At 44.4% G+C, this 64700-nt stretch overlaps 3 protein-coding genes across 4 annotated transcripts; 1 reads left to right on the plus strand and 2 right to left on the minus strand.

Annotated features, from left to right (window-relative positions):
- Positions 1–113: 113 nt before the first annotated feature.
- On the minus strand, positions 114–533 carry LOC132007244 (histone H3.3A-like). The gene has a single exon (XM_059385340.1). It carries the CDS (start codon positions 522–524, stop codon positions 114–116), a length of 411 nt encoding a protein of 136 aa, XP_059241323.1. The 5' UTR covers positions 525–533.
- Positions 534–6155: 5622 nt separating this feature from the next.
- LOC132006947 (NADH dehydrogenase [ubiquinone] 1 beta subcomplex subunit 4) lies at positions 6156–6624 on the plus strand. Its single transcript, XM_059385083.1, has one exon. It carries the CDS (start codon positions 6164–6166, stop codon positions 6551–6553), a length of 390 nt encoding a protein of 129 aa, XP_059241066.1. The 5' UTR covers positions 6156–6163; the 3' UTR covers positions 6554–6624.
- Positions 6625–19828: 13204 nt separating this feature from the next.
- On the minus strand, positions 19829–36008 carry ATP1B4 (ATPase Na+/K+ transporting family member beta 4). Of its 2 annotated transcripts, none has more exons than XM_059385530.1 (8): positions 35946–36008; positions 31700–31964; positions 27298–27426; positions 26928–27032; positions 23903–24099; positions 22995–23051; positions 20731–20826; positions 19829–19990 (listed from the first exon to the last, which is right to left on the minus strand). In XM_059385530.1, the coding sequence occupies exons 1-8, from the start codon at positions 36006–36008 to the stop codon at positions 19829–19831; spliced, it is 1074 nt and encodes a 357-aa protein (XP_059241513.1). The 2 variants fall into 2 exon arrangements, with proteins under 2 accessions (XP_059241513.1, XP_059241512.1); XM_059385529.1 differs by having other exon boundaries at positions 31688–31964.
- Positions 36009–64700: the final 28692 nt, after the last annotated feature.

The following is a 64700-nucleotide window of genomic DNA, read 5'->3' on the forward strand; positions in this document are numbered from 1 at the left end:
CACATCAGGCTCTCTGCCTGCCTCTCTGCCTACTTGTGATCTCTGTCTGTCAAATAAATAAATAAAATCTTAAAAAAAAAAAAGAATGAAATGTATTCCATCATAGTGGATTCTTAAGCACGTTCTCCACGTATGCGGCACACTAGCAGGATGTCTTTTGGCATAATTGTGGCACGTTTGGCATGGAGAGCACACAGGTTGGTGTCTTCAAAGAGGCCCACCAGATAGGCCTCGCTTGCCTCCTGCAAAGCAGCAATAGCTGCACTCTGGAAGCGCAGGTCTGTTTTGAAGTCCTGAGCAATTTCTTGCACCAGACGCTGGAAAGGAAATTTGCAAATCATAAGTTCAGTGGACTTCTGATATCGTCTAATTTCACGGAATGCCACAGTACCAGGCCTGTAACGATGAAGTTTCTTCACCCCTCCGGTAGAGGGCGCACTCTTGCGAGCGGCTTTTGTAGCCAGTTGCTTCCTTGGAGCTTTACCCCCGGTCGATTTGTGGGCAGTCTGCTTTGTAGGAGCCATGGTACAGAAACCCCCCTACTTCGGCTGGAGCTCGGCAAGCGAGAGGCGGTGCCGGCGTTGGCGAGCGACGGCGGCGCAGCGGGGGCTGTGAACACTGTGGTCTCATTTTTTAAAGCCAGTTTCTAAGTGCCAAAGATTTGATTTTAATTTAGTATCCATCAGGTTAGAGCGTCTGTGTCCTTATTATGGGATATTTTAGGGCAGTGGGTGCTACCATCACAGGGAATTTAGCCAAAGCTATTGTCCTGATAATCAGGATGAGGCATATCTGCCCTCTATTTTATGTTATGGTAACTTCCTATGGTTATAGGGCTTGTGTTCAAATTTAGAAGGATCCTCAGGTATCACTATAATTTGAGCCCAAGTATTAAGGCCATCAAGGTTTGCCAGTTGATGCATTTCAGCAGGTATTAAAGTTAATTCAGAAGCTATGTTGTAGAGGTGCAAAAGCAAATCAGCACACTTTTATCTTTCTGTTTTATAAATTCTTTTAGTAAACTTTGGATCTTCAATTGGGTCAAGCTGTGGACCTCTGTTTCATTGTTTTGTTTTCTCCACTGTATCTGATTCCTCCTTCCCTCTCTCCCTACCTTCCTGGTTTCCTTCCTTCAGTCCTTCCTTCCTTTTCAGTTACATTTCCCAAAACACCCTTTTTTTTTTTTAAAGATTTTATTTATTTATTTGACAGAGAGAGATCACAAGTAGGCAGAGAGGCAGGCAGAGAGAGAGGAAGGGAAGCAGGCTCCCCGCTGAGCAGAGAGCCCGATGCGGGGCTCGATCCCAGGACCCTGAGATCATGACCTGAGCCGAAGGCAGTGGCTTAACACACTGAGCCACCCAGGCGCCCCAAAACCCTTTTTTTTTTTAACTTAAAAATTTTTTTAATGCAACTAATGAATTGTTGAACACTACATCAAAAACAAATGATGTACTATACACTGGCTAATTGAACATAATGATAAAAAGAATAAAATAAAAATTTTAACAATTATTTAAAATCCAATTTAATTAACATATAGTGTACTCTTCGTTTCAGGGGTAGAGTGTAGTGATTCATCAGTTGCATGCAATGCTCATTACTCCAAGTGCCCTCCTTGATGTCCATCACCCAGTTACCTCTTTTCCCGTACCCACCCCCCTCAAGCAACCCTGAGCTTGTTTCCTACAGTTAAGAGTCTTTTCTGGTTTGTGTCCTTCTCCGATTTTGCCTTACTTTATTTTTCCTTCCCTACCTCTATGATTCTCTGTTTTGTTTCTTAAATTCCACGTATGAGTGGAATCATATATTTGTCTTTCTCTAACTGACTTATTTCACTTAGCATAATAGCCCTCTAGTTCCATCTACATCATGGCAAATGGCAAGATTTTATCCTTTTTGATGGCTGAGTAATACTCCCTTGTAGATATACACCACTTCTTCTTTATCCATTCGCCTGTCAATAGACATCTGGGCTCTTTCCATATTTTGACTGTTGTGGACATTGCTGCTATAAACATTGGGGGAGCTCGCTTTCCTTTATGTTTCCTGTTAGGGTGGGACACATACGAGTTTATTTTGGGAGATTTGGGGGACAAAATGAAGCGGTGGCCACTTCGTAGCTTAAACACACGGTGGCTTTTTTGTGTGGATTCACCTTATTGACACAAAGTGGGAGCTGGGTTTGGAACTGTTCCACTTTTTGCTGGGTCCTCCTTTGGCTCCTCTGACTCCTGGGCCAGGTTGTGTGAATTTAGTTCTGTGATGAAGTGTCTTGGCCTCTACAGAATACCCATTCCGTCAAGGTCAGAAGAAATAGGAACTGACAAAGGTTTTAGCCTCTCCTTGGGGGGGCCAGCTCATGCTTGTGTGTTCCACTTTGGGTTTGTTCTCTGATGCTTTACATTACGTCCAGCTTGCTGTCCTGATTACTTACACTGCAGACCTCAGGTTTCAGCATCAGACCTAAAGATAACAGCTTTACAGAGAATCCTTAACCAATTCCTACAATTGTGTAAGGGAAAATCTCTGTAGAAAATCCCTTATAAGTTACATGCATATACCTACAAGCGCACATACAGACACACACATAGTAGTTCTACTACTTTGAAGCCTGACTGACACACTTTGAAGTAGAATTTAACAAAAAAAAAAGGAGGTAGATTTCCACTACTGGCCAAAATGATATGATAGGGATATAACAGAAAATAATTTATTTTCCCACCAGAAAAAACCCTTAAAAATGGACAAAAGATATGAAATAACAGTTTTAAGTTTAAAGTAATTGGCCATTAAGTAATTAAGGACAATGACTCCTGATAAATGAGGTGAACCCCATGCTTGTGTGGCATACGGTCCGCAGTGGGTTTCCAGGCCATGGTGTAAGGAGAGGGAACCCAGGTGGAACCTGAAAAACTGAGGAGATGGAGTGGAAGTCTGGGGAGACTACGGCAACTAGAGTTTGGAAGACAGAGTACTAGATAGGAGAGATGTATATAGAGAGGACTCCACGGACAAACAGAAGTTCCCCCCAGTACTAATGTGCACATACATTTGAGGAAACTACCGAAGGCTAAGGAATTAACCACACAAAAAGACTGGAACACAGAGCTAGAAATAGTACCTGATCCCTTAGTCAAACTGGTAAAACTTCACAATTCATGGGACATTGGCTAGACTCTTGAGGTTCTTTTTTTTTTTTTTTAAGATTTTATTTATTTATTTGTCAGAGAAAAGAGCAAAAGCAGGGGGAGCAGCAGCCAGAGGCAGAAACAGGCTCCTCGCTGAGCAAGGAGCCTGATGCAGGACTCAGTTCCAGGACCCTGAGATCGTGACTTGAGCTCAAGGCAGACGCTTAACCGACTGAGCCACCCAGGTGTCCTGAGTATTGAGGTCTTATCTTAGTAGTGGAGGGTATTTAGACTCAGACTGAACACTGCTCTCAGTCTACCTGGAGTATCATAAAAGCCAGATCCTAAAGGACCCAACTGTTTCCATATAACTTAACTATGTCTGAGAAAAATGCCCAGTAATATTTGTGAGTTACAAAAACAATAAATACCCAATAAGTTAAAATTTATAATCTTGGGCATCCAGCAAAAAATTACTAGGTATGAAAAAAGGAGGAAAACATAAATCATAATGAAATGAAAAAAAAATCAAGCAATTGAAAGCAATCCCAAGGTAACACAGATGTTGGAATTAGAAGACAAGGACATTAAAACAGTTATAACTATATTCTGTATGTTCAAAAAGTTTGGTAAAAACATGGATAATATAAAAGACAAAAATCAGATCTCGAGATGAGAACTGTACAATTTGAAATAAAAATATACTAGATGAGATTGACAACAAATTAGACATTGCAGAAGAAAAAAAATAGTAAACTTGAATATGTAGCAATAGAAGCCATCCCAAATGACACACTCAAGAAAAGGCATCCAAATAAATTAATAAATGAAATTCTGTCACATACCAGAATATGGATGAATGTTGAGGACATTCTGCTAAGTGAAATAAACCAGCCAAAAAAGAAAAATACCATATGATTTCACTTATATGAAGTATCTAAATTCACAGAAACAGAAAGTAGAATGGTTATTGCCAGAGACTGGGGGAGGGAGAAAAGGAAGAGTTGTTTAATGGGTATAAAGTTTCAGATTTGCAAGATGAAAAATTTCTGGAGATCCATTTCACAACAATATAAAGATACTGAACATTACTGAACTATACACTTAAAAATGGTTAGTATGGTTTTTTTTTTTCAAAGATTATTTTTTATTTGACACAGAGAGAGAGTGAGAGCACAAGCAGGCAGAATGGCAGGCAGAGGGAGAGGGAGAAGCAGGCTTCCTGCTGAGCAGAGAGCCCGATGCGGGGCTCTATCCCAGGACCCTGGGATCATGACCTGAGCTGAAGGCAGAGGCTTAACTGACTGAGCCACCCTAGTGGCCCCCAAAATGATTAGGATGTTAAATATTATGTTATATGGACTTTTACCATAATAAAAAACTATCGTAGAGAAATAATCAGAAACATGCAAAGAGATTTTTATGCAAGAATGTTTATTGCTATATAATTTGTAATATCAGCCCAAAAAGGTAACAACTTTAATGCACAATTTGGAATTGGTTAAATACATTTGACACATCCATACTCTCAATAGTACATAATACAATTTAGTTATTAAAAGTCATGTTTGCAAAAAAAAATAATTGGTTAAGGCAAATAATAGCAATGTAATGTGATGTTTGTAGTTTATATAGAAGACAAATATATGATGATAGCACAAAGATGAAAATGGATGTATATTGTAAATTTCCTATACTATATGAGAAGTGGTAAAATATGACTTCAAGGTAGACAGTGATATGTTAAAAATACCTGCTATGAACCCTAAAGCAATGTCTTAAAAAAAACCCGACAAATAAATCAAACAATATAGCTAATAAATCAATAAAGGGGATAAAGTAGAATCATTTTTAAAACCCAATTAATTCAAATAGAAGGCAGAAAAAAGAAGAAAGGGAAACAATGAACCAAGAAGACCAGCAGAAAACAAATAGCAAGATGGTAGATTTAAATAAAATTCATATCAATAATCACGTTATTAATAAACAGTCTGAACAACTCAAGTAAATGGTAGAGATTGTCAGCATAAGAAAAAACCGAAGACCCAACTACGTGTGGTCTACAGTAAACTCACCTTAGATATAAAGACACAAATAAGTTTAAGTATAAGAATAGAAAAAAAAATACATCCTCCTAACACTAATCAAAATGAAACTGAAATGGTGGCTTTAATTTCAAACAAAGTAGACAGCAGAGCAGCAAACACAAAGAAGCCTTGAGAAGTATGATCGAGCAAAAAATATGACTAACAGGGGTGCCTGGGTGGCTCAGTGGGTTAAAGCCTCTGCCTTTGACTCAGGTCATGATCCCAGGGTTCTGGGATTGAGCCCCACATGGGGCTCTCTGCTCAGCAGGGAGCCTGTTTCCCCCTCTCTCTCTGCCTGCCTCTCTGCCTATTTGTGATCTCTCTCTCTCTCTCTCTGTCAAATAACTAAACAAAAAATATTTTAAAAATATGACTAACTTGACTTAATTGATATTTATGGAACACTATACCTGCAAACATCAGAATATATATTTCAGGTGATCATTTGCCAAAATAGACAATATTCTGAGTTATAAAACAAGTCAATACATATAAAATCATTTAGATAATATAATGAATGTCATCTTACCACAATGGAAAATTAAATTAGAAATCAGTAACAGAAAGATACCTATGAATACCTGCATATTTGGAAACTAAATAATACTACATCTAAATATTTCATGAGTTAAAGAAGGAATTAAATGGGAAATTAGAAAGCATTTTGAAGGGAATTAAAATAAAAGCACAATATAGCAGAATGATTGAGGTGTAGCTAAAGCCCAAGCTTACTTAGAGGAAAATTTAAACATGTTTAAATATATTGTTTAAATCTAAACATACCTGAAATTTTATAGAACTAAATGTTTACATTAGAATAGAGGAAAGGTCCAGTTCGATGACCTGAGTTTCCACTTTAAGAACCCCCCAAAAAAGAATCCAAAAATATAAGAACTAATTAAATGCAAAATAATTTTTAAAAATCAGAACAGAGGGAGTGCCAAGATGTCGTTCCCCAAGTACGAGCCGTCGCCTCTGGCTACCCTACCCTCTACCCTCGACCCGGCCGAATACAACGTATCTCCGGAAGCCCGGAAGGCGCAAGCCGAGCGGTTGGCCATAAGATCCCGACTTAAACGGGAGTATCTGCTTCAGTACAACGACCCCAAACGCCAAGGGCTCATCGAAGATCCTGCATTGCTTCGTTGGACCTATGCAAGATCGGCAAACATCTATCCCAATTTCAGACCCACTCCCAAGACCTCGCTCTTAGGAGCTCTGTTTGGAATGGGGCCCCTTTTGTTCTGGTTTTATGTATTCAAAACTGACAGAGATAGGAAAGAAAAACTTATCCAGGAAGGAAAATTGGATCGAACATGGAATATTTCATACTAAGTCTGGTAGTGATGACTCTCTGTATTATTGTTTAAATAAATCTTCTATTAATCATTAAAAATTTTCTTATTATTAAAAAAAAAATCAGAACAGAAATCAATGAGGTAGGAAACAGTAAAACTACAATAGAGGAAAATCAGTGAACTCTAAAGCGGGTCTTTAAGGAAATCAGTGAAATTGATAAACCTCCAGGCAGACTCACCAGGGGAGAAGAAGTGAAAAGACACAAATTAGCAATATAAAGAATGAGAGATGGTACATCATTGCAGATTCATACAGACATTAAAATGCTTTAAGGAAATATTATGAACAACTTTATGCTGCAAAAATATCAGTGCAGAGTATATTTTGACATATCAAGATACACTGTTTCTGCTAAACCTGGATCTGCACATCATCATTGGTGTTCCAGTTTGGGTTCTCCAGAAACAGATGCTGAAATGGAGTTAGGGTGTCAGATGTTTGTCAGGTATCAACACCCACGAAAGGCAGAGGAAGTAGCCTTGGGCCAGTGGAGAGGCTGGAATATGATATAGGCCAAAGACTTCGGTGACCCAGCAAAGGGCTTTGGCATGAGTACTGCCAATTAGCATGGCCCTGGGTCAGACTCACTCAGTTCCTACATGTGGGCTGCCACAGGAAGGGTGTAACTTGGGCAAAGAGAGATGGTTGCTGAGACACACTTTGAGAACACTGACAGCTACCTAGGGTCCGCTGACTGCCCTTCCCAGAGCTGAGCAGCAACCTTTTCCTCGAAGAGGCAGCTAGGTAGTATATGTTTTTGTCTACCACAATATACTACCTGTGCCACTGCTTCTTTCTTTATATTTGGGGGGCAGATTCTACAAGACTCTATAAGATCTTTCCTCCTAAGGGGAAACTTAGAAGAGGGAGGTCAGTGTTATAAACACAAGCAACACTGTAGACATTGGTCTTGGGTTCACAATTAATAGTCAATATCTCCTTCCTCCACCTTCCATTTTAAGATCCATTTATCCCCAGTTACTACCTCTGTTGTCTCAGTGGCTTACCTAGAGGTATGACCCGGACCTTAGTCCTTGAGTGGCCTCAATCACCTCACTAGGTCCTTCTCAGTTCAAGACCTCAGTTCAGGTCGCTGTACCTGTCCATTTAGAGTCATAACCGGGAAAGGTAGTACCTAGAAATATTCAAGTGGATCACCTGGGTTCCAAATACATACCTGTAGGGAAATGGATCAACCATAGCACGCTGGGAACCTTCATGTATCTGTGTAGGCCACATGGGTAAGGCTCAACCCTATCTTGCAGGAGGATGCCACAAACCAGGTGCTTATCTACCTCCCTGGTTCCAATGAGGTATGGACTGTCTACCTTGGCCTTCTTAGCATATAGATAAAGGCTCTAACATTTCTTAGCTGCAGTTTAGAATTGGTTCCTCCACAACAGAGTGCTCTATCAGTCTGTTACCTGACCCCTGTGGTTCAGGAGTCATTCTGTGAGATTAGGGATGTGGGGAGCTGACATTGAGCTGATCCTGCTTATACTATCTATGTCAGTAATGAAGTGTGTGTATCTAGTTGGTCTTTTCCCCTCGCTGGACAGATCTTTGACAGAGTAGTAACCCAACCTAGTGGCTGCTTCTGCTTAGAGACTTCTTGATCCTCCAATCATTCCTCCCTGTTTCCATTGCGCAATAGTAGCCCTGTCTCCTGATGGTCAGGGTCAACTGACCAAGTTAAAATGGTGACTCTTCTTGCCTGCTGGACTGTGGACACTAGGAGATCAAAATGCCTGGGTGGCAGCCACAAATTATAGTTCAATGTGAACCTTTTTTTTTCCTCTATTGGATAGAGCAGTGATTCTCAGCTTGGGGCAATTCAGTCTCCCAGAGAACATTTGGAAATATCTGGAGACATTTTTGTCCATCACAGCTGGGAAGAGTGTGTTACTGTCATCTAGCCAGGGATGCTGTTAGATATCCTATAATGTATAGGACAGCCCCTGCAAACAAAGACTTATCTAGCCCCAAGTGTCATTAGGGGCAAGGTTGAGAAATCCTGGGCTAGAGTGAGCTCCCCTCAGGGCCAGCACCTCTGACCTTAGAAAGTTCAGAATTGCAGGGATGGCAAACATAAAGTTCTCCAAATGTGTCCCTAGAAGTGATGATAATTGTGGCTACTCCTGTTTCCACTTCTTGGCTCCTGAACCCATGTATCCCAATTGAAGATACACACCATGTAAAAATGTTTGATTCGATGAATTTAATGCATTCTGGAGAACAGCATTCTGTCCTCACAAAGTATTTACTTTGAATTGGTGCTTCAACTATTCCTCAGCAGGCAATTCCACTACTTTGTAAGGCTGTCAGCTTTCTGGGGGGATGTCATATGTTATGGAACCAGTAGATCTCATCATCATAGTCCCATTCTTATATTTACTCTGCTGTAAAATGGATCTCCCGGCTTAATGCAGTGTTATGTGATATGACATGCTAATCGATCAAATACTCTGTAAGATCTGAGGTAGTAGGGCGCCTGAGTGGCTCAGTGGGTTAAGCTGCTGCCTTCAGCTCAGGTCATGATCTCAGGGTCCTGGGATCGAGTCCCACATCGGGCTCTCTGCTCATCAGGGAGCCTGCTTCCTCCTCTATCTCTCTCTGCCTGCCTCTCTGCCTACTTGTGATCTCTCTCTGTCAAATAAATAAATAAAATCTTTAAAAAAAAAAAAAAAGATCTGAGGTAGTAGTGTTGACTCGGACTTTGTGATCCAGAAAGGCAAACCCATACCAGGAATGTACATCCATTGCCATGAAAACAAACTGGTGGTATGTCCAGTAATGAAGTGGCTCATTGTAGTCAACTTGTCACCAAATGGTCAGTTGGACACATAAAGTGACGATGCCATACGAGATGCTCCCTATTGGCCTAATTTGTTGATAGATTAGAGATTCAGAGGTAGCAATAGCCAGACCAGTCTTGGTAAGTATGAATCCATGCTTTTGTGCCCATCTTTAGTCTCCACCTCTACCCTTAAGGCCGTCTTTTTCCTGTGCTCAACATGCTAGCACCGAAGTGACGGGCTGATGTCAACTGACCAAGTCATTTGTTTACTTGGTTTTTTAGTACCTCTTCTATGGTAGACACTGTCTGTGAGCATTAACAAGTGATACAAAGATCTTCACACTTTGTAAGCATTGCCATACGTTCATCCACATCCCAGACTCTTTTGCCTGCAATTTTTTAGTCATTTTCCTTTCAGCTTCCTAATCAGAAGGCCAAGCCATGTACCCTCTGCCCATAAATCTGTAACCATCTAATCTTTTAAAAACATCATTGGGACATCTGGGTGGCTCAGTCAGTTGAACATCCGATGCTTGGTCTCAACTCAGGTCATGATCTCGGGATCATGAGATCAAGTCCCACGAGGGGCTCTGTGCTCGGCATTGAGTCTACTTGAGATTCTTTCTCTCCCTCTCACTCTGCCCCTCACCCCCCACTCTCTCTCTCAAATAACAAATAAATCGTTAAAAGGGTCATTATAAATGTATTTAACATCCCCAATATAGTACAGAAAGATTGAACATAATAAATAGAGACATGGGAAATATGAAAAGGATCCAAATCAAACTTGTGGAAATGAAAACTGCAGTATCTGAGATGAAATAAGCACTGTATTTTTGATTAATGATAGATTGTCAGGTGTGGAGGAAAATATTAGTGTATTTGAAGATAAAACAATAGAAAATAGTTGAAATGAAATGCAGATAGAAAATGAATGGAAACAAAGGTCAGTGTATCAATGAATTATGGGAGAATATAAAGCAACCTAATACATATATGTATTCAGAGTCCCTGAAGGAGAGGATGAGGTGGGAGTGGTAGCTGAAAGAATATTTGAAGAACAAATTATGGCTGAGTTATTTCCAAATTTTAGGAAGCCCACGGATCCAAGAAGATCAATGAACTCCCATCACAAGGAACATGAAAACTGTGTCAAGCACATAATATCATATGGCCTAGAAGTAGTGATAAAGAGAAAATCTTACAAACAGGGTCAGGGTTAGGGTTAGAAGGGATGCCTGGGTGGTTCAGTCTGTTAAGCATCTGCCTTCAGCTCAGATCCTGATCCCAGTGTTCCTAGGATCAAGCCCCACATCAGCATCGGCATCGGGCTCGTGCTCAGCGGGGAGCCTGCTTCCTCCTCCCTCTCTGCCTGCTTCTCTGCCTACTTGTGATCTATGTTTGTCAAATAAATAAATAAAATCTTTAAAAAAAAAACCTCTTTTTTTTTTTTTTTAAGTAGGTTCCATGCCTAGTGTGGAGCCCAACATGGGGCTTGAACTCACAACCTCACAACACTGAGATTAAGACCTGAACTGAGATGAACAGTTGGATGCTTATCCAACTGAGCCACTCAGGTGCCCCTCCCAATCAAGAATACTATACTCATCAACATATTTTTTTTTTAAAACAGGCAAAAATAAAGACTTTCGGAGTGCCTGGGTAGCTCAGTGGGTTAAACCTCTGTCTTCAGTTCAGGTCATGATCCCAGGGTCCTGGGATCGAGCCCCACATCGGGCTCTCTGCTCAGCGGGGAGCCTGCTTCCCTCTCTCTCTGCCTGCCTCTTTGCCTACTTGTGATCTCTCTCTCTCTCTGTCAAATAAATAAATAAAATCTTTTAAAAAATAAAGATTTTTTAAAAATTAAAAAAAAAGACTTTCAGGCACACAAAAGCTGAAAAAACCCTCACCAGCAGTTCCACACCACTGAACATGTTAAAGGACATTTTTCAAGCAGAATGAAAATGATGCTACTTGGAAACCTGGATCTACACAAAGGAATAAAGAGCCCTGGAAATGGTAACTACATGATTAAATATATATGATTAATTTTATTGTTATTTAAATCTCTTTGTAAAACAATTGTTTAAATAAAAATAATAACAATATGTTGTGGGACTTATGACATATGAATAAGTAAAATGTATAATAGTAGCCAAAAGGTCTGGATGGGGAAAATGGAAATATACTATAGTAAGGCTCATATACAATACATGAAATGGTAAAATATGACTTGAAGGTAGGTTGTGATGTTAAAGATGTAAACTCTAAACCAGTGGTTCTCAGTCAGGGGTGATTTGGGGCCCTGGAGGACATTCAACAGTGTCTGGAGATATGTTTGGTTTCCAAAACTGGTATTTATAGGACAGAGGCCAGGGATGGTGCAAAATGCATGGGACAGTCACCAAAACAATTATCTGGCCCCAGATGTCAACAATGCTGGGAGAAACCTGCTATAAATCCTAAAGCAACCATTGAAATAGAACCTTTCTTGCAGAAATTAACAAGCAGAGCCAAAAATTTAGATAGAAGTAAAAAGGATGCATAAAAAGAAGAACAAAGTTGGAAGATTCCTACTTCCTAATCACAACTTGATACAAAGCTATAGTAATTTAAAGAGTGGTAACTCAAGGGACATTTGCGTGACCTGCCTTCAACTCAAGTCATGATCCCAGGTTCTGAGATTAAGCCCTATGTCTCCCCGCTCAGCGGGAAGCCTGCTTCTCCCTCTCCCTCTGTTGCTCCTGCTTGAGCTCTCTTGCTCTCTGTCAAATAAATAAATAAAATCTTTTAAAAAATGCAATAACTCAAAATGGTCATAGATCTAAATGTACCAGCAGAAGCTCTAAAACACCTAGAAGAAAACACAGGAGTAAACTTCATGACCTTGAGTTAGGAAAGAGTTTCTTAGATATGAGACCAAAAGCACAAGCAACCAAAGAAAAAATACATAAACTGTACTTTGCCTAAATTAAAACTTTTTTACTTCAAAGGATTCTATCAAGACTTGAAAAGACAATGCATAAAATGGGAGAAAATTTATGTAAATCTTGTGCTTGATAAGGGTCTCATATCCAGACCATAAATAGCTCTAACAAAAATAGTAAAAAAGACAACCGAACTAAAAATGAGCACAGAATCTGAATAGATATCTCTCCAAAGAAAATATCCAAATGGCCAATGAGCACATGAAAAAAATGTTCAACATTTTTTGCAAAATGCAAATCAAAACCACAATGAGATGCCCCTGTACACGCAGTAGGATGACTATAATTTAAAAAATGGATAGTAACAAGTGTAGGCAAGGATATGGAGAAATTGGAACTCTCATATATTGCTGGTGGGACTGTATAGTGGTGCAGCTGCCTTGGAAAATGGCCTGGCAGTTCCACTAAAAGCTAAACAAGAAGTTGCCATATGACCCATAAATTTCTGTCCCTCTGTCTTTTTGATGGATAGATAGGTGGATAGATAGATAGGTGGATGGATAGATAGACAGATAGATAGATAATAGATAGATATTCTCATTCCCATTGGCAATCACTCTATTCCACCCCCCTCCAGCCCCTCCCTGGCAACCACTGATCTGTTTTGTGTCTTTATGGATTTGCCTATTCTGGACATGTCATCTACATGGGATGATATATGTGGCCTTTTTTTCTGGCTTCTTTCACTTAGCATCATGTTTTGAGGTTCATCTGTGCTATAGCATGAATCTGTAGTTCAGAGCTTTTTTAACTGAATAATATTCCATTATATGGATATGACACACTTTGTTTATTCATTCTTCAGTTGATGGACATTGAGTTATTTCCACTTTTTGGTTATTATGAATAATACTGCTATGAACATTCTTTTTTTTTTTTTAAGATTTTATTTATTTATTTGACAGAGAGAGATCACAAGTATGCAGAGAGGCAGGCAGAGAGAGAGAGAGGAGGAAGCAGGCTCCCCGCGGAGCAGAGAGCCCGATGTGGGACTCAATCCCAGGACCCTGAGATCATGACCTGAGCCGAAGGCAGAGGCTTAACCCTCTGAGCCACCCAGGTGCCCTGCTATGAACATTCTAATACTAGCTTTTGGGTGGACATTTGTTTTCAGTGGTCTTTGGTGTGTATCTAGGAGTGGAATTTCTGGGTCATATGGTAAAATCTATGTTTAACCTTTTGAAGAACTGTTGAACTTTTTTCCAAAGTGCTTCACCATTTTACATTCACTCCAACAGTTTATGAGAGTTTTAATTTCTCCATATCCTCAACAACACTTGTTATTGTCCTTTCTTTTAATAGCTATTGTAGTGGATGTGAAATAGTCTCTTACTGTGGTTTTGATATGCACTTCCCTAATGACTAATAATGTTTAACATCTTTTCAAATGCTTATTAGTCATTTGTATAGCTTTTTAGGAGAAATACCTATTTAGACTCTTTGCATACTTTTGTATTTAAGAAACCATTGTTTAATCCGAGGTCACAAAGATTGATGTCTATATTTCTTCTAAGAGTTTTATAATTTTAGCTCTTACATTTAGGTCTTTGATAGATTCAGGGTTAATTTTTGCATATGATGTGAGGTAAGGGTCCAAATTATCATTTTGGCATGTGGACTGTCCCAGCGCCATTTGTTGAAGAGACTATTCTTTGTTGAATAAATGTAGCACTAATTTCAAAAATCAACTGGCCATAGATGTATGGGTTTATTTTTGGACTCTCAGTTCTATTCCATTGTTCTATATGTCTGTCCTTATGACAGTAGCACACTGTTTTAATTTCTCTAGAGTTGTAGTAAGTTTTGAAATTGGGATGTATGAGTCTTCCAGATTTGTTCTTTTTCAAAATTATTTTGGCTTTCCCTGGGTCCCTTACATTTCCAAATTAATTTTGGATTAGCATATCAATTTCTGGGGGGGAAAAGGAAGTTGGTTTTGAAAGGATTGCATTGAATATGTAGATCATTTGGAAAGTATTGCCATTTTAGCAATATTAATCTTCTAATCTATGAACATGGCTGTCTTTTCATTTAGCTCTTTTATTTCAACAATGCTATGTAGTTTTCAGTGCACAAGTCTTGCATTTCGTTTGTTACTCTTTTCCTAAGTATTTTATTTTTATGCAATTGTAAATGGAACTGTTTTGTTAATTTCTTTTTTTTTAATTGTTCACTGCTATTGCATAGAAAGACAACTGATTTTTGTATATTGATCTTTTATCTTGCAATGTTGAATTTATTTATCAGTTGTAAGATACTCTTTTAGTAGATTTCTTGGGAATATATTCCTATATACAAGACGATATCTTCAGCTGGAGGATTGGAGAGGGAAAAGATGTCACCCTTATCCTGATTCTCATTTATGAATATGTTTTTTTTAAAGATTTTATTTATTTATTTGACAGAGATCACAAGTAGGCAGAGAGGCAGGCAGAGAGAGAGGAGGAAGCAGGCTCCCTGCTGAGCAGAGAGCCCGACTTGGGGCTGGATCCGAGGACCTTGGGATCATGACCTGAACCGAAGGCAGAGGCTTTAACCCACTGAGCCACCCAGATGCCCCTCATTTATGAATATGTTTGTCCTTAATGGAAGACAAATACTTTTCTTTTCTTTTTTTTTTTTTTTTATTTGTCAGAGAGAGAGCGAGCAAGAGCGAGCACAGGCAGACAGAGTGGAAGGCAGAGTCAGAGGGAGAAGCAGGCTCCCCGCGGAGCAAGGAGCCCAATGCGGGACTCGATCCCAGGATGCTGGGATCATGACCTGAGCCGAAGGCAGCTGCTTAACCAACTGAGCCACCCAGGCGTCCCAAAAAATACTTTTCTGACTCAAGTTAACTGTATTATGAAGGTTATATCGTTCTGTTCCGGAAAGAAAATGTCTTATGCAAGCCAGACATTTAATACAGAATTGAATTATAGCATGTTTTTTGGTAAAGACAAAACATAATAAAATCAAGGTGGGTTCTTTCTTTCTTCACCCTCCCTCTCTTTCAAGTGAAAGATGTCAACAAAATGCTAGGATAGAGTAAAAGGACTGTTCTTTGGAGATCTTAATGTTAAAAGTTTGAAAAGATTTTAGTTTAAAAGTTCAACTATCACCATAAATAGGTGTGGGATTACCTCCCCACACAATCACCTTGGGCTAGTTTAGACCTTCAATAAGGTCACCACTCTTCTCAAGGCAGTCAGTTGTACATGACTCAGTCCTTTTGGGTAGGGGGAGCCACTTCCTATGCCTGTCCCTTGAGCTCTAGGGAAGGTAAGAGTTTAGCTTATACTAGCCTGAGTTATTGTGCTATTTTCTGTGGTTCCCTGCATCTACACATTTATAAGTAATCTCTTTGGGAAATAACCCCCCTTCCATTATCCCATTTTGTCAGGTGTGCTATTTATTGTTGGAACCCTGATTGATGTTATGGCCATGCAGGATCCTGCACAGAACTACATCCTGGAGACTAAGGTGCCAGACTGAGAGCCTATCACATCCTTCTCAAACTTTTCACATCTTCCTATCAGCATTTCTTCCCTTCTAGCCTGCAACTAAAGAGCTTTGTGAAATAAGCAGGGCTATTTAGCCTTTCAACTCCTCTTTCCTCACCCTTTGCCACCATCCATCCTCTCCTTTCTTCCCACCACCACACACATCCAAACCTCTGTTTTTGGCCTATATAAAATCACAGTGTAAATCACACTCTGCATGACTTGGCTAAGTTACTTTATCATGCTTGAGTATTTTAAGAGGAAATCAATAAGGAAAATGACTCTAACATAGAACTTAGATAGGGGTAATGTACTGGGATCACAGACTTCACTCCCCAATCAAACTATATAAGCCTTGTAGACCATGGGCCAGGGCAGCTTCCAAAGAAATAAGGGATTCCTACAGCAGCTTAGTCTCTGAGCCAAACAAGGGAGTGGAAATATTTCTGTCTTTAATTGCAATTACCATTAGAGATTTGCTCTGGGAGACATTTGTGACCAGATGTGCCCTAAAGTCACTTAGCTAGGCTTTCATCAAGCAACTGCAGCTTCTCTTTGGATTTTTGTTCCTTTCCCCCACTTCAGAGTTTCTTTTGGTGTTCTTTTCCTACACAAACAAATGGAACAATTTATACCAGGACTCGATGAAGAAAGGAAGTTTGCTCTGACAAAGTAGTCTTCTGAGAAACCAGAGCATGGAGACTAAAAAGGAAAGATGCTCAGAAACGAAAAAACTTTTAGTTTCATCCTCCTGTGATTAAACCCCAAGAGTCAAAAAAAAAAAAAAAGTGGGAGGAAGAAGAAGAAAAAAGTTTTAAACTAATGGGCTGTCAATTGTCAGGTTTTCCACCCACATGGCTGTCCAGGATTCCTGTGGGAAAATCAGTGATACCGTCTAGAAAGAGGAAACCATACACCTCTTTTTAATTTCAATTTATTATTGTCAACAATTCCTCAATACAATAATAATGTTTTCTACATGAAGATTCTCAGCAAATAGATGCCTAAGAAAAGTTACTTTAAGGTAATGATTTCAGAGGGGTGAGAAATCATAACTCTAGCATGGACAAAACCACAAAGGCATTTGGAAGTAGTAATTCTCATTGACAATCAAGTAAAACCAAGTGCATTGCAACAGATGGTATACAAATCAAATCCCCGTATGAAATGGTATGGGGGAAGATTTAGACTAATCCACCGGAAGTTTATTGAACTGTTAGAATCCCAGTTTAGTGATAATTTCCAGTTCTGTGTGATAAAGTTATTTTTACATGTCCCATCTGACAACCCAAACCATCCTAGTACTATTCAATTCTGCTCGGAAACTGTGGATACAATGGATTCCACTGAATGAGAAATACTGTAGGACAAAAGATTCATAATTCCTTGTCTGTGTAATAGTCAACGTATTTAACAGGATAATGTATTATGTATATAGCACCAGTAGTTGAGTTCCTGTGAAATGTTAACTATTCTAACTCAAATTTGACATATGTTTCAAAATGTTTGGGGTATCATCCGTTGATTTTTAAAAAGATGGTACTTCCTGGTAAGCAGCAGCTCAGAGTAGAAAGAGCACTGGACCTGGAGTCAGATGCAATGCAGGTTTTCTCTAAACACTCTAGTATCCTTTCCAGATCTAATGTTCTATTATCTTTTCCTACTGAATTTTGAGAGCTTGATTGTTTGAGGAAATCTTGAAATGGTTTTAAAGTTACCGTCTTCAGGTATTTTGCTCTTTCTTTTGAAAGATTGGTTTTGGAAATGGAATTTGGTAAGGAAGGGTTGGGAGGAGACAGTTTCATTTTCTTTTTGTATTTTCCACAGATATGCTGTTGAGTATCTTTTATCTTGTTAATAGAGGTCGGCTCCCCTCTACTCTGTTGAGGAGAGTTGGGAAACGGGAAGGAGAATCCAAAGAGCAGCGGCAGAGGTTTCTGCCACAAGCTAAAGAGAAAAACACTATCTGAGAGACTAGATCCGTGGGGCGTGTTTACATAACTGGCTCGAGTTCCCGAGATTAAATAGCTTAGAATTTCTTAAGAGCGTTCACTTAAGCAAATGCTGTTTTTGTTCTCAGATTTCCTTCTCCCCAACCCCACTTGTGTTGACATCTCCACATCGGTGTCTGACCAATAGGAATCACAAGCTTTAAGTTGAGAACATCTTGCTCTCCAATCTTGCTTCTCTCTTGGATTCTCAGTCTCAATCAACAATGTCACCATCGCACTGGTTCTAGCCAAGTTCAAAACCTCAGAGGCATTCCTGACTCCTCCTTCTCCCTCAGTGCCCATTCCCCAGTCTTGCCCTCTCCAACCCCCCCACTCTAGCTGCCAAAGTGCTCTTTCCAAAGTGCAAATATGATCACAGAGCTTCCCTGCTTAAAATACATGAAGGACTCCTTTTCACCTACTGGATTAAACTCGAAGTCCTCTTTCAGTACCTGTATACCCCTGTAGCCCAATCCCCTGCCACTCCCGGCCATTCCTCTGAGCCCCTTACACTCCAGCCACACGAACTGCTCCCAGTTACCCAAACACACGGTGGTCTTTCGTGATTATAATTTCGCATGTGAAATTTCCTCTGCTACTTTCTCAGCCTAAGTTAGGTACTTTTCCTCATGTTCCCATAGCATTTCCACATACTAGTCGTCGAACTCATCACAACTTGTTCAGAGTTACTTCTTGGCTTGTTTGTCTTCACTACCAGATTGCCAGTTCCCCATTTTGGGAGGAGATTCAGACTCTGGATGCTTTTCTAGGTGGCACCGAAGCGTTCTTTGGACCCCGAGACACCATGCAATTGGCTAATGCTCACTTTTTCTCCTTGTGCCAGCCCTCCCCCTGGTGGAGGTGTTAAGAAGCTGTGGACCGGTCTAGTGGCCTGGAGAAGACAAAGCAGCCTGGCTGACCCACAACCTGGATAAACACCTGCCTCGCATCGTTTTCTGGGCACATGAAGCACCGGAAATGGGCCTTGGGTTTGGGGGAAGCCCGGTGGGAGCTTTCTGTCTTACTGTGTATCAGTTGGCGGACCGTGATTTCAATCCCTAGAGCTGTAGCTGGGGCTCACCATGCCCCTCCCGGATGGTCTCAAAGGACGTTTTATCACTGCCAAGCATAGGGCCCAAGAATAATTAGCGGGTGGAGATCTTCCTCGTTTTCTCCTTTGCCTGCAGCTGAGACAAACCTGTGTGCAGGAATGTCTGCCTTTGGATGATCACACCACAGAGCAAGGAATCAAATGCCAATCCCATTCACATGGTAAGTATTCACCCCAGTTGCTATGGACCTCCCCTCCCCCCAAAAGTCATAGGAAAGGTGTTCATTTGTATTCCAGAACGATATCCAGTTAGCACTGCTTTTTGTCCCAGTTGAAGATAACCTAGTCTTCAAATCAGTATTATTTAGTTGCCCATTTGAGACAGCCAGTTCCTCAAGCACTCTTGGATATAGAGTTCTCTAGGTATGATAGCCCTAGGTGTATGCTGAGTTGGTCTGATTGGTGATTCCCAGGGAAGGAACTTGCCAGGTAGGTTAAGAAAAAATTAAAAAAAAAAAAAAACAACCAGAAACAAACAAACAAAAAGCTTATCAGCCTGGTTGGGAGGAATCTCACCTCTAAAAACAACAAAATTTTACAAAACACGAATTTAAAATCGTTATAGAAATTCTCCTTCATGGCCCTTGTGAATTTTATCAGATACTATGTTTACACTATGGTGAGACCTCTAGCAGCACGAATGGGTTTTAGTTTTAAGTAGGGGGAAAGGAAATTAAAATCATCTATTTGTTATCAGGAGAGACTACTTTTAAAAAATCAATCCCACAATGTCATTTTATACATATGTCAAAGGCAAGGAAAGATGATCTGCTGTCTTAGGTGTCCGTCTGGCTGTGTCCTGAGCGAAGAAAAAGAATTCAGGTCCTACCAGGGGTTACATGAAATAAAATAGAAACAGAACTAGTGGGAGTGCCCCGCAAAGTTCTTAGGTTTCTATGTTCAGAGTAAAGATCACCCTACCCACAAAACGATCATTGATGACATCATTTATGATGCCCTTGCCCTTCAGCTGGCACTGGACAGGCACCGCTTGGTTCTTCACCACATCTGTGAAGTGCATTGCCACCAGCGGGGAGGTGTAGTTAACCTGCAGGCAGAAGAACAATGACTTCTAAATGGGAGGGGCAGAGGCCGTGGGGGGTGGGTAACAGGATGCAAGGGAGCAAATACTCAGAGCAGAATGGGGTAACTCTCACCAGCGAACTGAGCAAATCCCAGTCACGAGTGGCTAAAGCAACTGACACGCTCTCTCTCTGCCCTGGTTCCGTGGGGGAAATGACACCTTTCTCCCCTAAGTCCCTGTCGGATGTCTGACTGTCCTCTGGGGAAAACCAGGTCTAACTCTGTGTGATAGGATTTTCTGGGTTATCAGACGACGAATGTAGCCAGAACTAGTGTCTTTAAAATGTCTATGCTCAAGGTGAAGCCCGGCCCTGTGACCCACCACCCCTGCCCCAAGGCTTCACCTGGAACAAACAGGCGGGTTTGATCATTTGGGTGTTGTGGAATGCAGTGACAGGGATCTTTCTGCTCCTGGCGCTGCCACTAATTAGCTCTCTGTGCTGGGCAAGTCACTTTCTCTCTCTGAACTTGAATTTCTCCATCTGTAAGCTGAAGGAGTTAGACCAGACCATATGTGAAATACCTTCAGATATGGAAAGGAGCGGTTGTAGTAGGAATTGGGAGAGGGAGTTCCTGGTCTTGGCCAGCCACTATTCACCCCACTGTTACTACATGCTGCTCCCTAATTCTCAGAGATTCTGGGCAGCCCTGCCTCTGTCTCTGAGCCCTTTTTGACAGCAAAGACTGAAAAGGATACAGGCTTACGTGAGTCAGTTTGCCATAGTAAGGGTAGTAGCGAAGGTCAAAAGAAGCCGACTCTGGGTAGTAATTGATGGATCGGATGTCATTTTCATCACCTCTCTGGAAGTAAAAGCAGGTATATGTGGGATGCTGGGTCCCCCAGGGAATTGAAGCCTGAGCTCGAGGGGCTTGTGCCCCTGGTAAATCATGATGTGACCCAGAAACAACTGTCCCAGGAAGACCCATGAAAGCAGAATGGGGCATAGTTTACCCCACACCTATAGCCAGAACATTTCCAGGGAGAGACTGTGCCTCGGTTTTCAGTTCAAAGAATACAGAATGGAAAGCCTGGACTGAGGAGACCGAACGTGCTCAATATAGTTCCATACTGGCTCCTAGGAGACCCAGATAGAAGGGTTCTAGGGGGTGGCCAGTAGTCGGTGCTGCTCTACCAAGAGGGTCTACCATGCCAGCCCCTCTCGGGGGAAAAAAAAAAATAATCGTGGGCCTGGCAGCCAGTCTTGGACGCTGAGGCAGGCAGAAGTTAGAACATGCTGAGTAGGTCCCACGCCATGACGCCTTGCACACCGGGGGCTCAGTTCCATGGGGCGGGAGACCCTGCGCGTTGGGATCTGCTGCCCAGGGACACGGCCTGCAGTGTGGCCCACCAAAACTCGTGTGTCTGACCATCTTCTCTGTAGTGCTTACTTACGGGAGGTGACCTCGGGAGGACAAGCAAGAGGGAGCCAGTGCTGGAAAGATGAAAGAAGTCAGTCTACCCTCATCATGTCACATCAGGTAGGGGACTGACCATTCTGCCTAGGCATTAGGCTTGCCCTGTTTAGCAGAGATGTGAGGACTAATGAGGGACAAACAGAGTTCACTACCAGCAAATCACTCACTGGGGTCATGTGATTCCTTCTGTCAACATAGTATGATCGTTCAGAGTATACTCTAAGCTCCCCTTAATTTATCCTCGTGATTACCTTGTCCTGCTTGATTTCCACAGTGGGTGTGGATTTTGGTTATTATAGAATGTATAATGACTCTTACTGTTTCTTGTTTTCTTTTTAAAAGACAGTTCTCAGCAAGGTTCTGTGCAAGCAGAAAGACGAATGGCTCTAGGGAGCTGTAAATAGGACTCGAGCCAACTAACATGCTAGTTTAAGACCGAGTCGGTCTTTATGATTTACTTACATATTCTTCTAGAAAGCCATGCAGTTCACGTCTGTGAGTAGTCTGGGGAATCAGTGCCACTAGTTTGTCGTCACACCGCATGTGCGTGTGTGTATTTACACAGACTCGTGTCCATGTGAACAGAATGAATGTCCTTCCTACCTTGTTGGCGGGGCAAACCATGGCCTGACCTTTCATCACTCATCATCGTCAGTGTCCCCACTGCCCCTTTCATAGCAGCTGGAATACGTGAAGCCCCGACTTCAGAGATAGAGCCATAGTTATCTTGACGCCCCCAGCACCTAGCAAAGTACCCGGTAGAGCAAAAGTGACCAATAAATGCGTGCTGGGTAAATGCTACCTCTTGCGGCTTTCTGATCCACCACCATCGAGGCTGGAGTTTCGAGCTGTTTCTAGAACGGAGGATGGGGATTACCCGGCTTCAAGAACAGGAGCGAGACGGCTGGCCGGGGCTGGGGGCGCAGTGGATGCTGGGAAACTGGAGGGAGCTACTGCTTCCAGTTGGAGAAGCAAACCCAAGACCTAGGGCTTCTTCCTACAAAGGAGCTAATTGGTGGATGAGATAGGAGTTAATGGTCCCTCGAAGGACAGTTAATTAGCATATTAATGGACTTCTGTTTATACTCCCCTTGTAGTCATTTGTTATCCCAACACTCAGTGCCACTGGTCATTGCTGCAAAAAGTGAAATTCTGTTTGAAAAGCAGGGACTAATGACTCTAATAAAAGCTGTTTGTTTAGTTCAAAGAAACAAGTAATTAGAGCTAAAAGCAAAAGTGTAAACAGATTCCCAGTTAATGACAGGCGCACTGTCAGTCCTTGCTGTGGCCTTTAGCAGGGTCGTTCTTCAGCTTTCGCAGGTATAAACCAGCGTGGACACACACACCCGCACAACACACACAAACACACATGAATTGAATGCATTCTGGCAAGAGGGAGGCCAGAAGCTACCAAAGGGAGGCATAGTTAGGAAAAGCCTAGCCCTTTCCCTAACCTACAGCCAGTCATCCACGATGAAAACCTTAGGAGGGAAGAACCATCTTTTTGCATAAAACAGATGGGCTAGCAGTACTTATTCAAAAAGGCACTTTACCTGAACTTTGCAGGACACCTTCACAGGATCCCCAAGCTCAGGACGAAAGCCTACAATCTATCAAAAGAAAACCAGAATGTTGTTGTTGTTGTTTTTAAGCATCAAAAACCAAAATGGATTGAACAGTAAAAATGGGGCTTTTCTAAACCCCCCTTAAACCACCCCTTCCTTAGGCATAAACAACCCATTAGCCCTCTCAGGAATGTTACAAAAGCCAACAACTAGGGGGGCCTGGGTGGTTCAGTGGGTTAAGCCTCTCCCTCTGGCTCAGGTCATGATCTCAGGGTCCTGGGATGGAGCCCCTCATCGGGCTCACTGCTCAGTGGGGAGCCTGCTTCTGCCTCTCCCACTGCTGCTCCCCCTGCTTGTACTCTCTCTGTCAAATAAAAAATAATTTTTTTAAAGGCAAAAAATGCAAAAATATCTCCAGAGTTGTGCAGCTCAGCTTACCCCTTGTATTTGTGCCTGATGCTCATACAAAGGTAACTGCAGCAGGAGAACCCTGAAGATAGAAAGAACTTTCCGGTTTTAAGAGCCATGTGCCTGGTAAGGCTCTACCACACCTAAGGCATGGCAGGAGAGGAGGAAAGTGTATCTCTTATGATAGAAGAATTGTCCCTCCCCCATCGTGTCAGTCCCCTGTTCCAAACAGCTCAGGACCCTATTACTGACAGAGGGCATCAAAGGGCAGGTTAGGGGCAGGAGACAAGAGTGGAAATAGGAAGTAATCAGGGAGAAAAGGGGATTATTGTTTGATAGGTTTGTCCAGTTGTTTGTATTACTGACGCTGTCAGTAAAAGTGGCCAGACTTGCAGTGTGCCGAGACAGAGCCCACGAGAAACAGAGGGGCCGGAGCCCCTACCCAGCTCCTCTACTTATTATCACAGGAGTATCAAGGGCCAATATACCCGGTTCATCTTTAGAAGGATGCAAGGCTGTCCAGTAGAGTAGCCAAAAGTAGGGTCTTCCAAGCCAGAGCAGTTCTTCAGGAAGGAGCGCTTAAACTGGCAGGCCTTCTTGTCTTCCTCCTCATCGCCATCTTGGATGAAGTACTGCCCCGGGGGACAATCTACATTCATCTCCTCTTGGAGACTGTCATTGTAACCTAAAGCACGTGTGGGGGCAGCAAAGGGGGGGCATGTTAGACAGGTGCTACAGGGGAGGGCCACATTTCCAGGAGCCTCCTCCCTAGTTTCCTTTCTGCAACTTGCTGGTGCTCCTCTGAGAGCCCACTCAGCCTGGCCTAGGCTGTGACCCAAGGACCCTTGGGCGTCGGTGCCCAAGATCCCCCGGCAGCATCTCTCCCGGAAGCCTTTCAGGCTCGTTCCCTTGGCCCACTTTGATGGCGTCTCCTTCCCTACGAACTTTGGAATATCTATATTTGGGTCATGTGTTGGTCACTGTATAGCTTCCATTTTCCATTATTTCTTTTCAGATACAAGAAAATGAAAAGTGTGTGTTGTGGGACAGGAGGGAGGGAGAGGAGGAAGAGAGGGAGGAAAAGGAGATAAACCAGCTTCTCATCCCTTACGGACAGAAGTTAGCACCACAGAATAGAACTTAGGTTGAAAGACAGAAACCAGTGACAAGCTGTAGGGTCCCCCCCGAGAAAGTGAGAGGGTGAGATCTTGTCTACCGAGACTCGAAGCACTCAGGGTTTGTGTCCCTTTACATCGGATGGAATGGAGCATGAGTCCAAGGCATACTTATCAAGGAGAAAGGGGCTGTCTGTGAGCTCACTCTTTGGACTACCAGATGCCACGGACTGGGCTTTGAAAACGACTGCATTATTTCCAGTTTGGCTTTAAATGACGGAGTCCAGTTTGTCTTGTTAGGTCTAGTCCCCATGCACTCATGTTCCCAGTAGCTCAGTTTTTCAGAGGAGACTATGCACCTATGATCTGCTGGTGGTAAAACTCCAAATGTACTGCTGGGTTGTAATCTGGACAGGTTGTCACTCGGGTTTAGTATTGTTAAGGAGCAACTGGAAATTTTAAATCTATTCCAATTACCGTTAAGCCTTTATTTTTCCTTTGACAAAGCTACATTTGATTCAAGGTTTCTTTTTAATCTTTTTTTTTTTTTTTTAGAACAAGAACTATGTTCAAATGTTAAGTTTCTAAATAGAAGCTCTAATCACGTGCTCATTGTTTCTCTTGAGGTAGTTCCATTAAAAATAATGTGACATGGGCATGACCCTTATTGCAAAATCGCAGTCCTCGTGGGAATGAAATTGATACTCTGAGATGTCTATTTCAGAGATGTGTTCCTTTTAAATAGGGCATGTTATCTACACTTAGGAACTAAAAACCTGATGCTTTCCCTAATGTTCACCATCTCTGTCATCAGGTCAGAATTGGTATTTCTCTATCTACTAGCTTTTCAGGGGATTTCCTCAGCAGAGAGTCTGACAACACACTTGCAACAGCTCACAAACAGTTTGAAAGAAGAGAAGATATTGTGCTGGCCATTGATGCCCAAAATGTTTTGGGTTTTGTTTGTTTTGAGTTCGAAAAACTACGTGGACCCAGAAAGGACCCAGCCTCCATCATTTTACAGATGAGGAATCTGAAACTCAGCCTTCCCCAAAATGATACTGAGCATGACTAATACAGAGCTGAGATTCTAACTCCAGGTCATATGGCAGCAGCAAAGAATTACGAGAAGTAGTATTTCTCAAGCTTTAAAATTTATACAGATCACCTGCGGATCTTGTTCAAGTGCCGATCCTGATTCCACAGGTCTGGGGTGGGACCAGAGAGCCCGCCCTTCTAACAAACTCCCAGGGGATGCTGATGCTGCGGGTCCTGGATCACACTTCCCGTGGCCAGTGTGTCACAACCATGGATGTGGGTTTAAACACTGATTCGGCTGCTGGGAGACTTCTATCACATTACTTCCCCTTTCTGAGCCTCAGTTGCCCCATTTGGAGAATGGAGATGTTAGATTCTTTATGTAGCCCCAACACGGGGCTTGAACTCACAATCCTAAGATCAAGACCGGACCAGATATCAGGGGTTGGACACTTGGCCGATGACTAAGCCATGCAGGTGCCCCGTCAGTCGCTTCTATGGAGGGTTAAAGTTAAATGAGAAGTAACACTTTCAGTCACATAAAATATTGTTCTCGTTCAGTGCATATTCTACTGCTCTCCACCCCTCCATTTCAGCCAGGCAGGGACAACCAAAGCAATCAAACTGGCTTTTTTTCCGCAAATAATTTATGCAACCCACTGGGGCTTTAGAACCTTCATGCTCTGTGTCGGACCTTAACCAAAGAGCTACCTCCGTTTTGAGTCCATGGAAGGGCTTCTCAAAAAGCCACTTGTCGGTCCCTGGAAGTGTATCCGATGACACTATAGAGATGGGCGTCTTGCAAACATTTGCTATCAAAATGTTGGCGTGACTGTCACCCAGAGATTCTTCCTCTAACTCCCTGCTGGGATGTTAATTAAATCAAGACCCTTGCCCTCTTCCTTCAAGATGGCCTATCTCCAAGAAAGGAATTCTCTTACCTTGAGAAAGTATAGGAGGCAGGACTCTTCCCATTCTGGAGAATACTCTTCTTTTCTCACCACTACCCACCCCCTGGAATGATCTTTTATAAATGGTCATTATTGAGCCATCTGGATGTGCTCAGGACATAACTAGGTGCCCTAGAATGTTTAAGAAAAGAAAACAAGTTCTCTGCCTCAATGAACTTAACATCTTGCTGGAGACTTGCCTTCTATGCTTTCAAGACAACATACAATCACAAACCAGAACAGTCTTGATTGTACATACGGCTGCTGAGGGGGATGCAAGGTAAGGAGAGACCGGGATGGGCTGGGGTTAGTAAGAGTGGGACTTCCAGTGAATTGTGAATTTTGAATCCCCCACCCCCACCCCACCGCTTCTCCACAGAGATTGCGCCCATTCAGAGGAACTTACTTACCCTGGAGAAAGCCATTTAGGCTAATGACATAATGCTGCCAAGTGTCAGGTTCAGAAACGTTGAAGTTGAAGTTAAGGCTATGGGCGAAGGGTCTAATCATAACTCCTGGCAACAAAAACAGGTCTTGGATATATTAACCCGTTCTTGGGGATAAGTTTTTTGTATTGATTCCCATGAAACCATTACCCCCCTCCCAGGCAATCAAAATAAAAAGGACCATAATTTGCCAAGTACCATTTTACTTTTACTCTTAATAATTGAATCCCCAAGTCATTACCGGGAAGAGCCAAAGTTAATTGAGGCTGAACATGCTGTACAAGCAGATTTCTGTCCAGCGAGTTCGGACAGCAAAGGGCATCTGGGCACTCACCAGGAGGCTTCACCCTCTCGGTGAAGGTCGGCATGTAAGGACTGATGGTCAGAAATAGCGTGTACATGCAGAGAGTGACCACAGCAGCCAGGGAGGCATAGAAGAAGAAGTAAATGACTAAAATCAGGCCTGCAGAAGGATCAGAGATGAGAGTGGTCAGTGCTTGCCAACAAGCCCTCCTGCCTCCTTGCTTGAACACATGAGCCAGAACCAACCCCAGCAGGTGCGACGTTTCTTATTTATCTGTTTATTTTTTCCACCTTCCCCAGATTGAGTATGTCCTTGCTTATTCAGATCTCACCAATCTGGAATTCGTGAGAATTGTGTCGGAGGTCTGATCGCCGTGTACCTTTACAGCATCTCCGACGGAAGGGCTTGTTGAGCCGATGAGGGCCATGAGCAAGATTACGGGGGAGTGGAGTTGAAAGTACAGCAGAGGGCAAATTGCTTGGGAGTCCTCATTAAAGCAGGTGCCCTGAAGAGTCCTAGCAGCTTGGCCCCAGTGATTATATGTATTTGCAAGTGATGAAAACAGCATTTCTTTTCACATAGCCTATAATTCAAACTTTTGATTAATTTCTGCCGGACTTGCTTCTACTCTAATCAAGGCAAAGTGAGGCCTCACCCTACTTATTTCCAATCTTATTCATCTTCAGCAAAAGTTTAAGTGGCTCTGCTTTTCCAAAAGAACACGTGACGAGGAAGGAAGGGGGAAGAGCGTGTGCTTCATTCACATCTACACTTGCTCTACCCGTGAGCTAGGGCAAGTTCCAAAATCTCTCCGTGCCCCTAATTCCTCACAGGGAGAATGGAAACAAGTTTAGCTGCTCACCTCATATACTGATCTACAGCCCTAAAAATATCTAAAACTCCACTTCTCCTCGAGTCCTGCTGGCCTCTCTGGGCATCAATTTCCTCATCTGTCCTGGGAGGTCAATGATAGGACTTCCTTCTTGGCATGGGACGATACATTTAAATAGCAGCGCCCAGAGCCTGGCAGATACCAAGTGCTCTTTACAAACATGGTTGGTCCCCACCATCGTCATTATTCATATGTGTGTTGCTGTGGGACCAGAAACACGGCCGTGTGAGTCCCTCATCCACTGGCTATTTTGGGATTAGGTTTGCCCCAGGATGAGGCAGCACCGAGCGAGGTGGATGAGCACGAGATGGCTGCTGAGAAGTTCTTTTCAAGTCCTCCTTGGGGCCTTCTCAGGCAACAGTGTCTGGCTCTGCTCACAGCAGCGACATGATGTCAGAACGACAGATTGGAACTGACTCACAAACCAGAAACCGGAACAAACCGCATAACTCTGCTGTACCCAAAACTGAATCCAAATATTAATCTTTAAATTGAACCATGAACCAAATAAAATGAGCCAGAAAGGGGTGGGGTGGGTAGGGGCAGAGGAAGGGGGAAGAAAGCTCCGCAGGCATCCCACTGGAAATGGAACCTTGATGTTTTCTAAGGTAAACTGAGGCAGGACTGGAGCCGGAACACAGCAATTCGGCTGGAAGCCCTGGAGAAGGAACAGCAGCACCCGTGCACCGGTGGTACTTGGTGCCTCCTCCCGCTTTCCTCTACCCGCACCCCCAGCCCCGGAAAGGGAGCCATGGCCGGAGCCGTCCTGGCGGACGAGAAGACTCAGTCTCATGGATGAAAGGAAAGCAATGGATATAGGTACGCTCCCTTGGAGATGCCTTCCGCCCTGCCTAGGATGTGTGGCTAGGAAATGCAGAGGGGGGAACGGCACTAGTGGTGAGTCCCTTGAGCCTCACCCCTTAGCCCTGAAGTCTGTGATGGGCTAACACAGCTGCCCACCCCCCATCCCCACCAAGGAAGACCAAGCTCCATACCTACATCAGAACCCTTTGATCCCTCCAGCTTTTTCTTCCCTGGATGTCCAGGTTTTCCCTGCGCTACTCCTCTAGGTAGTGCAGGTGTCTCTTCTGATTGCCTTACCCAAGCCTGGCTAGACCTGGGTATCTTGGATAGACATGGGTAAGGACCCATGATCTAGATTCTTTATTCCTCCCACCAGAACATCCCATCAGGTCCTGAGACCGTACCCGTCAGGGCCTTGCTCATCACTATACTTCGTGAGGAGAATGTGGTGTTCCAGCAAGAGGGTGAACCCCAGTGTTCGTCTGACCTGGGCTTGAATCCCAGTGCTGCCGCTTCATAACTGTGTGACTTTAGATAAGTTACTTACCCTCTCTAAGCCTCAGTTTCTGCATCTGTAAAATGGGGATAATAATATTACTACCTCATATGGTTTTTGTCAGTATCCAATAAAATAACAGATAGTTCCTAAAAATAGAAGTTGCCCCCCTACCAAAGGAAAGACCCAGACTATAACCATAGGCTGGGCGAATATGTGCAGGCTGAGACAGGGTTAGTAACTGCTCAAGTGGGCACCTAGTTTTCAAGCAAGAGGGCAGCAAAACATGTGCTTGGTGGCCTAGGCATTACCATCACCATGTGCCGCCTGCCCAGGCAAAGCCCAACAGCAGAAGCCTGAGTTGCTGGACTCTCTTCACACCTGCCATCAAAGGCCCAGATACAGCCTACCATGGGGTGTCCCCACTGCCGTGTCTTCCCTGGGCACCTGAACATTTCTCCCCCATCACTCTTTTTGGCCCATGGATTATTCTCCATGGGACCAACTTGCCTCAGCAACTCGGGTAAAGTTCCAGGGACCGGCCGTTTAGGGGTTAAAGTACAGCTCCCTCTCCCAGAAGCGCACTTGCATTTCACAAGGCCTGTGTTCCCAGTCTTCTTTAGGCAAGGGAGAAACAGCTGTGCCCCCTTTGGAGCCCCAGTGAGCGTCCGCATTTGTCTGCAGCTTCCAGAACGTTGGAATGTTCCTTGAATGGTACATTTGTTCCAGTTGAGGGTTTGAGGGATCGGCAGGGGTGGGGCTGGGAACTAAGGAAGGGTGAAGGGAGGTGGGCGTTGCTTAGAGCCCCACACCTGCTATTCCTAATTCCAGGAAGGAGGCCTGGCCCTTTCACCCTGACGGAGCTGAATTAGAAACCTAAACTGGGGGGTGGGGGTGGGGGCGGGGGGAGAAAATTCTCAGCCAAAAGGGCCTTTAGCAGGCATGATGGTCAACTTCAGCAACCGAGACCTCGGACACTGGGGGACTCTGATTTCACCCGTCCAGTCATCTATTTTGTTCTGCTGTGGGTTAACTGAGTGCCAAGCCAGCAGCTGCTCTTTTTCTGGGCCGTGTGGAGAGTGTGGCAAGTGTGAATTTTATCACAGGCTAAATCTCTTAAGGAGAAGGCTCAGCGTGAATAGTTCAAGAGGTGAGTAGGACCCTGAGAGAGGGGTGCTGGAGAGGTTGTGAAGCCGAAACGCTGGCTAAGGAATGCCCTTCTGCCATCGATCGAGCACGATGCGGCCTCGGCCGTAATCACCAGAAATGACCTCTTTAAACAGAATTTCTCTGTGTGCCCCCCTGAGAGCCTGAAACACCCGCAAGCCGGGAACAAGGGCGCGCCTCCTGGCTTTCCTTTTCTGACATTCCCGGGGGAACCGATGGGATTTTATCAACCCGCCGCCAAATTAGCAGGAACTGCGGTCCCACAGCCCTGCAGCAGTCTCCTGCATAGTACCTTTGAACCTTGAACAGTGTGGGACTGAGGGGCACCGACCCCCGTGCGGTCAGAAATCTATCTAACTCTTGACTCCCCCAACGTAACTCCCAGCAGCCTACCATTGACCAGAAGTCTTACCCGTGACAGGAAGTGTCAATTCACGCGTGTTTGGTACATTCCATGTGGGATGTACTGTCTGCTTACCATAAAGTAAGCCATGGAAGAGGCGGCCTTGTGCGAGAGGAGATACATTTAGAGCACTACGCTGTGTTTGTGGGGAAAACACTGCGCAGCAGTGCCCTTCAAACCTGTGTTGTTCAAGAGGCAACTGTGCTTTCAAGTTTACAACTGAAGCATCCAAAATGAGCCTCAGGCTGATCCTGTGGGAGAGACAAGGTAGGGATTGTTTCCCTCATTTGGCAGGTGAGGAAAACCAAGGCTCAGAGAGGGTAAAGGATGAGCCTGAGGTCACACAGATAGAAAGCGATGGGGCTGGGACTTAAACAAACAAAATCTGGGCTTTTCCCACTCATTCTTACTGACCCTTTGCATCGCAAATGAAGTTGAGCCCAGCGGCTTTCAGCTCCACCATCCAATGTGTTTACCTACTTGGTTTCTTCCGATGGGATCTGCCCCCAGTGCAGGCATTTCCCTAGGCATCGAGCCCTTCACATGAGATCTGAGAGAAGTGTGCAGACAAGCCCATCCAATGTATGGTAAAGGGGTCCTGGACACCAAGCCAAAAGCAAAGGACACCGACTGGGGCATTGGGACAACTGGGACTTACTCCAACTCTGACCTGTTCGGGCCAGAGACATCCTTTTCTCCGGATCCCACAGGTATTCGTTCACGATCTGCCATCTCAGCCACCAGGCATTGCCTGCTGGCTGACCCTGACCCTTTTCCTCCGCCTTCGCCTCCTCTTCCTCCTCCTCCTCTTCTTCCTCCTCCTCCTCTTCCTCCTCCTCCTCCTCCAGATCGGGTACCACCGTCACCCGAGCTTCTTCTTCAGCTTCTTCCTCTTCATCTGCTAAGTAGTTCTGGTTCACTTCATCCTGATCGTCCTGGAAGGGTGACAAAACACAGTCCCCTTTTTGAAAAAAAAAAAAAAAATCCCCAGGGCGCATCCCACCAGCCAAAAGGAATGGAAGACGATTCGTATTTGGAGTAGCCTCCCCGGACACACACCTGTGGTTACGAGAAGCACATGTTCCCTCTCTCTGCTCTTTTGGAGGAAATATCCTTTCTTTGACCCATTTTGACCCAATATTCTTTCCACAGAGGTGTAAGTTCTAGTCTCAGCTGCAGGCCCTTGGGTTCTTCCCCTCAGGGCTCTGCTTCTGTCTCTCCTCTGTCCTGGGCCCTTGGCCTCACTTTGTCTGGCCTGTCAGGGCGGAGCCGAGCTGGACACCAAGGACAGAGTCATTTTAGACACTTGAGTCCACCACGGCAAATTCTAAGGCCAGGTCAGCTTTATTGTCGGTCCCACACGCTGGTGGGTGCTCAACTTGACCATCCCGCATTGCACCTGAAAGTAGCCTCTGACAGACAGCAGGACGAGGCCAGCGGCTGGACCCCTCCTCAAAACTTAGACTCCCACCCGAGCAAAAACAAAACACAGGAGTCTGTTTGCTGCTTCTCTGACTGCTGCGTGAGCTGGCACCTCTTCCTGCCTTCAGCTGGTCGAACAGACTCCCTGAGGTCTGGAACCTCAACTGCTACTTCCCTCGTCTCCCCGCTCCCCACCCAACCCCATACCCTAGGCGAGAATCTGGGCACGTCGTGAGTGCTCAGCACATATCTGTTGATTGGCTGATTGCAGTTATTGAGATCCGAAACTGTAATCTTCTCTGAGTGGTTCTAAGAAAATTAAACCAAAAAAAGAGAAACCCAGACTTCACCGACAGGATTTCGAATGCCTCTCGGCCACAGGCAGGAGAGTTGGATCTTTGCTCTTTGGGGGTCTGCCAAGGCTCCCTGCAGCAGCAGAAAATGAGGCCACCCTCCCTTCTCTCTGCTGTCCAAATCTGAAGGGTGGCGGGGCCTGTGCACCTGTTGGGGTTGGATGTGTCAAATGATAGAGACCAGGGGCTCCGTGCTGCCCCCTCCCTGCCTGATTCCTCAAAGGCCATTTAGAGGACACTCAGCTAAAAATGCTGCCATTAGTGGGGGGCAGGGGGGGGCGGGGGCTCAGAAAATTGGATTGTTCAGAATCAGTAAAAATGACCCAGAATGACAAGACTCTGCCCTCAGCGTTCAGTCTGCCCCGTGCCATCCGGCTGCGGATCAGAAGCAATCCTGAACGGCTCTCGAGTCTATTCCAATATAGAACTTTCTATCACACACCACATTAGAACTGACAGGGACCCTGAAGATTCCCTTGTCCATCGAAGGCCCAGAGAGGGGGCAGGACGCAGCTGCAGCCACACAGAGAGTTCGTGATCAAGTCAACAGAACCTGTGTTTCCCGTTACCCGGGGCAGTGACGTTTCTCCCCTGACACCCTGAGCTCAAGCACCTAGACGTCGCTAACAGATTGGGGCCACCACTGGTGGGGGGGTGGTCAGAGTCCGTGTTCCCAAGGGATTGTAGGTGCTCATAATCAAGGATTTCTGACTCTGATGCGGACTCATGGTGCAAGGCTCAGGAGGAGAGCCTCCATCCGCTCAGTGTTGAATGGACTAATAAATGCTCTTAAATCTCTTTCCCTCGTGTGCAGACGTGTGTACGCAATTGACCTCCCCAACTACATTCTGAGCACTCAAGGGGCAGAGTGGGTATTTTTTCCAACTCCTTGGTGTCCCTCCATCCATGTGGGGCCCACGGCTCGGGAGCCAGTGGGGACTGAACGAGTGCCAGTGATAACTACTGGGCTTAAAACCTGAGCCAGACTCTGGGAAAATTGCTCTCCCAGAGCTCATCGTCTTAACCCCAGCAGCCTTGTGGACTGTGCTGTGTAGTCCTCATGGCCTGGGAAGAATCCACCGCAACCGGGAATCTCAGAGAATTTAGGTGGAACGATTCACTGCGGGGGGATTTAGTGTCCCCTTTATATTTTCTGGACAGCTTCCTTTTCTTTCCCTCTTGTGCGAGGGCCTGCTGTCCACCTCTGCTCCACGGAGCAGACAGCTGGCCTGGGCCTCCGCCTGATCTTATTTGTAGATATGAGCTTTCATGATAATCCCATTAAAGATGGCTTGTCATTAAAGCTTTACCCTCCCAGGAAGAATTAACCTTCTCTGAGCTAATTTCCCCACGGCTCTCACACTGCCTGAGTTTCAGGAACCTCAAATATTCTTTTTGCTCTCCTCTGCTTCCCCTGTGTTAGGAGAACCTCCCATTATGCAAGGGAGGCACTTTGGGGCAACTAACTATTTAACAGAATCCTGTCAGGACTCTGGGAGTGAGAGGGTCTGTGTTTGCCCGCTGCCTGAAGTGGCCGTGCCCTCCTGTGGCAGCATGTGTGAACGTGCTGGACTATAGTAGTGGGTGTGTGCTCGGGCCATCGTGTTGCCCTAAAAGGGGAGAGTCTGAAGGGCAGAGGGTAGCTCCATTTTGAGCACTCTAAATATATAAACATATAAACAAACAGTATGACCCAAAGGAAAAATTTGTGCCCTGCATTGAGTAACACCCTGTAAACATTTGAATAGTTGGTTAACTTCAAAGAGAAATTGGCATACGATTACTGCATTAAATAGTTTCTTTTTAGATTTGATCAAGTAGTCCCTCTACAGGGCAAGATCCCCCGGTGCATTTAAAAATCAAGCATTTCCTATAAAGAGCAGACCCTCGGATGCGCTTGACAACTAATCGAATGGATACATAACGCTTTAGCAACAGTACGTAGAGAAGAAGCCAAGGAAGGAAGTGTTGTAGGTGCCCTACAGGCTCTGGCTGCTCCGAAAGCTGGGAGGGACTCTGGAAATGGGAAAAGAAAGATTCTACGTGGTGTGGCTGAGAAGGGAAGCCCTCTGTAGGCTGATACGGGGTTGGAGGGGTTCGTGTTTTCCTCTGTTGACTCCTTGGTTATATAAGCAGCCATTTCCAAAGAAAAGTGGATTTAAGCTTTGTTTCCTCCCGGGGCTCAGATCACAGCCTTCTCTGGTGGAGATTTCAGACTACACTCCCCACAACCCCCCCCCCCCCAGAAAAAAAGTACTGTGTGTGGCATATATTAACAATTTCGAGCAAAGTAAATGCAAGGATACGGTGGGTTCAGAGACCTCTGTGGTGCCTGGAGATAAACAGCGACAGCAGAGATTCGTGTGTGTGCCTGTGTGTGAGTGTGTGTGCCCGAGTGTGTGCCAGTGTGTGTGTGTGTGTGTGTGTGTGTGTGTGTGCTGGGCAGGGTGGGGTGGCAGGCGGGCTGGCGGCAGGTGGGGGAGAGACAGAGGACTAGGGAGTCGCCTACCGCATGTCTAATAGAGCCGGAGATTAAAAGTGAGGAAACTTGCAAGTCACTCCGGTGCTCGGAGCCCCAGCAGCCTCCTTTACATAATGAGGGGTTCTGGAGAGATGATGTCTAAGATTACTCCCAGCTTCTATCTACGGTTCTCTGATTTTAGCAAGAGAGTTTGGAATTTCTGCTTTAGAAAAATAGCAGCTGGGTTCCTAAGACTCTCCCACCCCAGGGGACTGAGGCAGCTGGGTGGGCAGTGTGTTTCGCTTCCTCTTCCCCTTCCTCTCTCTCCTGGCTAAAATTTCCTGCTAACGGACCAAAACCTCTACTCCCAGACTCCAAAAGCTCTATTTGTTTAAATTCCAGACGCCCCCCCCCCAATTTTAGAAGGTCCCTATTCTTTGGCATCTTCCCCTCCCCTTGTCTTTTGTTCCCCCAGGAAGAGGGACTTCCTCCTTCAGTGCAGCAGTTTAGGGCACAATGGGGTGCCAGGAGTCACTGCTCCATCTTGAAGTTATAGGCTTCCTTAAACCTCGCTGTTCCTGCCCATGCTGAGGAGAAGCAGCCGAAAGCCAAGATCTACGCAACCCCCAGCCCACCCCCCTCAAAAGGGATGGCAAAGCATTCTGCTCCCCGGGACTCACAAGTCTGGAGCGGTAACCGTACGGAGAGGCCGGAGCCCTTCTGGACCGGAGCTGCCTTCTCATGGCTGTTCCGTGGGCAAAGACGAGGCAGAGGCAGGCAAGGGGGTGAGAGTTCTGGAGTTTCCACTGGTACAGGAGACACTGGTTGCTGGGGACACTTGGCGCCTAGTTAAAAGTGAACCCTCCTGGCATGAGCCCTTCCCCAAAATAATCTAACATGCCCCTCTCTCATTGGTTGGCCCATTCCCTGAATCAAAGGAAAGCCCTTATGGAAAAGCAAGCTCATCATCACAGGGAGGGGGGAGATATTCTGGGTCACGAGGAGGAGCGACTCACCGCCCCCCTCACCTCACGTCTCTACCCGCCCTCTGCCCTTCTCTAGCACCCGAGCTACTATGGGCCCAATGGAAACCTTAAGTCGTGTTCTTCTCAATCGAGAGCTGAGTAGCAGCGTGTGCAGGAGGTGGGGCGTGGGTGGGAGCTAGGATAACTTTTCTTTTTTCATAAGACTGATCTCATGCGAAAGGATCTAGGGTGTCAGGAAAGATTCCCTTTGCTCTCCCCATCCCCCCCACACCAAGCCACCTACAATATTCCTTATTTGTGTCAACCCATGAGCCCCTTGACATGTGGATTATGCATTCTGATTTTAGAAGCCAGATTCCTGCTTTACCCCTCCCCTCCCCAGCAAGGGTCTTGGACATAAAGAAGCCTTTTTCTAGCCCGCATGTCACAATGGTCCCATCAGTTGCTGCCCCTCACGCACACAGCCCTTGGAATCCTGGCCACATTTCTGTAGTGGTTGAGATCTATATTTATCCCTTAGCATCAGGGCAGGGAACAGGCCAGAACTTTGCCGTGTCAGTTTCCCAGACATATATAACTCCTGAAGCCAATGTGGGAACCAACAAAAGAAAAATTAGTAGAAAGAGCCAAAACACTGAATAGCGTTTTTGGTCTGTCCAGTCCACCCACCAGAGCCTGGGTGGCTAAAAGGTTTGGGTGGAATTTGTGATTCTTCCTTCAAAATCACCCCTGCCCCCCGCCCCCCACTGCAACCCATTATACCCAGGTGGCTGAGAACGTTGCAGACAATGAGATTCTGGGCAGATACATAACCAAAAAAGCCAGCACAATAGCTTAGATAGATTGACTTATTCATAATCTCAAGCCTAGGCCATTCTGATGAAGACAGCTTCCATAGTGCTTAATTTCAAATAAAGACTCCATGTACTAGAACGCTACTAATTAGGACTCTTCCTTAACAGAGTCCCTCCCCCCGCCATACGCTTATTTGATGAGAAAGAGGCCACTGACAAAAAAAGAGACACTCATTCCACTTTCTGGACTTTAATAAAAACAAAATACCTTCCAGGGGTTAACTTGATCTCAGTATATACTGGGCTCTTTCACACTTTCTCCAATCAAGCCTTTTGTGTGACTCCCAATGTTAAATATAAGAATCTTGAAGCCCTTGGCAATCCTCAAAAACCAAAGAGTAGGTTAACTGGTCTTGTCTTCCTAAAGCAGAAAAGAGCACAGTCATGTAAGCAAGATTTCAAAAATCAAGAGTTGGGGGGGGCAGCATTATTCATAATAGGCAAGGTACGGAAGCTACCTAAGGGTCCATTAGTGGATGAATGGGTAAGGAAAGTGTGATACACACACACATACACAAGAGTATCGTTTCACCATGAGAAAGAAGGAAATCCTGCCATTAGCGACAACATGGATGGACCTTGAGGGCATTGTGCCAAGTGAAGTAAGTCAGACAGCAAAAGGCAAATACTGGAAGCGCTCTCCTGTATATGGACTCTAAAAAAGCCAAACTCCTAGAAAGAGAGTAGAATGGTGGTCAGCGGGTCTGGGGGGATGAGACTGGGAAGATGGTGGTCAAAGGGTGCAAACTTCCAGTTCTAAGGTGAGTAAGTTCTGGGGATCTAGTGTACAGCGTGCTGAGTATAGTTGATAAGACTGTGTTATTACTTGAAAGTTGCTAAGAAAGTTGATTTTTAGTGTCCTCCCCCTAAAAAAGAAATGGCACTTAAATGACACGGTGAAGGTTTTATTAGCTAACACTATGGTAATCATCATTTTGCAACATACAAGTGAGTCAAATCACCTCGTACACCCACACTTACACAATGTTATATGTCAAGACATCTCCATAAAGCTGGGGAAAAAAACCCAAAAGCAGGAAGACAAAAGGAGATTCGGAGCAATGTGACCTCAGGTAACAAAATATTCCATTCTCCAGAGTCTCCCACGCCCGAGCCTTTTTTTTTTTTTTAAAGATTTTATTTATTTCTTTGACAGAGACAGATCAGAAGTAGGCAGAGAGGCAGGCAGAGAGAGGAGGAAGCAGGCTCCCTGCTGAGCAGAGAGCCCGATGCGGGATTCGATCCCAGGACCCTGAGATGATGACCTGAGCAGAAATTTGCCATGTATTTTGACTATAGATCAGGCTGTCTTCTGGAATGCCAGCTGTTGGGTGGGGTAAAATAACAAAATCCCATAGGACCTCAAAGACAGAAATCTGTGTGAGTTCACACTCAGAAGACTCTAGCTTCAGGAGAAACCTTTGCTGCCAGTTTTGGGGGGGCATACATGGTGGGAAGCAAGCTGCTGAACAGCACAGCAGGCTGGACCTGGAAGGGACCAGGGAAGCTGCAAGTGAACGGTGGCTCCAGAGGCAAGAGTGGCGAGGAGAGGCTTTGCCAGCAGACTGAATGGCAAATGACTCTAGTTTCTCAAACTGTATATGCCCAGTCCTTGGGCGCAGATGTTAGCAGCTGCTTCTAGAAGCCTCATCTCCTGGATGCCTGCTCTGGTCAAACCGCATAGTTGCTGGGTGGCTGTTGGGGAACCGAAACCTATGGACTGGGTCCTCCTGTTCCCAGAGCATTCTTCAGAGAATCTTCACCTTCACCACGGGAGGGGCTAGTTTCTGACATCTGTTCTTGTGGGTCACTTCCGCAATTGTGTGTGTGTGTGTGTGTGTGTGTAGGGTGGGGGGAGGGGAGAGTGTGTCACAGAGCTACCAAAGAGCAGTTGTGTGCTTCCTTACCTAGGGATTTGCTAAATCTTCTCTGGGAGGCCATGTGCAGTGGGGCTTAAGAGGTCTTTGCCACTGGATTCAGCTGGGTAGCACTGGGGACTCTCTAGAACCCCAGACCCTTCCAGCATCAGTGACCTGTGGACTCTGAAGTCATGGGTGCTGAAGGTCCAGGCCAGCCTAGGGCCTGAGACTGCCCGTGAGTACTGCCCAGCATAGGGTGTCATCTTCAAACTGCATGAAGCGGTGGGGGCAGGGGTGGATCTTATTTGTGATTGCAGAGATCAGGGAAGGCTTCCCGGAATAGGCGGGGCTTGGGTTGGACCTTGAAGGGCAGTCCTTCAAGCTGGAACAGCTACTGCCCGACTTTGCTGATGCCAGTATGGTCCCTGGTGCCCGAAGCTCCCCCTCCCGCACAGCTAGCCTCTGAGCAGTGGCCAGCAGGCGTAGCCAGCAGGCTCACTGGCTAAGGCCAGAGGGTTTCCTTGACCTGAATGGTCCAGATAATGGCCCCAGATCCCTACTTCGCTGGGTTCCAGGAAGAACCCTTAGCGCATCACATTCCTGAGCAGAGTTTCCATCTGTCGAGTACAGTTGTACAGTGAGAGATGCTTTCATTTCGAGGGACTGAGGGCCATGAGTTTGTGACTGTATAAGCCTAGACCCCTGGGGGTGGAAATGAAGGCTTGGGAAAGTGTGAGGTCCTTGTGGAGATTCAAGCCTATTTCCAGTGGCTAAAAGGCACTAATGAACATAATGCGGGCAAGAGACGTTGGTTCAAACAAACAGCTAATTGGAATTAAGAGAAGAAGTGTGCAGAGGCCCCTAATGAATGGATATGCTAATTGGTCTTCTTTGCTAGCCCCTTGGGCTTTGGCTGTGACATAGACTAGCCTATTAGACGCCTGTTCTATAATAACTGCTGAACGCTGGGGCCCTTTATCGCCATGGTAACATTGATGTCTAGAGTCTAGCTGAGCCCCGGATCTCTTAATTTACTACTCAGGCGGCTACAATTCTTTGGGTTTTATTATTCTTCGTGCCCCGGGTGCCAGAGTGGCAGTGAATCATGCTTATTCATCCTCTGCACCGCCCACGGTGTCTTTGAATAAGTCAGGGTGTCTCTTACTGCGTGTGATGAGCAGATTATTAAGTTAGAACCTATTCCTGCCTTAGCTAGACTGCCGCCTCTCAGAAAGCCAGTACGCCTCTCTGACTGCCTGCTTACCTGCTGCATCGGGTGGCTTTTGGCAAGCCAACTCTCGGCACCGCAGTGGGCCCGCAGAGGCCGCAGTTCCCAGGAGCCTGGCGCTCACTGGGTGGGCAGGGAGGAGTGGGGCCATAGAGGCGGGGCCGCCCCGACCAACACCCCCCAGCCCCACCGGGGAAACAGAGCTCAGGACACAATCCTTCAGAGGCAGCAGCCAGGGTTCGGGCTCGGAAACTGTAGTGCTAGAAGTTTCAGTCCCCCTAGGGTTGGGGGTGGGGCCTGGGTTCCCTAGGAGATCCCTTGTTCTGAAGAAGGAAGTAGCCCCCAGTGGCTAGCAGGTACCAGGACGATGGATTGCTCTTGTTTTAGAAAAGACCTCTCTTGAAAAGAAGCTGGTCACAGACACCAGCTGCCTCTGAAAGCCAAGGAGTCCCTTGTCACTGGAGCTGCCCGAACTTTGGTATCTCAGCCAGGGTGGGTGACGAGGAGGATGGGAGGCTTTGCCGGATGACCTCTTAGGAGTCCTCCAACTTTGACATCTCCTGTGTCCCTAAGTGATGCTGTGTAATTTATCAGGACGTACTAAACTTGGATGATACTTTAAGTGTACATGCGCTGGCTTCAACAGCACACACGCTAAAACCGGGCTGACATTCTATATGCGTTTGTCTGCGTCTGTCGCCAGCCGCAGCTGAGACTTTGCAACAGGTGCAGAAATGTTTTTTCTGATACCTCTGTCGCTAGAAAATGGGCAACCTGAAACTGAAGATTAAACTGGACAGTAAACCCCCAAATTACCAGTGGCTTGCTAGTAGGAGACGGTCTTGTTTTTGTTTTTGTTTTTTTGCTTTTTGTTTTTGTGGGTTTGTTTGTCCTATCATTTTCATTTCACTGCAGCATCTGACCTGGCGTTCTCACGGAAGAATTGAGTGATTGGGGAAAAGTGTGGGCTACCCAAAGGGAGGTCCCTCCACCAGGCTCATTTTCTGCTAATTGGGAATGGAGGGGGGGCTTAGGGAGGTGAGAGGTTTTCTGGAGCTAATGAGAATCTAAGAGGTCGCATTTTTCCCGGTGACAGATTGGACAGAGAGCCAGAAGCCTAAAGGCAGTCGATCACGTGTGCCAAGCACAGAAGGGACTGTTGGGCAACATTGGTCTTTTCTGCCAAAGCCTGCGAACCTGTTTATTATCAAGCTGCAGCATTTCCCTGCACAAAGGACAGTGATATTAATCCACCCCAAACCCACTCTGGATTCAGCAAGTACCAGTCAGAAATCACAGTGGCTCTCAGCTGCCTCTTAAATCAAAATCAAATTCATAAGCAAGAGCTTACCGTCTCTCCATCAGCGGCCCTGCTCTGCTAGTCGCTTGCCAATTGATTTCTGCGTCACTCCGTCTCCCCACCTTGAAAGAGAATAAGCCCAGGACCCCCGCTTCCTTACTCCTAGGAATGCCAAGGGCCCAGAAGGCTTCAGAAGAAAATGGTGAGAGAGTCTTGAAGTCAGGCAGAGTGAGTGCTCTGGAGGGAGTATGGCATGGCACGTAGAAGCATGGGCTCTACAGCTGAAACGGGATTCGAATCCAGTTCCCACCCCAAATAGCTTGGGGAAGTCACTTCACCTCTCTGAACCTCAGTGTTCCCATATGTGCCCTCACTGGATTAGCGCAAGGATCCTTCTTAACAGTTCTGCTTCACAAGGCCGATGACCTTACTGGTAAAGGGAGAGAGCTCCCTCACTTTGGAGGCAATGTCCCCTCCTGTGCTAGCGCTTTGGAGCCAGGCAAGACAGAGGGGCCATTGGGAGGGGGAGCGGGAGGTGAATGGTGTAGACAGACATGCTCGTCCCCGGGTGAGTCTCTGTCTGGGAGGTGGACAAGGCCTTGCGGACCTTCCTTCACATCACAACATGCAAAACAGCAGTTCAGACTTGAGGGCACTCAAAATTCACTGTAAGAACTTGTTAAATATGCACATTCCTAATTAATCCACACATCACTTATTAATCTCAAAGAAAAAAATGTACCTTTACAATAAAGAGTTCCAGAAGACACCCCATATATAAGTGATTGAACTTAGCATCACCAGTAACAGGGTCATAGCACAGGGACAACCCCCGCCCCTGCCCCGCCATGTGACGCAATGGGAAGCAAGCAGTGTTACTCCTATAATCTAGACCAAAGGAAACTTAAAAAAAAAAAAAAAGACAAGTGAAATCCACGATTCTTGAAGATTTTCTTTTTTTTTAATTTGAAAGAAAGAGCACAGATAGGGGTAGGGCCAGAGGGAGAGAGAGAAGCAGACTCCCCGCTGAGCAGGAAGGCCAAAGTGGGGTTCAGGGCTCCATCCCAGGACCCTGAGATCATCACCTGAGCCGAAAGCAGATGCTTAATCAACTGAGCCACCCAGGTGCCCTGAAATCCATGATTCTTGATTGAATTCTGCATCAATACAAACATCTAGGATGTTTTGGAGATCATTTGAGAATTTTTAAAAAAAGATTTCATTTATTTATTTGACAGAGCTACCCAGGTGCCCCAATTTGAGAAATTTTGATATGGATTTGGTATTGGATAATATTATTCTAACAACATAACACTTCTTGGATGTGATAATGGTATTATGATGATGCAAGAGAATGAGAAAATGCTCTTCTTATTCTTGGGAGACACATGCTGAAGTAGCAATTAGGTAGAAAGTGGCATGATGCCTGCAATTCAATTTCAAATGTGTCACCAGACACATTCATATGTGTATCACATATGCATATATGGAGAGAGAACATATGTGCAAATCCAAAATGTGAGCAATTTCCAGGTGAAGGCTATACTAGGATTTATCATAGTTTACCTCTGAATGATTCCAAATGAAAAGTTGGGGGTAAAACATAAATCCCTTCCTATAACTCCACGCCAGATGTGCCTTCATCCCCAACACCTGCCTGTACCCCAATTCTTATATGCCTAATATGTCCTATCCCATAGCAAGGAGAGAGTGGGAGGTAAGGACTCATGAAATCAGGGAAAGCTTCATGAAAGCAGCTACCTCTGAACTGGGCCTCCAGGGATGGGACAGGACTTCACTAAGCGAAGATAGCAGGGAAAGAACTTTTCAGAAAGACGCCGCAGCTCAAGTGAAGCTCGAAGAGCATGGAGCAGAGGTCCTCAAGTTTCGTGTGCACAGAGTTATGTGAGGAGCTTGTGCAGATTCTTGGATCCCAACTCCAAATTCTGATTCTGTAGATCTGAAATGGGCCAGAAATCTGAAGGTTTGAAAAGCACTAAGATGAATCTGACGCAGGGGTTGGAGGACCGTGACTTGGGAAATGCTGACACGAGCAGTTACCTATTTCACTTACACAGGGAACTGGGCCCATCTCTCTCCTGAATCGGCCGAATCTGTCAAGGGTGCCTTGTCACCAAGGCTGCAGCAGACCTTCAGAGGAAAGCCCTCCATGCTAGACCCGTTCGTCATGGTGCCTGCCAAGTCCAACACCGTGCTCGCTGCCTCCTGCTCAGGAAGGAAGGAAGGACACTGTGGCGCAGAGGTGACCGTAACTGTACCAGCAATAGGTCCTGCAGTTTGGTGACAAATAAGGTAGCCAGGGACAAAGGGCTCTGTCTAACAGGATTGATAGTAATAAGCTAAGGCGATCAGACCAACACTCTTTGGAACTGTTCCTGTAGACTATGGAGTGAATTTTCCAGTTGGTGAGAAGAGAACACCGCAGTTGGGGTGTTAAGCAGGGACAGTATACAAGAGGAGACCAAGATGCCGGTGGGGGGAGCTGCTTTGGAATCTAGTTGTGTATATCCTCACCGTAATCTTCTTCCCTTGAGGTTTCCTAAGCGGATTGATGCTCCCTATGATAAATGGGTTAAATGAATGCACCTTCTAGGAGGTTCCCCGTTCTTAGAGAATGCCTCATGGCCGCGCTGAGAAAAAAGCATGTTGCTGCTCACCTGAGGAGCAAGAGGAACAGAAATGAGCTAATCGGTTCCTAGTCTCTTGTCTCTTCAAGCAAACACATGTGCATCAAGAAAAGAAACCGGGAGCCCACTTTCTCGAGACACTTTCTTTTCTTTTCTTTTTAAATATGATTTATTTATTTGAGAGAGAGAGAGAGAAAGAGCATAAGCAGGGGGAGCAGCAGAGGGAGAGGGAGAAGCAGACTCCCCACTGAGCAGGGAGCCTGACCATGACCTGAGCCGAAGGCACCCTTTCTCTCTTATGCATGCCTGGGTCCCAAACACCTCCCTTTCTTATCCCTAGTCCTCCTTGCTTGGCTCAGGATGGTGGCAACCCCAGCTTTTATGAACTGCTTTTATGGACTTTTATGAACTGGTTTCTTCCCACCACCTCTGGCTCCAATGCAAGTAGAGCTCAGCTTGGTAAATCTATGCCCAGAAGTCAAGAAGTGAAACAATCATCCTCTGTTCCGACGAGAGCAACAGCTGCTGGAGGGGGCGAGGGGGGGGTATAGCTGAAGCCGGTGGGGAGGTTATTTCCACTGCAACTCTGCCAGTGGGCAATTCGGCCAGGGGGACCGGCCATCTGGCTGGACTCCGGGAAGGAAAAACTAACCATCACAGGCCTGAGGGCACCTACACGTTGTAGATTTTGGATGCAGGGAGGGGAAGGACAAAGTCATGGGGACCGTCTGTCCCCGGCTCTTTGCTGTACACCAGTCGTTCCGCTGCTCTTCCCCCCCCCAACCCCCGCCTTTATGGAAAGAAGCCCAGCACAGCTTGGCATTGACTTTGGTTTGCCCTTGGTCTCCTGAGGTTCTGTTTTCCAGGCAGGATGACCAGAAGCTGTCAAAAGGAAAAACGCTCATCCTAACGTTCCTTCTCTTCTTTCTCCCGACCCTGGGGGCTATCCTCTGAACTTGATACGTTTCTCGGCTAGGGAGATGCATTCTAGCCCCAGACCTGTTAGGAAAGCACAGTACGCTGCTGGAATGGTCACTGAAGACCTCAGCTTTCTCGAAGGGCGATTATGCAGAAAGCCTGTAATCACTTCTGTGGACAAATCATCAGGCCTTCTGGAAGAGCAGTCCTCTGGGGACGTGGTGAGTGGAAACGGCCCCGCTCCTCATTAGCCAGCTTCAGCCAAACAGAGAGAGCGATGATCTAACATCATGACAGAGCTGAAGATAAAAAGAGTTCGTAAATCATGAGAATGAAAGACCTATATAAACAGAAGGGATGTTGGAGAGTCTTGAGATGAGAAATCTCTATTGATACCGCTTGATACAAGATGGGGGTGGTGAAAATACAGACAGTGTCATGCTGGGATCTCACCATCGTACACCTCCTGAACCAGCAGCTATGGACCTTTGATCTAGAGTTGGCCAGTGTCCCCCAACGAGCTCCAGTTAGCTGGTGATTTGTGAACTATCCAAGGAGCTCCACCTGTCGCGCCCTCTGGGAATCCCTGTCCGTCAGTATGGATCTGCCCGGCTGCCGGGTCAGAGACAAGGGGCTTGACTTCTCACAGCAAGCGTAGTAGCCAGAGTATAAAGATTTTCTTGTGTCACTTTCCCTTGTCTCCAGATTTCTCAGGAGCTCCTCAGAAGGGGCCAGGCGAGCCCTAGACCTGGTGTGGATTGTACGGCAGGAGAGCAACACTGAGCTTTGTGAAGCCGAATCGCTTATGACAGGCAGTGAGTATGCCTTTCCTTTGCTCCAGAGTGAGACACCACATCTTCCAAAGCTCTTCACTCTACAAATATTGTGGAAAAAAATATTCTGGGCCAGTGTCGGCTCAGAAGATGCACAGAAACATGAGAGACCCATGGGGGAACGGTCTCCCTTTGCCACCGTGACTACTAGAAGGTCCTGCTGTCTCACACATCCTGCCCCGTTCCTGCAACAGTCCTGTGGTGGCCAGTGAAGCCCCCTGTGTCTTTCTTACTGCCTTTTCTCACTCATCTGCTCATCTCCATCCACATCCTGTCAGGACTTCAGTCCCACTTAGTTCATTAATTAATTCTTCATTCATCAGACAAATATTTATGGGACACTGCCCATGTATCAGATACTGTGCTGGGGGCCAGCGATACAGCAGAGAATGAAAAAGATGTGGTCACCACCCTCATATTGTTTGCCCTTTAGTTGGGGAGATAGACATTAAATAAGCAAATAAGAAATTATTGGTCATCAGGAGAACATAATGTATGGAAGAGAGGATTATCCCATTTCCCTCTTTGGATCTGTACTGCCTCACTGAGAGACACTGTCCACATGGGATCGTATCTCTTAACCACTTTTCCTTGATGGAGTCCCTCTTCACTTCTGGGCCCTAACTAGGTGAAAGGTCAGTCTAAACTTGTGGACCAGCTAGGATGTAGAACACTGTCCAAGGAGTGGAGTCCTATTACTTTCCAAGACGGGCAGAGACACTGGTGAGAGAAAGGAAGGAGGGTCAGGGAAATGAGGCTTCTAGAATCTGCTGAGGACTTAAAAGAACAGATCCCAGTTGACATTCGCAGAGCTATCTTGAAGACAAAAGACAGCTGCCAAAGGAGCATTTGTTAACTGATCTGTTAGCCTTCACTCTTCAGGAACCTACAGAGTGCCCTCATTTTTCACAATTAGCTACAAAACCGCCTTCCCTCTCTTCAGAGGTCAGCCTCACCTCTGGCAGGTAAAGAAATGATCACGCACTCCAAACCAGTGAAAGATTTCATGGGTTTTCTACCACCCTTCCTCATCTTGACTGAATATTTTTTTCCCTCCAATAGGACTGTAAGAACCTTGAAGGCAGAGGCTGTATCTGACTCTTAAAACTCACTTCCATGCCTTCCCTTCCCAAGAGAGCCTGCATCTGTTCAGGGACATAAACAATCTGGTCTATAAATAAATAAATAAATAAATAGCTAAAAAAAGGAATGATACTGTGGAATGGAATGGTGTTTACCACAGATTCATGGTTATTTTATTTATAAAAATTCTCAGACTTCTCTGGTCAGTCACTTCCTAGGGTATCAACAAAAATATTTTTCCCCAAGTGTTTTGCAAGCCCAAATTGGTCTTCCTCGTTTCACAGAAAGTCAGGTGTTAATTTGAACCAATCCTGTGCTAGTGCGGTACTGCTAGGAATAGAAGCAAGGAAACATTATCCTTAACTCTCATTTTAATCATTAGCTCGGCCTCTTTCTTCATCTAATCCCCTCGATCATGAGTCAGAGACCTTTCCGAGTGGTATGCCAAATCTTCTGTCACTGCTCCTCCCTAGGGCAGGGGGCGAATGGCGATTAACTTCGGGAGAGGGAAGGAGGGAGGAGGTCATTACCTCTCAGCTGTTGCACCATGGCGGCCTAGGGAACAGAGCAACTCTTTGGAGAGAATGAGATTGGCGGGAACTTTCAAACATGGCAGCCAAGAGACCCACCCAAGAAGGGTCAATAACTCCTAACTAGATTCTAGAGAGGAAGGATGGTGTGATGGGAAAAGCATGGAATTTGGACTTTGACAGTCCAGTGTACTTAAGGAAGGTCTAAAATTAACATATTGACATACCTCCTAAAAACTATGAGAAACTTAGAGCACTGGAACTGTAATCACTTCTTTCCAGATACTTCTCCATTTTTTTAAAAGTTGGGAAATATACTTACAGATTTTTAGACTTTCTTTTTAAAGTCATTTTTAAGTTCCCAGCAATATTGAATGGAAACTACAGAGAGTTCCCATCTATCCCCTGCTCACTCCCCCACTATCAACATCCCACACCACAGTGGTACATTTGTTACAGTTGGTGAACCAACACTGACACATCATCACCACCCAGAGTCCATAGTTTACACTAGGGTTCACTTCTGGTGTCAAACATTCTGTGCATTTTGACAAGTGTATAATGATACCATTAGAATATCATGCAGAATAATTTCAATCCTCTGTGCTCCGTCTATGTATCTCCCCTCCCTAACCTTTGGCAGCCACTGACCTTTTCACTGTTTCCATAGTTTTTCATTTTCCAGAATGTTCTATAGCTGGAATCATACAGTATATAACCTCAGATTGGCATCTCTCACCCCATATATTCATTTAAGGTTCCTTCGTGTCTTTTCATGGCTCTAGAGCTCATTTCTTTTTAGTACTGGTTACAAACAAATTTGATGCAGAGAATACTGTTGTGCAGCCCAATGAAAATTTTTAAAAAGCTAACACCGGGGGCGCCTGGGTGGCTCAGTTGGTTAAAGCCTCTGCCTTTGGCTCAGGTCATGATCTCAGGGTCCTGGGATCAAGCCCCGCATTGGGCTCTCTGCTCAGCAGGGGGCCTGCTTCCATCTCACTCTCTGCCTGCCTCTCTGCCTACTTGTGATCTCTGTCTGTCAAATAAATAAACTCTTTAAAAAAAAAAAAAAAAGCTAACATCGTAGGGAATCCTACTACCCAGGTCAAGAAATAGAAGATAGACGGCTCTCAAGAAATAACCTTCTTCCCATGTGGGGAACTTCCAAAAGACAACTAGTCTGGACTTTTCAAAATATCAATAACATGACAAGAAAGGTTGGAAGGTTTGTTTTAAATTAAAGAAATCTGAAGAGACAAAGCAACAAAATGCAATACGTGAATCTTGTTTTGTTACTGTCTCTACCCAACCCCCTGACAAAAAAGATAGATAAAAGACATTCTTAGAGAAATTTGAATGTGGAATGTTTATTAGATTATACTATAGAATTATGTTAATTTATTCAAGAATGATAGTAGTATAGTCATTATGTAGGAAAATGTCCTTATTTGGGGAAGATGCATACTGAGGTATTAAAGGAAACTTTATCCTAATGTCTGCAACTTATTTTGAGATGGCACAACAACAAATATATATGTATATATATACATGTATATATACATACATATATATATATGTATATATATACATGTATATATACATACATATATATACATGTATATTTACATATATACATGTATATATATACATATATATTCCACTTCCAGCATGACCGTGTGAGGAGCTCTGTAGATCAGCCCTCTGATGAAACTGGTGAAAATTATGGAAAAATATATGCAATCATTAAAGGTCTCTAGAAATGATCTTAAGGATATACATCAAATTAAGAAACATCTATTCAAGAAAATCTGTTAAAATTTGGTGAGCACATGGAGTGTCTATGGTATTTGAACCAAGACCTATTCCCTCGAGTCTCCCTTTCTTAACCCTGTGAGGAGGGAACTCCACTCCAGATTGGTGCAGCCAAGAACCCAGGGCTCCAGCTTCTCCTAGCTCCCAGTTGGAGCACTATTTTCTCAGGGGGAGCAGGAGGTAAGCATTTCTCCTCTGGCCCTTAGCTACCTATTGCAGGGTCTTAGATCCAGTGACTGTGAAAAGGTGCAGGCTTCCTTCTTCCACCTAGCCCCACTTGTGGATGGAGGCATGGCACCGCTGAGAATGTGGGGATCCCAATCACCCTTGCCCTGCCTTGTAAGGTGGTGATTCTGTGTTAGGAGGAGCAAGCTTGGAAAACTTGAAGCTACTGCTCCTTGTTTCACTGAGCACTAAGCTTCTAGAGTGGGGGTGCCATCAGAGAGAAATGCACCATTATGCCCACCCTCAACTCTAGATCCATGGCTCAGAGATTTTGCTGGGGGAGGGGGGGGCGTGAGAAGCAGGCCATAAACAGAGGTCTCTGAATGTCTTCCCAAAAGAACTGATTTCATTTGCAATGGTATAGAGAAGTTTTAGTTTAAAGGAGCCCTCAAAAATAGTGGAGGTTGTGATGAAAGGCAATTGGCAGGAGACTAGTAAATTCACTAGTTTTCTGGAGAGAACCTAGGAAAGAGACACCTGAGAGAAGTCCCTCTGGGGTCAGAACAAAGGTCAAAACACTTCCCTTGGGAATTGTCCTTTCTGAATTTGACTGGGTCAGTCTATGGAGAAGTTTAGGGCCCTGGGCATTGTTGAAAACAGCAGAGCAGTCTACTGACAATGGGTAGAGCTTAACCACTAGATGTGGTTAGGAAAAGAGATAAGAAGAACTCTGTGAAAACCACTGTCATCCCAGGGTGACTACTGAACTACCCAAGGCTGCACCCCGGTGAGGAGCAACATCAGAGCCTTCACACTGTGGTAGTGGTGGGTGGGGGACAGACTTCGCTTAACAAATCCAGATGGTCATGAAATAAATCAAACAAACAAGTAAACAAATTCAAATAACAAGCCATAGAGGGGAAACCAGTACCCAGAGTTGCTATAATATATTATCTAAAATGTCCAGTTTCCAACACAAAAATTATGAGGCATCCAAAGTAATCAGGCAGTTAAAAAAAAAAACAACAGGCAACAGAAACTCTCGTGATGGCATTGTGGACCGAATGTGCCCCCCCCCCTGCAAATTCACATATTGAAGCCCTAACCCCCAACGTGATGGTATTTGGAGGTGTGGCTTTTGGAAGGTAACTAGTTTGAGAAGAGGTATTGAGAGTGGGGCCGTCATCATGGGATCAGTGTTTGTGTAAGTGTTCTCCACTTACCCCTGCCGCCACCACACCGTGTGAGGAAACAAAAAGGGTGGCCATCTGTAAGCCAGGAAGAGGGCTCTGGTGAACTGGCACCCTGAACTCAGACTTCCAGCCTCCAAACCTTGAGAAGTAAATTCCTACTGCTTAAGCCATCCTATCTATGGTACTCTGTTACCCTTAGCCTGAGTGAAGACCGATAGTGACCAGATGATGGACTTGGTAAAGACTGCATGGAAACCATTATAAACATGCTCAAAGAACTAAAGAAAATCATGATTAAAGAAGAAAAGGTATGATGACAATGTCACATCAAATAGAGGACATCAGTAAAGATGGAGAAATTATAAGAAGAATGAAATAGGGGTGTCTGGCTGGCTCAGTCAGTGAAATGTGTGATTTTCAATCTCAGAGTCTGTGAGTTTGAGCCCCACTTTGGAAATACAGATTACTTAAAAACAGAATATTTTTTTTGGCAGAGGGTGGGAGCAGCAGAGGGAGAGGGATAAACAGGCTCTCTATGGAGCAGGAAGCCTGATGTGGGGCTCCATCCCAGGACCCTGGGATCATGACCTGAGCTAAAGAAGGACACTTAACCAATTGAGTCTCCCAAGTAACCCTAAAAATAAAATCTTTAAAGAAAACCCATGTAATATAAATCCTGAAGTTGAAAAGTACAGTAACTGAAAAAAATTTCACTAAAGGGACTCAACAGTGGATTTGAACTGGCAAAAGAAAGAATTAGGGAGCTTAAAGACAGACCAATAGTTTATCCAATCCAAAGAACAGAGAAAAAAAAAGAATGATGAAAAAATGCAAAGATCTTTGGAGAAATGTGGCAAATCATTACACCAACATACATGCAATGGGTGTAATAGAATGAGAAGAAAGAGAGGAAGGAGCAGAAAAACCTATTTGAAGAAATAATGGCTGAAAACTTCACAAATTTATTGACAAACATTTATTTATACTTCTGGGAAGCTCAAAGAGCTCTGAGGAAACACAAAATGAGACCAGAGCAGAAAATGAAAGAAATACAGAATGAGGAATTATATAAAGAACTCTTACAGGTCAATAATACAAAGACAAATAACCCAGTTAAAAATTAGGCAAAGGACTTGAATAAATATTTCTTCAAAGAAGAAATGCAAATAACCAATAAGCACGGTAAAAAAAGATGCTTGATATCATGAGTGATCAAAGAAATATAAATCAAGGGCACCTGGGTGGCTCAGTGGGTTAAACCTCTGCCTCCGGCTCAGGTCATGATCTCAGGGTCCTGGGATCGAGCCCCGCATCGGGCTCTCTGCTCAGCGGGGAGCCTGCTTCCCCCTCCCCTCTCTCTGCCTACATCTCTGCCTACTTGTGGTCTCTGTCTGTCAAATAAATAAAAAAATATCTTAAAAAAATTCTAAAGAAATACAAATCAAAACCACAATGAGATACCACTCACAAACATGAAGATGACTAAGAGAGTCAGATAATAACAATTTTTGTCAGAGACTTGGTGAGGTTGGAGCACATATCCGTGGCTGGTGACAGTGTAAGTGGTGCAACCATTTCAGAAAACGGGCTGGCAGGTCCTCAAATGGTTAAACATGAGTTACCACATGACCAGCCCTCCAATTCCCAGGGATATAACCTAAGAGAAATGAACACACATGTCCACACAAAAACTTGTACACAACTGTTGATGACTGTAGTATTCACAATAGATAAAAGGTGGAACAACCCACACAAAAACTTGTACACAACTGTTGATGGTGGTAGTATACACAATAAATAAAAGGTGGAAACAACCCAAATGTCTATCACCTAATGAATAGAGAAACAAAGTGTGATTTATCTATACAATGGAATATTATTCAGTCATAAATAGGACTGCAGGACTGTTACAGACTGAACTGCACTCCCCTCCAAATTTATATGTTGAATCCCTGACCTCCAAGATGACTGTATTTGAACGCAGAGTCTTTAAGGAGAAAATTAAGATTAAATGAGGTCATAAGGGTGGTGAGTCAGTCTGATAGGACTGGCATCCTTACAAGAAGAGGAGAGGGCACTTGGGTGGCTCAGTCAGTTAAGCATCTGCCTTTGGCTCAGGTCATGATCCCAGGGTCCTGGGATTGAGTCCTGCATCAGGCTCCCTGCTCAGCGGGGAGTCTGCTTCTCCATCTCTGCCCCTCCCCACTGCTCATGCGTGCTCTCTCTCACTCTGTCAAATAAATAAATAAAATCTTAAAAAAAAAAAAAAAGAGGAGGAGGAGGAGATACCAGAGCCAGCCCTCTCCTTCTCTCCGCAGGTACACAGAGGAGAGGCCATTTGAGGACCCAGCGGAAACTCGGCCATCTGCCAGCTAAGGAGAGAGGCTTCACTGGAAACCAATCCTGCTGGCACCTTGATCTTGGACTTCCAGTCTCCAGAACTGTGAAGAAACACATGTTTGTTGTTTAAGGCACCCAGTGTGTGGTATTTTGTTATGGCACAGCAAACAGGCTAATACAAGGACGAATGCACACCGCAACATTTGTGAACCTTGTAAACACTTCTCTAAGTGAAAGAAGTTAATTGCAAAAAACCACATATTATATGATTCCATTTATATGAAACATCCAAAATAGGGCTGGGAGGCTGAAGAGATAGGGAGTTAATAGCCAAAAATATGGAATTTATTTCTGAGGTGATGAAAATGATCTAAAATTGAATATGGTGATGGCTACATGTATTTAATCATGCCAAAACCCACCAGTTGTACACTAAAAATGGGTAAAATTTATGGGATGTTAATTATATCTCAATAAAGCTGTTAAAAATATATATGTAGTGGTACCTGGGTGGCTTGGTTGGTTAAGCTTATTTATTGTTTGTTTGTTTGTTTGAGAGAGAGAGACCATGAGAGGGGAGAGGTCAGAGGGAGAAGCAGGCTCCCCACTGAGCTGGGAACCCAATGTGGGACTCGACCCTGGGACTCCAGGATCGTGACCTGAGCCGAAGGCAGCTGCTCAACCAACTGAGCCACCCAGGTGCCCAAATAAATAAAATCTTAAAAAAACAAACAAACTTATTTTCACTTTAAAAAGAAAGAAATATGATTTTTAGACTTAGTCCCTCTAGCGGCACTTGCATGGCTCATTCAGTGAAACGTCTGCCTTCAGCTCCGATCATGATCTGGGGGTCCTGGGATCAAGTCCCGCGTCAGGCTTCCTGCTCAGTGGGGAGCCTGCTTCCCCTTCTCTCTCTGCCCCTCTGCTCCTGCTTTCTCTCTGTCACACTTGCTCACTCTCTCTCTCAAGTAAATAAATAAAATATTGAAAACGATAAAATTTAGCCATTCTAGTGAATGTGCAGTGATATTGCACAATGGTTTTAATTTGCTTTTCTCTGATAAAATTGAGGACATTTTTGTATGTTTTTGGTCTTTTGGATTTTCGCTTCTGTGGAGTAACTTTTTGTGACTTCTTGCCCATTTTTCTTATTTTCTTATCACTTTCCAACAATTCTGCATATGTCCTAGAACTCTATTTGTGAGGCATATATTGCAAGTATCTTCCGCTACTGTATGGCTCAGTTTTTCATTCTCTTCATGGTGTCTTTTCTATGAACTGCTCAGTTTTATTGTGGTCAAAGTCATCCATTTTTTCCTTCTATGATTAACAGTTTTGCATACTGTTTAAGAGGTTCGTCACTACCCCAAAGTTGTGACTATAATCATGTAGCTTTTATTTTTTTTTTAAGATTTTATGTATTTATTTAATTGACACACAGAGAGAGACAGCGATAGAGGGAACACAAGCAGGGGGAGTGGGAGAGAGAGAAACAGGCTCTCCGCTGAGCAGGGAGCCCAAAGCGGGGCTCGATCCCAGGACCCTGAGATCATGACCTGAGCCAAAGGCAAACGCTTAACTACTGAGCCACCCAGGAGCCCCAATCATGTACATTTTAAAAACATAATTTGGCCCTCTAAATTTAGACATATAATCTACTTGTAACTCATTTGGGTGCATTCGTTGAAGTAAGGGCCCAATCTCTTTCCATTTTTCCGTGTGGGTACCCAATCATCCCAGCACCATTTTTGAAAAGAACCATCTGCTCTGCTTGGCTCTTTTTTGAAGAAGAACTTGCCATCCAGCTGCCAAGAGAGCAGTGAGCAGTTGGCCTCAAGCTGCTGCACCTCGGAGGTCTGCTGGAGCATTCTTTAAACAGAAGCCAAGCCCTTCCTGGGTGGGCCCCAGCCACTGACAGAGTCTGGCAGGTATACTCCAGCCCCAGCCCACCAGCTCCCTGAGCAGTGTCCCTAATGCGCTCTCCTGGATGCCCAAACTCTCAGTCTGAGGTTCTCCATTCTCCATCTTTATCTTTCACAGATGTTACCCTCTAAGAAGTTATCTATTCCCCAGCCCCAGGCCCTCTGCCTCTCCACCCTTAGAAGCTGCACAAGTGCCCCCCTCCTTCCTTGACTCAGGGAGTCAAGAAGATTAACACAGTATGGTCTCTGGGGCCATAGAGATGGACAGCCAACAAGGGTGTGTGTATATATGCAGGCGTCTGGGCAAACTCTTATCCTTTGCTGAGTCTCTGGATCAGTGTCAGGTTTTGCAACTCATTGACTAATGGTCCCCAGAAGGAAGGACCCTAAGTCACCAGGACAATTACATACCATACACTAGCCCCGGTTCTTCCCCAAAGGGCCCTATGGCTATTTATATGGGTGGTTGTACGCTGGGGAAAGGGGGGACATTTAGAGGACTGCTGAACATTAATACCCAGGTGTGCTGGGGCCTGTAGACCTACCAGGTGGTCATTTCCCTGCTCACTGAGTCTTCAGTGGCAATGACATGCTTAGCAGCTGGAGTAACCTCTGCTTATGTCTTTGTCATGTGTCATAAGAACTCCAGCAGTAGAAAGGCCAAGTCAAAAGTTCTGAAAATGTAGCCCATAGTTGGCATAGTAAACCAAAATCAATACTCAGCCCCCTGCCCCGGGACAGGGTATGGCATAGATCGGGCCACCTTTAAGGATCTCAATGATGAAGGGACAGTGTTCCCCATTCGATACACCAGTATAGACCCTGCAGAAACTGAATAGGCCTTGAAAGATAACTAGAAATGACTGCAAGCTCAAGAAAGTAGAAGCCAATCACAGCTTCTGTGATAATCATGGTACCTTTGCTAGAGCAAATTAATTTGGCTTCAGGTACATGATAGATGCCCATGATTTGGCAAATGTGTTCTTTACTATCTCAATCAAGAGAGAGAATCGGATAGAGCTCACATTCCTGCCAAATGTATAACAATCTTCAGTTATAGTTTTGTCCAGGGATGTGCTATTTCTCCTGCCTTCTGTCATAACATAGTTCAAAGAGATCTAGCCTTTCTGGACATCTGCAGAACATCACATTGATCCATTACATCGATGATCTCATTGTGCTGATTGAGTGGGATGAGCAAGAGATGACTAGCACTCTGGGGGCTTTGGTAAGACACATGTGCTCCAGATTGAAGGAGATAAATCCTGTAAAGATTTAATGATGTTTTAAAGAATCCAGTGGTCAGGGGCATGCAGGAAAATCCCTACCAAAGCAATAGACAAATTGTGGTATCTTGTAATCTCTACCACAAAGAAAAAAAGCACAACACCAGGAAGGACCATTTGGATTTTAGAGCAAGTCATTCCATACCTGGGAATACCGATCCACTCCATATACCCAGGGATGTTGAAATCTACCACTTCACAGTAAGTCGCAGTAAGTCCTTCTTCGCAGGAACTCTGGGTGGTAGAAGCAGCCCAGCTGCTTAACTCCCGTGATCCAGCAGACCCTATGGAGTGGGAAGAGTAAGGGGTGAGAAGACACGCATTGTAGAGTTTCTGGCAAGTCCCAGTGGCCTGCGTTTACAATGGGGACAGAATAAAATAGGAATGGGGCTTATGTAATCCGTTTGGACAACCCTTGGTGCTCCTTTTTCCTTGCTCCATTTTAATTGCAAATAGGCAAGGGCAGCAGCCCCAAACTGAGGTGTGTGTGGTTACTGGGGCTCGGGTTTCTCAGTAGTGAGGTCTTTACTCACTTCACCAAGTAAGGCACCGGGAGTAGCAGAGGCGATAGTGGAGGGTGAGAGTTGCTGAGGATGGATAGTGAGAGAGGAGACAATGGACTCCAGCTGTAGTTCTGGGACAGACTGTTATGGGTTTTTTCCACTAACTTTCCTCTTCTAAGTTTTACTCAGGAAGAGAATCCCATGGGAAATCTACAAAAACTTGTTCCCAAAAATGTATGGAGAAATTGATCCACTCAGCACCAGGGATGTACTATGGCAGCCATGGAGAAAGAGAATGGGAAAGAACTTGCCGTTGAACTTGGAGGGTGTGCTCCATCCTGGCAATTCTGCCCAATGTGGGGACCCCTCTAACTAGTCATCTTTGCTCTAGAGCTCCCTGTTGGACTGGCCAAAAATTGATCAGGTATGTATCACAGTTTGAGGCTCTTTGCTGCACAATCCTGCTTCCTTCTCTTTGATCTTTCACAGGTGATACTCACCCCACTCCCAATAAACGTCCCACATTTCTAACTCCACTTCAGCATCTGTTTATCAGGGGTCTTGAAATGACAAACCATCGTCTCTCCATTTCTCTGCAGTAGCATCTTTGTCATATAACAAGTCTCCATATATGTGGGTTGTTTTAGGGCTCTCTTTTGTCTGTCTGTGCCAGTATTATACCATCCTGTTTACTACAACTTTATAATATGGCTGATATTTGGTAAAGTAAGTCCTCTTACTTCTGCTTCTGCTTCTTTAAAAGCATCAACAATACCTTTTGTGTTTTTAGATACATTTAAAATTTAGCTTTTAAGTATCTCTATCCTTTCTCTGTGTTCTCTCTCTCTCTCTCTCTCTCTCTCACACACACACACACACACACAAATCATGAGGGGTGGTGACTGTAATTTCATTGAATCTGTATTTGGGGGAACTGACATCTTTACCATATGAGTTTTCTTATATCTCTTCTATGTAGATCTTCAGTGTCTCTCAGTAAAGCATTATAGCTTTCCATATAGAGGTCCTACACACATTTTATTGAGTTTATTCCTAGGATTTTTAAAAAGGTTTTATTTATTTGAGAGAGAAAGAGAGAGAGCACGAATAGAGGGAGAAACAGACTCCCAACTGAGCAGGGAGCCCAACATGGGGCTCCATCCCAGGACCCTGAGATCATGACCTGAGCCGAAGACAGAGGCTTAACCCACTGAGCCACCCAGGCGTCCCTATTCCTAGAAATTTTAAAAACTTTTTATTTTGAAGTAATACCAGACTTACAGATAATGTGCAAGAGTGTATTCTATACCCTTCACATACACAGACTGCCCAAATTACCAATTTACAACATTTGCTTTCTCTTCCCCCATATATTTTTCTGAACCATTTAAAATGTAGTTGCAGATTGGGCGCCTGGGTGGCTCAGTTGGTTGAGCAACTGCCTTCGGCTCAGGTCATGGTCCCGGAGTCCCAGGATCGAGTCCCGCATCAGGCTCCCACCTCCATGGGGAGTCTGCTTCTCCCTCTGACCTTCTCGCTTCTCATGCTCTCTCTCACTGTCTCTCTCTCAAATAAATAAATAAAAATCTTTAATAAAAAAAATGTAGTTGCAGATTTGATGTTCCTTCTCCTCTAAATAAGTATTTCTTATAAACAGAACTTCTCATATATAACTACAGAACAATGATCAAAATAAAAAACTAGCACTGATATACTTTAATCAAATGTACTAATCTTAAATTTAAATTTCACCAATTGTCACCCTGGTCTTTTTTAGGGCAAAAGGAAAAACATCTGGTCCAGGATATAATCTCGAATCACACTGCATTTAATTGTCTTTTTAGACTCCTTTTAATCTTGCTTAGTTCCTCATTCTTTGTCTGGACCTTGACTTTTTAGAGTACAGGCCAGTTATCTTATAGAATATCCCCCAATTTGGATTCTTCTGCTGATCCCTCATTATTAGATTGAAGTTATGCATTTTTGCCAGGAGTAGCAGAGAGTGATGCTGTGTCTTTTATAGAACATCAAATTAGAGATACATGATAGTGCTTTGTGCTTTTGCTCACGATGTTTATTAACCGCAACCATTTGGTTAAGGTGGTCCCTAACAGACTTCTGCACTGTAAAGTTACATTTTACTCTTGGTAATTAATACGTATCTTATGGAAAGATGCTTCAGTACTGTGTAGATATCCTTTTTCTGGTTATATTCTCACCCTCCAGTCTTAGCATCCACTGGTGATTCTTGCCTGAAACAAGTATTATTATGGCGGCCATCAAATGGTGATTTTCTAGTTCCATCATTCCTTCTACATTTATTAGTTGGAATGCTACTGTAAGAAAGGCTTTCTGTTTGTATCAGTTAGATTCATCAATGTTTGTTATATTCCATGGTGGGTTTTATTGTGAGTTTGTTTTTGTTTGTTTTGATTGTTTTTTTGTTTTTGTTCTTATGGGGTTTTTTGTTTGTTTGTTTTTGTTCTTTGTTTTAGTTTTCCCCCCCCCCAGAACCTATGCAAATCAGCATGGTAGCAAATCTGTTTATGGTTGTAGCTTGGGGCGGTTATTATAGTTCCTTTGGTAAAATCTATATTTCCTTTCTTTCTTTTTTTTCTTTTTTACTGTCTTACCTAAATCTTACTATCTGCGCTCTCTCTCTATATATATACCCTACACACACTTACAATGTTTATAATAGTGCGAATGTATCTTTTTTTTAAAGGTTTCCCTACTTTCCAATTTATTTAAAAATAGTACTTTTGAATGTACGCATTTCGAATACACGACTAAGAGTTTATATTTCATGGGTAGTTTACATCTGGTTGGAGCAGTCTGCAGACATTAGAGGTAGCTTAGCATTCTAGAAAAGGCTGTTGTCACAGTGTCTAGAGCAGTACTGTATGCTTCCTGGGCCACAGTATTGTCTGATGAATTTGAAAGAAGCAAACAAGATATGGCTTTATCTTCTCCTTGACACTCCCTTGGACTAATTTTGAGCCTCAGTGGGAAGTCACTCAGTAGGTTCGTAATGTACATGACAGAAGTAAGCTTTACATACTGGTTTACCTTCCTTTAGCTTCAGAAATTTACCCTTGCCTTAGTTTGGAAAGTAAATTCTAGTCCTTTAATTCTCATTTGTAACAAACACATTAAAGACTACATTAAAATAATGCCTACAAGATTGTTCTTACTTAAAAAAGACTTGTTCCTACAATAAAAAAAATTTTTTGTGCATATTCTATGGGTTACATTTCACTACTATCATTATTCTGTTCATCAAATTATCCCATATCAGAAGTCATTTCAAGCTAACTTCATTCTTTGAGTAGCTCCTTATTTTCTGGCACCACAAGATATTTCTGTTGTCCCAGCCTTGGAATCAGCCATTTCTCCATGTAGCCCTGGTTCTTTTTACTAAGGAAGAGTAGATCTCAGATTCTGGGCATTAGATGTGCCCAAAGTCATTAGAGCATTATCAGTACTTGGTCTTACCAGCTGACAGAGCCAGAAAATATGCAAGTGAAACTTATTACAAGCCATGAGTTCAGACTGGTAGCTCGGATTGAAATCCAACACCACAGAGTTCATTCTAGCTTTCTTCCCTTCCATATTGTAACTTGAGAATTTTTAACCTATACAACTGAAAAAAAGCCATACATACTAACTAGAGTATACTATTTGGTTACAATTATTTTGTTTGAGGGTATATAGTCAAAAAAATGTGTTCAAACGTTTCTTGGGTTAGTTTTTTCTCCACCCCAAACCCTAAAGCATTTATATTATCTGTTTGAAATATGTCATATTCATTTGTTTCTTTTTGTATTCCATTTGGGGTTTCTGCCCTGCAGAGAGACATGCGAAGAAAAAAGAAAAATTGACTCATACAAAGGGGAAATAAAGTAGTCAACAGAAACTGTCCCTGAGAAAGCCCAGACGTTGGAATTACTAGACAAATATATGTATTTTTTAAGTAGGCTCCATGCCCAATGTGGGGCTTGAACTCATGACCTCAAGATCCAGAGTTGCATGCTCTACTGACTGGGCCAGCTGGGCATAGTAAGATGACTCATTATAAAGTGCTGAAAGAGGAGTGCCTGGGTGGTTCAGTGGGTTAAAGCCTCTGCCTTCGGCTTGGGTCATGGTCCCAGGGTCCTGGGATCGAGCCCCACACTGGGCTCTCTGTTCATCAGGGAGCCTGCTTCCCTCTCTCTATCTGCCTGCCTCTCTGCCTACTTGTGATCTCTGTCTGTCAAATAAATAATCTTTTTTTTAAGTGCTGAAAGAAAAAGACTGTCAACTAAGAATTCTATATCCAGCAAAAGCTTTCTTGAAAAATAAGGGAGAAACCAAGACATTCCCAGATGAAAACTAACGGAATTTATTGCTGGATTGCTGGTAGCCCTGACCTACAAGCAATACTAAACGGAGGTTCTCAGGCTTGAGTGAAAGAACAGTAGATAGTAACTTGAATCCACATTTAAAAAACTGATAAACTTCATTATATAGGTAAATATAAAGACAATACAAGTGGGTTTTTTTCTTTATAATGCCTTGTTTTAATCACCTCTTCTTCACCCCATCTGTGAAGAATGGGTTCCCCAGTGTGGAATTATGAGGATGGCCAAACACATGACACCAGACTGTATGTAGATGAGACTAACGGTAGTTTCTAAGTCACATATACTCACAGTCCAGGGGAAGAGGACACCACTTGCCATGGACGGACATATGGGGTTTGCACTTGAGAACAGAATGAACAAACAGGGTCGGTGGGAGGCAGACTTTCTAGTATCAAGAGGGTGAGGTGACCCTTGTTTCCCACAAAGGATGTGATTGGCTTGTTTGAATAATTCCATGGGCTGGCAGGGAACTGAGCCCAGGTACTCAGGGATAAACAAGAACTGTGCCAGCTTCCCCATGATGATAAGAAGTTTTTTGTTTTGTTTTGTTTTGTTTTGTTTCTTTGGCTAGGGGACCTTATCCATGGGAGCAGAGTGGAGAGGTGAATTTGTGGTTAGTCTATTTGAGGCTTTCCTGATTTTACCAGCTGTCAGGGCAGCACAGAATATTAATTTTAGGACTGACATCACACCTGACCCCATGAATGTCTTATCAATTTCAATCTTGGTTATGACTGAAGTTTTTAGGGAGTAGAAGAGCCTCCCTAGGAAGTGAACTAAGTACTTGACCAGGAGGAAGAGGGCCATGTGATGAAATGATGGTCAAAAAACATGAACTTTAGAGGGGTTCCCCTTTATGTCCCAAAAAGGCATTTGAGGGACCTGTGTGGCATTGGTACAGGGAGTGCATGTCCCCAGAAGCCATGAATTTAGACTAATCAATGTCTATGGATATAGTGACACCCAGTGGGGGGGGGGTCCATTTGCCACTCTGTAACTTAAAAGTTATCTGAGGAGCCCATAATGCCTTTCAATTAAATCAACTCCCTGCGCCCTATAGGGGAAATTGCACTGAATGCCTTCTTTAAGAGCCAGCATTGTATATTCTGAGAAACGAAATGAGTGCCCTTGTCACTAACAGTAATATAACAGTAATATAACAGTAATATCACCAAAGGTGATAAGGAACATCCTGGTACAAAATGAGTGCCCTTGTCACTAACAGTAATATAACAGTAATATCACCAAAGGTGATAAGGAACATTCTGGTAAAGCCTTGCATTGTGTGTGGCCTTAGCATATGTAGAGACACGTGAGCTTCATTTATATTTTGGATATCTGTGAGGGAAGAGATTTCCAGAGTTCTTTACTCCAAAGGGGGCAACTCTTTTTTTTTAAGGAGAGTCATATTTATTTATTTATTTATTTAAAAGATTTTTATTTATTTATTTGACAGACAGAGATCACAAGTAGACAGAGAGTCAGGCAAAGAGAGGGGGGGAAGCAGGCTCCCTGCTGAGCAGAGAGCCCGATGTGGGGCTTGATCCCAGGACCCTGAAATCATGGCCTGAGCCGAAGACAGAGGCTTCAACCCACTGAGCCATCCAGATGCCTCCAAAAGGGGCAACTCTTAGGCAGTGGCCCAAGGGTTTTTAAAAATGTGCAAATGAGGGGCACCTGGGTGGCTCAAGTTGGTTAAGCTTTTGCCTTTGGCTTGGGTCATGATCCCAGGGTCCTGGGATTCAGCCCCTGCAGGGCCCTGGGATCGAGCCCCGCATTGGGCTCCCTGCTCAGTGAGGAGTCTGTTCCTCCCTCTCCTTCTGCTCCCACCTCCTGTTTGTGTTCTCGCTCTCTGTCAAATAAATAAATAAAATCTTTTTAAAAATGTGCAAATGGTACTATTTGCTGGCCAAGCATCCAATGTTAAAATGACTACCTGAAGTATGGCCAGTTGTACTGACTCTTGGTGTTGCCATCCTTTTCAGGGACTCTCCGCTATGGAATGAAAACGATCAACATTCTACTGAACTGCATCATGTATGATGGTGCAATACCATCCATAAAGTGTCTGGACTCCCATTCCTGGTCACTCAGTTGATCCTAAAAGAGTCCCTAGGTAGCCAAGGGTCTGGGAGAAGTTTGACCTCCTCTAGCATCATGGCCTCTAGCAAGTGACTGAGGATAGAGAAGGCCAGCCTCCTGTATGTGGGATCTACCAGAGGGTCCAGGTTTGGCTCCACCTAGTAGCGAGGAAGTCTCAGTAGCTGTGATCTGCTTGTGGAGTACTGCTTCCATGACACAAAGCATAATGGGCAGCTGGGTGTAGAATGTTACAGGCTAAGGGACTGTGAGAGCCTTGACTTTCAGGAGATCTCTGTTTGTGGCCAGCAAATTGCTGCCCAAATAGTATAGTGCAGGGCTATGAAGGGCAGTTTCTTATATTAGAAGCCTATGGACCACTTACTGTCATCATAGGTTGTCTGGAGATTCCAGAAGGCATGAAAGGAGGCATGAAGGAGTGTCTGAGGACACTAATAGGAGTGCTTGTTGATTTCAATTTGGACAGATTCTGGAGCTTTTTGTTGGAACCAACAAGGTGGCTCCAGTTTGCAAGCAACAACATGAATGAAATAAAGTAAAATTTGTAAATGAAGAATATGGTATCTCCAGAACACCCCCCCCCCAAAAATCCTAGAAGATATTGGACTTGTATTAACATTGCGGGTGCTAAAGGGTCAACAGGTATTTTCTTAGGTGTCAGAGAAGGAAAAACCCTCAGTTTACTAAAGAATTTTCGGGAATGCAACAGAGATGGCGGGGCCTTGCACTATGTGTGGCAATGGTCTGTCCCTTTTTTGTGAGGTCCTTTATGAGTATTTGTATGTTGTTAGCAAATGTGTTAAGTGAATCTCCCTGGAGGAGGTGGTCATCAAGGCAACATCGTGTCTGTGTTTCTAGAGAAAGGTGGTTGCAGTTAGGATACCGCTAGCAAAGACCGTGTGTAATGGCAAGGCTGCTGAAGTACCCCATGGGTAGCCTGGTAAAGTGTGTCCTTTCAGAGGTGAAGGCAAACAGCAGCTGAGAGCCTGTTGAAATAGACACTGTACAGAATATATTATTCAAATCTAACTAGCAAAATATTTCCTAGTGGATGGAGTTAGTCATTCCAATAATCAGTATTGGCTACGGGGGTCTTGATGGATGGGGACAGAGCACTGATGAATTCATTCCATTCATTCTTTCCAGGTTTAAGAACAGGCCAAACTGAGATGTTAAATGAAGAAGCAGTGGGGATAATCACCCCTTCGCTAATTAGGTCTTCTATAATAACTTTTAATCCTTCAGGGCCCTGTTTTAAGTTGCAACGGGCCATCTTAACTTTTTAAACTGGGGAATCCATGGCATCTCACTTAGCCAAGCCAACTGATAAGGGCCAGAGACTTTATATAATTTTCACTTTACTCAATTGGTCAGAATGTCTGTTTTTAAAAACCCTTAGGACACTGCCTAAGAGTTGCCCCTTTTGTGGAGCTGGACCAGAGTGGGCAGAGATGGTATCCAAAGTTAGAAGA

The sequence above is a fragment of the Mustela nigripes genome, chromosome X (genome assembly GCF_022355385.1).
Source record: "Mustela nigripes isolate SB6536 chromosome X, MUSNIG.SB6536, whole genome shotgun sequence".
Lineage (NCBI taxonomy): Eukaryota > Metazoa > Chordata > Mammalia > Carnivora > Mustelidae > Mustela > Mustela nigripes.

What these genes read in the sequence shown, in the direction of transcription:
- LOC132007244 (XM_059385340.1), bottom strand. Translation starts at nt 524, where the DNA reads ATGGCTCCTACAAAGCAGACTGCCCACAAATCGACCGGGGGTAAAGCT.
- LOC132006947 (XM_059385083.1), top strand. Translation starts at nt 6,164, where the DNA reads ATGTCGTTCCCCAAGTACGAGCCGTCGCCTCTGGCTACCCTACCCTCT.
- ATP1B4 (XM_059385529.1), bottom strand. Translation starts at nt 36,008, where the DNA reads ATGAGAAGGCAGCTCCGGTCCAGAAGGGCTCCGGCCTCTCCGTACGGT. An exon ending in CCTAAATGGCTTTCTCCAGG is followed by an intron (nt 24,100 to 26,927) that starts GTAAGTAAGTTC and finishes CACGTGCTTTAG; the next exon opens with GTTACAATGACAGTCTCCAA. An exon ending in TCCTTCTAAAGATGAACCGG is followed by an intron (nt 23,052 to 23,902) that starts GTATATTGGCCC and finishes TTCTTTTGATAG; the next exon opens with ATTGTAGGCTTTCGTCCTGA.